We start from the raw sequence: 72089 nt of genomic DNA, 5'->3' as shown, positions 1-72089 counted from the left end.
TACGTTCCACGGACACATGAGGCGGAATGCATTTGGACACAAAATACTGGTGGTCAGATAATTTAAAAATTCAAAAAAATAATGTTATTCATAACTTATGTTTGTCTATTTGAATGGAATGTTAAAGTGCTTGATTTATTCCAGAACAATAAATAAAAACACCAAGAACATTGTTCTGTGTTTTTTTGGGTATCTCCTGGGTTTGATAAAAAAATCAGAATTACTTTACCTCCAAATAAATTAGTATCCTGCGTAATATTCAGAATATTTATGGGCCATAAGTACTTCAATATATGACCAAAGTAATATGTCAAATTAGTTATAACTTATACAATGTCACTATTTGTCTTTATTGAACAGATTAAATTCCCATAAATGTTAATTTAAATTGCAGCAATCATAGAATAATTAGCTGGTTAATGCAATCTCCCTCTATTATTATTGAACAAATTGAATTCTCATATGTGTTGTTCATCCAAGAAGAAGAAAAAATTATTATTATTGAACAGATTGAATTCTCATAAATGTTCATCTAAAAAGAAAAAAAAACTGTTCTAGGCCGCAAAAAAACGGAGGAGGAGGTATGTGGAAGCCAAGAATATCTTTTACTACAAGACATGAATGCTTTTGCATGTGTGTGATAAAAATAAAAACGACGTCCTATTCAAAGGTATTATTTCTTCCTTACATACTATCATTTTTTCGTTCATATTGTGATTGATTGTTGTGGATTATCGCCAAATGGAATTATGGATCTATTATTATCCATGTCATTTCACTGATAGATCCATAATTTGAGTGAATTGTGTCATCTCATCGTATCTGAGGGGTTTGATGATGCATTTGTCTAATAGAAATATTCATTTCTTTAAATGATGGAGGACTATGAAGTTATTGTCCTCAGAGGGATTATGAATTAAACTCTCTCGGATTCGGATGATAAGGACTCTCTTAGGACACACTGCTTCTACCTTTTTAAGTGATGGAGAGGACATGGTCTGAGTTTTTTAAGCTTAAATTAGTCTATATAGAGATTGTGGATATTGAAGGCACTATTCCCTAATTAACTTCATTGCAACTGAACCTCTCATAATCTACAAATTATAAAAATGGCACAAAATGAGAAATCTTTAAATCTTTTTTAAATTTTAACAGACGATAACTTAATAATTTTTCTTGCAAATGGGTAATTTTTGGAGTTTGGAGAATTTTTTCGTTTTTTATTAATGTTTATATTATCATTATCTTTATCATTACATTGAAGAACTTTTTAGAATTTTTTGGAAAAAAAGCAGAAAACGAATGCCCATTCTCGCAAGTAATTTCTAAATTTTTTAGTAAGAAACTAGAATCATGCTCCTCTTGAATTCATATCATGAATAGACTTGCAAAAAGTTCATTTGATTGATAAAAAGAATAAAACAGAGACTGTGTTTCTTCGTCATTCATAATTTCCATGTACATAATTTTACAAAAAATAGACAAGACAGACAAACTATGTCTGATGGTGTCACTAATCCACTTCTATTCACCATATTTATTTACTCTTCCTTTAATCATGGAGTCCTTTCATTTGGTTTTCATAAGATGAAAGGTCAAAAGCTGGAGGTATTTTGCTGACTTTGAAAAGATTAGGACAGTCCTCACATTTATTCAGCTTGATCATGAATTTTTCCACATATCCAGATATGTAATAAACAACTCCTTTAATATTATTTACTTCTGTGCTTAGCTTTAGAATGGGTAGAGCTTGATCGACTATTCGTGCTAATGTATCCAAGTCATCTGGCTTAATCGAAGAATTTATCAACTTTAATTGTTTAATAGCCACTTTTGAATGTGAGAATAGACTTAAAAGTCTAATTTTTTTCTCGGCATCCAGAAGTTGTTTAATGGAGATGTAGTAATTAGATCCTCCAAGTTGACGATATTTTGAAAAACGAGCTTTGATAGGAATTAATTTTCCCTAATAGAACATAATCCAGTCCTTTAACTTCTAATAAATAAATAGATAGTTCAATTATACTCCTAATTGAAAACCTCATTATAAGAAAATGTCTCCTTTCTCAAGCCACACTTTCCTGAGTTTTCCCCATCGTAAATCCATTTATAAAATATAAAGTAGAGTGTCACATGCTTTAGAGATTAATGCATTCCTTTGGTGATCCCCTAGGCGATCAGCTTCAAATACATTTTTATATTTATCCTACGCCATAATCCTTTCACTAGGGATAAAAAGTTAGAAGTTACCTCCCACATTGGGTTAGTCCCTGCAAATCTTCTTAGTCCGGATGTTGTTGAGTCATGGAAACAACTATCAGATGGTTTAACACAAGATCGCCCAATAGTCCTTTGATGAATGACCTTATCCGTTAATTTGTGAGCATATGTGACGGGTAGAAGTTTTTCTTTTTTATATAAATAACGGATGTGATTAAAATTCGCTGACATTGGGACTCCATTAAACATTGAACATTCAAAAAAAAAATCCGAATGAGCCAATTGCTATGAATATTCTTAAAATCGAACAAATATCGAATAAAAAGTATATTTTATTCCAATTGGAATTAAGGATTTTCAATAGGTTATACCAGAGACGACGTCAAACCCTATCGTCGATACTATCTTAAGAACTGAGTAGAAGGATTTCTGTATTAGCTTAGAGGATATCTGAGAAACAGGAATAATAGCAGGAGTATCCTTGTAATAGCCAGAAATGCTATTGATGAAGAAGCACAGTAATGTTTTTGTAGGCTTCATTTTTTCCAAACCCGTGATTCTGCCTTTGGAGTATTCAATTTGCTGCATTACATAAACTTCATTCATGAGAATGTACACCTTTTTATCGTTCCATTTGAATGATGTGAAGCTTGTTGCAGATATTTGTACGATTTCGACTCCGTTCCCATTTTCACGTTCAGATCTTTTATATAACACGTAGTTGGTAATGTGAGGAGTCCTTCTTGGGATATGTATTTGTACAATGCAGGAGAAATGTTTTCCCACACAGAAGCTACTGTCAACGTAAAAGGTGAATAGCATCGTCCTTTCATGGGAGTCAATATATTTGAAGACTGCTCCATCAAGAACTTCATTGATTTTGAAGTCTTATCTTCAATATCTGGAAGAACATTCAAAATGGCTGTATATTTTTTATTTATTCCTCCAATATATTAAAGTCGGAAGTTTTTGGAAGACTCTTGAGAGTTGATAATTTGTTCACAAACTCAGAACAGATACAAATACTATTAGAAGCTAATAAATGAATGATAATAGAGGAGGATTGAGGCTTCTCTTCTTTATAGATTTCAAAGGTTAAATCAGAGGGTATATTTAAACTAAAGTTAATCGTTGGAGCGCCTAAAGAATAGATACTTATAGGTGTTTCTATCAGATAGGACAAAAAATACTACCTCTATTCTGTTTTTCAAGAAATAAGTATGTTATTGAGGTATCTTCAGACATAATGAGCAAATCAGAAAGGATGTTGTATTCGGATATTTTTTCCTTTAATACAATTAAAAATGTAAAATTGTCTGACACCATCAATTCATGGTTCAAATTATTAATTTGAACGTTGTCTGATTCTCTTTGGGAAGATGTTGTTGATTTTTTTGTCGCCTTCCTCATTACATATTTTTTTGTCAAGTAACTTGGACCAGGAAATTGTGAAGGCACGGTCTCCCTATTCAATAGTCGACGGTCTAACGTCTGGCCACATGTTAAGCCTGTTTTACGAGCCCATTCTTAATATTTATAAATTATCCATCCAGTTTTTGATTTGCATTATAAAGTATAAATTTATTATTACTTGTTTTGAAATCAAGGATTAAAATCCCCACACTTGGTGCCTAATTTGTGGGTATTGTTCTCTTCCATTTAACAAAAAGTTAATCACCTTTTGGAATACCATGTAAAGATGGCTTCGAGGTTCTGACACTATCACTCGATGATCTGGACCCCGTTCTGCAAAGTGAAACGATGTATTATGAATTTTTCCCCATGTTACTACTCTAATAATACAAATTTGATAACTACTTATGCTCATCAATAATTCATATTACGTAGAAATAACTATTTCTTCATTTATAGCAAAAAAAAATTTAATAGGACGTCATTTTTATCGCGCACACGCAGAAGCGTTCTTGTCATGTAGAAAAAGATGTCCTAGGGGGTGCATATAGGTACGTTTCTTTTTGTATATATGGGATATGTACTAGGGCTGGGACGGTACAAAGGGCCTTCTAAAAGATTTTTTTTGACGGGAGGGGGCTAGTTTTTTTGAACTTTTTGAAAAAAATTCCAGAAATCCGCACTTGGTTACAAAAAATATATTTTTTTTTTTTAATTTCAAAAATGAAATCATAAATATTACATTTTTTGAAAAAAATATTCAAATATTAAATTTTGTGTAAAAATTTATAGCTATGTACAAAAAATAACTAAAATTATTTTGCTTCATTGTTGGAGGTATTTTGAAGCTAACTTGGAAACATCGGGAAATTTCTTTTAGTTGTCCCTCCACCATACCAATGGGTTTTGTCAACTGAGATGTTGATAAACGAGGGTTGTTTGAAAAGTCCGTGCAAAGACGTAGATATGGCACTACTGACGTATATCGAGGTTATTTTAAGTTAGTAGGATATTGCAGAAATTATTTCCAGAATAAAAGGATGCTTATAGAATAAATTCTTACTTCACAATCTAAGCCTATTTATTAAAATATGTATATATATGATAACCTATATTTTATAATATCAAAATATATCAATGTTATTATATACATATTTACGTACCGCACCGAAGGTAAAATGTACCGAACTAAAGGGTCGAACATAACAGAACTGTCGTACAACATAGACCCTACATGTCCTAACATATACATTCCAACACAAAATCATATATATGTTATATCAAAGGGTTCAATGGACTTCAAAGACAATTACTATATCAGAAGGATGTAAATATTATACTGTAATATTTACTTATACTTAATCAATGCAACTCCAAAAAGGAATTTTCTTCATTCAATGCAAAAAGTTTGCTTTATTTGATAATGAAAATCTGGTATCATTGAAACACATCCAGGAGGATATTTATATACAAAAACTATATATCTAATAAATATTCTTCCATTATAAAGTAGGAAAACTTGGATATTGTTCAATTTGCTTAATTAATTAAGGGTGACAAATGATATTAAGCCTGTAGAATAAAAATGAAGGATTTTGTTGCTATCAAAGTAATTGAAGAGCAGAGTGCTAAAAATAGATAGATACTTGAATCCCAAAATAGTCATTTAAATAGAGTGCAATTTGCAGTTTCATCTGTTATTTGAACACACCATTATTATTTGCTTATATATTTAAAGCATCCACTTAAGTATTTTCAGAATGTCAAAAGTACACTTGTATCATTTCCTATTGCCAATATTTTTAATCTAAAGTTACTTTTTACAACATAGATACTCTAATAGATGGACTTATACCATTTGTTAGACAAAATTTCATACCATCCTTAGTGTTTGATAAATAAAAATGAGCGTGAGAAGAAGGCAGAAGCAAAACAACTGGTATTAATAAATTAAGACAGTTTTTACTATCAGCTGCGTCATATATGATTTGGAGGGTGAGTGAAAAGGAATTATGGCTAAAGAGAAGAACTTTAAACATTTAAGAAAGTGCAGTGAAAAAATCATAATTATATTTTAATTCATATATATTTATTTTATTATATATTTTTAAAACAATTTGCACCAAAGATAGGCGATAATGCTTACTTAAGAGGGAGAAATAAACACCACAACTACCTATAAAATAATGAGTATAAAAGAACAAGGCAACAACGGTTCGTCCTTTTCTAATTTCTAAACTTTTATTAAGTATTTCAAAAAAATTATACCAAAAGTAGGCGGGAATCTATTACAAAATAAACAAAAGGAGCACACACAATAGTAATTATTTGTAAAGAGCGTTTTTTACTGATGTCATAAATTGCACATAATTGAAGGCATCCCCATTTTGGAGGTTCATAATTGATAACTCTACAAAACAAAAGAGACAACAATCCAATAAATCTTCATGAAACTTCATCAAATGGCTTTAAAAATAAAAAACACTTAACATCTGTATTGAATACAACTTTATATTTGTAATAAACCGTGATATTTGAACTAAATCAAAGTAATATGTACTGAAGATCCCCATAAAAGGTCTAAATTTGTACCTTTTTTTATCGATTAGGGACGAGAAAAGTAGGATAATTATAGAAAAATATCTCATTCTTTCCAATGTATGTAGGTAATAGTTAATTTTTATCTGCAATATGGAAATAAGATTCTATGATTAACAATATGATATTACATCGTTGTAATATCATATTAGGGTATCATATATTGTAGAATAAAACTATGCCATAGAAGGATAGATTTTTGATAGGAAGTGAGGCTTAAATCCTTTTATTTGTTGGTTTCATTTTGGCATTCAATAGTTGATCAAGTTTTATTGATATAAAACTAGGTTATTTAGGACCAAAAAATTTATAATTAAGATGTATATAGAAACAGAAGTTATTTATATAAATCTTGGATCTTAATTAAAGTTATGTATAAGTCATTTATATCAACTTTACATTTTATAATTTTCAAACCTTAATAACTCTCCATCTCAAAAAAAAGATACTTTGTGATTTAAAATTTTCAAGTTTGGGAGAGATAGAATTAATTCTAATTTTGCTTAACTTGATATTTATTAGTATAATTAATTAAAAAATTTAAATAATGAAGGCAATCGTTTGTTTTTCCTAAAACTATTGATATAATGGATAGTATTATGATAATTTTCATTATTTGAACTAAAATAGGATCTAAAATGAATAAAGTCCATTTAGAGTGTGCTAATTTGAACGTTGAACATATTAGATGCAGGTCAGTTTGGAGAATTCCCCCTTATGTTGTTCAAAACATGTGTAAGCACATTGAATGAGGAGATTGTAGGGAAATATTAAATGAATACAAACGTTACATGAAAACTCGAGGTATGTTTGTGATACATACTAAAATCATTCATACATAAATGACAATAACTACATGTTAAACAGAGTCCCGACCTTATCTGCTGGAGATAAATTAAAATACATTTCTTTGCAAATTTTTTTAGTAATTACAACATTACCTCACTAACAAACAAAAATATATTTTTTATTGCCAACTGTCGATTTGTCTGCTTCATTTTCCTTATCGGTGTTCTCATAGTTGATTGGTGGAATTCAAACTAGCTGTTGATAAGCAGCTCTGAAATATCCCACAAGAATTATTAAATAATAAGTCCATAGTTGAGAAGAATTAGATAACTACCAATTCATTTATGGCCATCCTTTTTATGTTTCTTACTGAAAGAAAGGTTGGGAGATACAATAAACATAATGACGAGTAGTTTTGCACTATTTTTTATGAGAAGAAAGTATTGTATGGCTTGTAAAAGGCATTACCTTCATGTATATTGAAGAATATCAAAGTATAGGAATCTTACATTTGTATATTTATGAAGCAATATACAATGTACATGCAAACAAATTCAAAATCCTAAGCATTTATAAACGTTCGAGTTTATTTGTTCTTGGCAACTCGTATAGTTTTTTTTTTCGAAAGCTGTAATCATTTTTCATTCATTCATTCATGTGAACATCTAAGTAAGTAAACTTTTAAGAACAGGTTAGAAGATATATAATTTGAAGATCTCACTCATTTTGTAATTTCTAGCTGACAAGAGTGTTCTATTTCGCAAGGCTGTCATTATTATCCTTTAATCTTGACAAGAGAACAATTATTATATAATAATCATTAGTGTGTGAAAGACAAAGATTAACTCAGAGGATGCATTGTGGAGTTATAATTGTAAGTACCTGTTGGACTTGCAGTAGAATTGAGGAACGCCATCGCCTTAAGTCCTGTCTTGATATCATTACTAGATACATTTGGGTGTTTCTGTTTATTTCATACCTCTCATAGTGGTTTAAAGGTAATTTAATGGAACGTAATAAAAGTTAAGCTGCTCTCTCGACAAATATTCTTCAAACTGTTGGGATGACCACGTTCATTTTCAGGGTTTTTTTTTTTTTTTTAAATACTATTTTATTTGGATCTCTGATTATTCATAGTGGGGTTTTTTAATCCAAACAAGTTTAGACCTCAATATCTTCAAACCCTTAAGATTTATGATAATGAAAGTATGCTCGTCAGATTCTGCGAACAAAACTGTATATAGGAATGATAAAAAATCCTTGAGATATTCTCCGAATACGAACGCTGTGCAGTCATTATTTTCTACCTTTGTGCCGAGCGCAAGCCCAAGGAGATATTAGAGCTCAGAAAGCTGTCCAAATCAACTGTTCTTGATGTTGCCAAAGTTTTCAAGGAGTCTGATAGCGTCAGAAACAGCTGCAAGGAAGACTCATGATCGTTCTGAAAGCAAAAAAAATCACACAATACTTTCTGAAACCCCTACAGAACATGATCAGCGATGATACGAGCATCTCCATGTCTAACCTGGATATGCTAACTTATGGTTTCTTTTTTTGTACAACCCAAAAAGGTTTACGATTTACAGCCCTATACACACATTAAAATATTTGCATAAAAACTAGGCTTTACAGCATTATAAAATGCACTCAAATAAATCATGACGATCAACTACTAAATCATGGACATTACTCCATAAAATTAAATCAATTTTGCTGTTACTTCTATGCCGAGTACAAATACTTGATTTTTCCTTTCAATACGAGGTTTCTCTCATGCATACTCATATATCACTACAAGTTTACGTCATAAAAATATAGATGAAGTACTATTTCATCTCTTATTTGTAGTTTGTTCATTCAGTGTAGATAGAAAGGCAATGCATTCAACGATTTCCATAGTGTATTGTATGTGTAAGAAGAATCTATCATTATGGTTATTGAAATGACAGTTTTTGAATTTGTTTTTATACGTATGACGTCTGTACAATAGTCTATACACAGTCGCAGTGTATAATTCAAGGAATGAATAGCTGAATGGAACATCAACGTAGTTATAATACAATCCTATTGTTGTTATGATTATGCTAATATATAAAAAATATCTACTAGGGATGTCTCGGTTCCAATATGTTGACGTCTTCTCCTAAATTCTTCAAGGTGTCAAGTGTGACAAGAATAGGCCTTTCCTTTTTGTTCCTGACCTAAAACGATCCATCAGGTCCTATCCATGAATCCTATCCCTATAGTTAGTGTTGTGCCGTTCTTTATTTAGGATTGAAAACTTAATCCTGTACCAGTTCCGTCCAGTTCAGTCCTGCAATCCCTATAGTTGGTATTGTGTTGGTCCAAATTTAGGACTGAACACTGACATCCCGTCCAGTTCTGTCCTGCATATCAGTTCTAAAAACTTATAAAGTTTACTCCTTGATGACGTCACTCAACTTTATTTCTTCTTATTTTAATCCGTTCTAGTACTCACAGTTCTAAAGCCCGTCCTTATACTGGACTGAACTGGACCGAATAAATAAAGACCAACGCAACACTAGTCAAGAATCACAAGAAGAGGACCTTTCTCTTTGTTGCTGACCTAAAACGATCCATCAGGTCAAATCCTGGAATCATATCCCCATAGAAGCCAAAAAACACAATTAGATCCATTCAACTGTCTACAAAATCATTCATTTGGATTGATAGATTAATTCCTGCAATTCTCTTTATAAAAATAAATATATATGTTTTCAGGCTCAAAAAAATTAAAACATTGTCTTACAAATGAAGTTCAATGGATACATAATATTTTATTTTTTTTCAGTGATGAGATGAAGTAGGTAGTAAAAACATGTCCATAATGGTTAGTGGGTAGCTAAAATGGGATCTGAGGGCTTTCACATGCTTGGAACAAAGTTTCAAGCCTTCAGCATGACTCTGGTTGTCATTGGCAGTAGTGACAATGACAAAATTGGGACAAAACGTAGAAAGGACAAAACATTAAACAGAAGCCATCGAATAAGCCACTTTTAGGAAGATATTTCGACACAAGAAAAAATGCAAAAACAAAGAAAAGACACAAAAAATTGCGACACATAATTCAAGGTCATAATTTATTTTTAAAAAAAACTTTAAAAAGTCTGATTTCATGAATAAATGCGACTCAAAAAAAAAAAAAAAGTATACAAATTAAAATTTATTGTAATCAGAAAAAACGTAAAAAGTAGTTTTACTAATTAAAATATATAAATTGCTAAATAAATATTTTTTTTTCTTTTCATAGGCCATGATTGAAAAATATTTATTTATTGTTTTGTTTTTTTAATTTGGTTTTATTTTGAAGTACTTCTGGTACACCGGAACTTTGACCGGATTGAGGGTAACGATTTTTGATGGCACAGAAAAAATACTTTTGGAAATCATTACCAATGACCTCCTAACATGTAACATGGATCCCACATCTCGTGATCCATGATAATTTCTTATCATTTAAACGAAGAATTTGTTGAAATAAAGTTGTAAAAATATGACTTCTCGCTAATTAATGTGGTCGCCATTACAATTGGAAGAATATTTGAAAGGAGAACAGCTTAGCTATAATGACGTTTCATTATATTGGAACAAATGTGGATCCTCAATTCTACTACTCTGAGTCCAACAAGGACTTACAATTATAACTCCGCAACAAATCCTCAGGGTTACGCTCCGTCTTTTATGAGCACACACGAACGTTCAAAACAGGTTTTGAACCTAATTGAATCTATTTAGGAAAGGATCTTCACTACTCAGGGATTAAATAATAATCACAACTGCTAGGGAAAATGAACGGGTCAGCTAAAAAGCACAGCGGATTTACATCATTAGTTATTAGAAAATGAATAAGAATATTTCTTTGTGGGGGATGGAAAATATGTAAAGAAAGAAGAACATCAAATAAAAAGTTTTCAAGCCTTTTTTTTTTTTTTTTTTTTTTGAAGAAGGGAACGAATAAATATTATTTATTCATATGGACTATGATTTGGTTGCATTTTTACTTTTTTGTCCCTTATAATTATTCAGTCTATTATTAATCGGTTAAACACAAACTTGATTTATTTCACAGCGTTACTTTGCTGTCAGCTGTCGTTTCTTCCTTCTCCCTTCATATGTCATGGATATTTCATGATTTATTATTTTTGATAATTAAACTATTCTTATGCTCCGTTTCGAAAAGAAGGAAAATACTGTTTCTTGTTGATCTCCCGTCGTTTATATACTATTTTATATATATATATTGGCATTTTATTATTTCCATGAAGTAATTTTGTCTACTTCTTCATAGAAATAATAGAATAACTACTCCTTACAACTCTTTTAATAAAAGATTATAAAAGAGTATTGAATAAAATACTATGTAGATTTTAATAATATGTAATTTACAGGGAGCGGGGATCAAATTGTCGCCAAAATATTTTTCTACAAAAAACAACACAAAATATACATTTTTTAACTTTTCTATTGAAAATCAAAACTATAACGAGCATATAGGTATCGAGTAGCCATTCATTCGATATAATCACCGTTGGCATAAATAACGGCCTCAATACGGCCTTTGAACCGGCCCCAGGCTCTTCTGACCATCTCAGTGTCCATGTTGCCGAATACCTCCTTGATGGAGTCCATCAGGCTGGCCTTGGTGCTATGGGGATGTCTGTTGGTATGTCTCTCGACATAGCCCCAGACAAAATACTCCTAAGGTTGAAGCAATCGTTGAATTGGAGATTTCCCCTCCATTATTAACCAATGCCATGACTACGGCGGACCTCAAAAACTCCTCGTTCCACTTATAGCTCTTTATCTCCTCATATGATGACGGCATGATGCTAACTGAACTACGTATCGTCAGCTGATAAGAGTAGCTTTCCTATTTGGTAACCGGTTTTTTATTTGATAATGTCGTCTTCAAGTTATCAAGGTTTAAAGTAGGCGACAATCTGATCCCCGCTCTCTGTATTTTTAAAATGGTGAAGAAATAATATGGCAGCTATAGAGAGATAAATGGCAGTATAATAGACTTATTTGGTTAACTACCAGATGATTTCGGGCTTTTTTTTTTACTGTTAATTTTTTGGAAGAAAGGTTGCGTGATATAATAAAGGTCACGACGTGCTTTGAAAGAAAGTTTGCGAGATGCAATGAAGATAGCTATGCTTTCGAGTAAGTATGTATTCAAATGAAGAAGAATATATTAAAAAGAGAATAATATATGCTCATAATTAATTAGCCAAGAATCTAGCTTACAGTCCACATCCGGAATGCATCAAATATGATTGTACATAATGAAAGGAACTTAATAGGTACATATACTTATCCATGTAGTAGGCTTACTTTTATTATTCAGTATTATATAAATAGTTGTAATCACAATTCAAATCATTCACTGCTTGTGATAAATCGTTCTCATGTAAGGTTATAATATAATCATTTATGTACGTCCATTTTATAAGGGATAAAAAAGTTAAATATTTTCAATAACGGATTAGTCACGAATCATAGGATTTGATATATGGATATTTGGGATGATTGCTAATTTTATATTTTTGCCACTATGTATTAATATTACTAGTACATTTATCAACGAATTGATCAAATTGACCAATTATGCAGAGTTAAAAAGTAACTGTTCAAAGTTTGTCGAGTATATAAATGATTATTAAAGTATCTATGTATATTGAAAGTAAGTCATTATTTAATGTGGATAATTGATCTAAGAAATAATACTACAAATGAGGGTGCACGTCATATTAAAAAAGGAGTATTTTTATAGAATTGGATAAAAACTGTATGTCAAAAGGAATGAAACCTTACAGCCGCATTGATTAACTCATACTACATAAGATAAGAAATATCACTTAAGGGTACACTCTAATAACTTATACCCGCTAACAAACTAGTTCATGAAATTCCTCAAGAACTCAACCTTATTTCTAGGGGATAAAGATTTCAAATTATTATAGCCACTCTTAGTCTAATTACCAGGGAAATTCAATAAACAACATAGTTCACAAATTTAAACCTCCCCACTTCTTTTATAAAGAGTTTAATCACTTCTGAAAAAGGCTGTAACACCCCTAGTTTATCCTGGAATCTTTTTTCTATTTTAGGTGGAGCTTTTTGATCAAACTAATGGATTTTGTCTGGTAGTGTTCTATAGGCATTTTGGGAAGTAAAAATCCTTATTTTTAGCCTAATCATACTACCTCTAATAGTTATTAGAATTATTACGTTAAAAAGCAAATTTTTCACTCAGCTGGGTTACTTAGTAAAAATTAGCGGAGTTGTTCCCAATTTTCTGAGAAAGCAAGCTGTGGGAAGAGGGGTAAAGCCTGATAATTCTTTCTTAAACTTATACTACAGTAAGTATTTTAGATTAGGGGTGAGGAAGTATTTATTAAACAAGGGGAATGTCAGTACTGGTACGTTTAAGGTGAATTAGTTATTCATAGTTTATTTTATTCTTACGCTCTAGTGGCTGTTCCTGTTGTATGTAGTTCTGTATCGGTCCTTATTTATTTGGTACAGTCCAGTCTTAGAACCAGTCTTTAGGACTGTCGATCATTGGGACTTGTCCTTAAGACCGTCAGTCCAAGGAACCGACCTTAACTATCGGTCCTTCACTTTAATTTTCTATAAAAATATTGATGGTTTATTAAGACAAATAAGATAAATGAAATATCTATTAAATAAAAATGTTACTTAGTGATATAATTAAATATATAACGGAATAATTAAAAAAAAGTACTTTAGCTTCTTTAAGTACCAACTAGAGGTACCGAAGTATACTGGATGGGACCGGAATGGAATGGACTGCGGTCCTCAGTGCTAAATAAGTCCCGACAAAACACTATTGTATGTCTTTTTCGAATTCTGTATATTGACGGATTTTATTTAGTTATTTTTACTTTGTGATACAGGGGCGTTCGTAGGGTTATACGTATATATTTATTTTATTGTGGGACCTAATAATCTATTGAAGAAAAAAATCCAAAAATTTCAAAAACTAAACTTTAAATATTTAATTTTTTCAAAAATTCAAATATATTCACAAAAAATTAAATTTTTTGGGGAAAAATTTGGAAAATCCATAGCTATTTACAGAAAATTAAATTTTTTGGAAAAAAAATTTGTAATATTGAATAAATAAAAAAATTGGATTATTAAATTTTTTGGAAAAAAAATTTGTAATATTGAATAAATAAAAAAATTGGATTATTAAATTTTTTTTTTTAAACTTTAAATATTAAATTTTGTAGTAAATAGCAAGAATTTCTTAATTGGGGGCTATAGGCCCTCCAGCACACCTCTTGTGGACACTTTTATGATATATGGCAAATGATTAGGCAGGTTTTTATTTTTTATGTCATTTGAAGATATAAAATGATAATTTCAGTATTTTAAAAAAACCAAAAACATACTAATTAAAATTTTTATAAATTCTTCAAATTTTTTTTGCAAAAAATTTAATTTGCTGTGAATAGCTATGGATTTTTGTTTTCATTTCCCAAATAATTTAATTTTTTAAATTTTGTCATCAGCTATAGTTTTTCAAATAATTTAATACTCGAAATTTTCTTCCAACAATTTAACTGTTTGTGAATAGCTATGGATTTTTGTAATTTATCTTGAAAAAGTTTCACATTTGAAATTTAATTTTTGAATTTTTTCCCAAAAAATTTAACTTTTGAATTTTTTTTTTTTTTTTTTAATATTCCAAAGACCAAGACCTTTTTTAAATAATTTTTTTTTATATTATATATATAATAATCCTATCATAACAAACGCAGAGCCTTTATTTGGGAGTTATCATTTAAAAATTAAAGCAAAGTATGTCTGTTCTTCGACACCTAAATACTTCAAGCAATGCCAGGTACTACCACTAGAGATAACTTATATGTATTTATCATATTATTAAAAAGGGCAGTATTATGATATATATTGTATTGAGGAAGGACGAGTTTGAAGACTTAAAGCTCTAGTTTTACGATTAAGAAGCCGACCCTAGAATTAAAAAAAGAATCATCTTATTCTTCGTTCTCTTCTCTTATGAGAACGAAGTTATTCAGACTAAATGTTATATCAAAACTAATTATTTCATATGATTCCTATTTTATTTATTAAATCATTCTTTATTATATTTTATCGTTTTAAAATTGATTTCAATTAGTAAGAATTTAATTATGAAGAAAGTACATGTATATATTGCCATATTTTAAAAGGGAATAAAAAAAGATATATATAATAGAATCATACATAAAAAATGAATAAAATATCAACTTATAGAAAAATATACAAGTTGATTTGTGTATAAACTACGAGAATATAATGTGAGAGTGATATGACAATTTGCAACAATTATTCCATTAAATCGTTGTTCTTTGCTGTTGATAATAGATTTGTGTGTTTAAATTGCCCTTAACATTATAGAGAACGTTATTCAAGATCCAATCAATGGTCATTTCGCTAAGATATATATATGTGTGTGTTTGTAAACAAGGCCATGTTTGTTAGTAAATACATATAGTGGGTAAGCAAATAATAATAATAAGATATTTATGTATTCAAGGCAGATGGAAAATAGAAATAAGGCATGAATAGAACAAGAGGCATTGCTTTATTTAGGAGGAGTGAGTAGTATAACAATCGCTTCTAATCAATGAAGGCTTTTAGAAACAGGGGATGATGTAACTAGAATGCCTTAATGAAATGTGTACTGGAAACAAATTGTGACTTTTTGGTAAGAGCATTTCCCCCGTATTTTTTCTATGTGCAGAAGTGTAAAGTGGAATTTAAATATACACTTAGTGTGTACACAGTACGATGAGTATATTTTTTGGAATTTGATCTTAAAAATCATTAACCCTCAGGAAAAAATTCTCCTTTTCAAATTGAAGATGTTATATGATTTTTTTTTTTTTTAAATTGCCTTATATTAAAATTATCCATATAATAGATCAAACAAAATAAGGATTAAAATAATAATAAAATACATCAAGAGGGATTGCGATAAAATTAATATTTAAAAAAAAATTAAATTAAACCAACTCTTTCAATATTAAACGTCTATGTTTTTTATAGATTATTTCAAGTCTATCACTACAAAATATGGATACAATACATATGAAAATGATAAAATTTTAAAGAGACAAATCAACAACAAATATATTTTCGATGTTCTTTTTATCAGGTATCCACTTACTAGCCGTTTAAGGGTTGTGTAGAACTTTCATTGTGGGAAAAACTTGAGAATGTATGAAGCGTAGTTTCATTCTCTATCCTTCTAACGGGGAATCCTTAAGGGAAAGGTTGTTTATCTTGCGGCGGAAGCAATTAAAATTTTCTTGAGAGAGTGAAAGCTTATTGGACACATAGAAGTTAGGCAGCTAGCTATGTTTTGGCGCTAACTAAAGCAAGAAACCATATGTAGTTTCTAGGGTAGACTTTTCACCGAAACCAGAGATGTCTACTTAAGCAAACAAGTACTGGGGAACGTAGTAATTAAAATTAGAAAGATCAATATTCAACTCAAAAAAGTATTTAGGAGCAAATGATGCTAGACATCTTGCAAATACGTGGAGGATTGAGTTAAAAATCTTTCCACATAACTTGAAGAGCAAGTTGAAGTAAATAAAGCCCGTTAAAATTTGGAACTCATCTGTAAATTTCCTATTCCTGATTACAAAAGTGAGAGACTCCTTTTTTACCTTTTACCATGTTTGCGACACGTCTAGAAGATATGTTTGACAATTTTTTTTCACATTATGTTCCAAGGAAGTCTGAAGGCCCAGGTATAGGGGATTTATGAAACTTAGCTGCCCTTAGCAGAGGCAAATAAAATTTTCCAGACTTAACCCTTGACTATTCATATCATTTTGTTGGAAAGAGCCTCAACCTTGAGACTAATTAGGCTATCAAAAAGTCCAAATAACCCCTTAAAACAACTGATGAACAATGTTCACAATAGAAGCCAAGTGATACGTCGTACAAGATTTCCACAAGATTCTTTGAGAGACAAACCAGAAAGGAGAAATGTCAAACAGAAGCTAATTTGATAAATCTGTTGCCATAATAATATATTGATAGATTTTATAAATTAGAAATGTGAGAAAGCAATTCTTTTTCTGGATTACATGGTAAATCAATTATAATTTTTCTGCATTTTTTAGGCAGAACATGATCTAACTGAAGTAGTTCTCCTTCAAATTATTTCCTTGACCTTTTTAGAGCATCAATATAACTTTTGTGAAATAACTTCTCTAACCAACCTGCGTCAGCTTCGATCGCCCAATTGGCCAATCTTGGCAACGCAGTTGTTAATACACCACTGAAGGAATCAACTTTACGCTTATACATGTTGGCACGCGTCTGCAACTTCAATTTCCTCCATTCAGCTATTCATAAGGCTTATAAACCTTTCTAAATAGTGTTTATTTGAAATAGACTCTCTTAACCGAACATATCTGAATTTCAGAATAGACCTCAAGAGTCAACTTCCCCAATGGGAGGATTGCTGCTTTCTTTTTATTTAATTATAAACCTGAGAGTTTCTTGTACAACAGCAATCCCGAATTCCCTTCCACATGAATAGTTATATAATAGGCATATATTTTTAAAAGATGTTTTTTCTTTCCAAAATGAACTTCAAATTCAGAGTACTTGTGCCGCCTAATATTCTGAGCAAATTCGTCGATAAAATAAGGGAGCTACAGGCATTTCTGTGTGGAGCTCCTTTTAAGAAGAATTAGAGCACTTTCGAAACTATACAAAATGATTGTAGAAGTCCCATTTCAAAACAGTGCCCTTACTAGGTAAAAAAACGAGTGAGTTGTAATTTTTGGACAGAATAAAGGATTTGTCGATGATGAATAGAATCAAACGCTTTACTGAAAGCAATTGCAATAACATCATCGAACACATTATTCGAACCCAATGATTCTATAGAACATTGTTTGCGTGATATATCTGAAATACGTCCGTTTTTCAAGAAGTCTTTCTGATGGGCTCCAATCCTTTCGTTTAGAATCGGCTCTATTTGTCGAGCAATAACACTCAAAAGGACCCTATACGATTCATTTAACACTTTAACGGGTCTCCAATCATTGATATCCAAAACCATGCCCTTTCTTCGGTATTTATACAACTGGACCTTTAGAGGCCGAATTTGGCAATTTCCCAAATTTTTCAATACATTTCCCCACTTTTAATACGAAGGAAGTAATTTCTCCTCCAAAAGATTTAAAAAATAAATGACAATAATGAAGGGGAGATGAGACCCTCATGATCCATTCTTTGAAAATATAGCCCAATCATCCAGAAAACTTTTTCTTCTAAAATGTGACCTTCATATCATCTACTAAGTTAAGTAACCGGATAAGTTTATATAGAATGGGCATATTTTTGGGCAGTATCCATCCTCTTTGTCCAGATTCACATTCAAGTCCTCAACAAGTAGTAGAGAGATGGCAAAATTTATTTGATTATTAAATATTAACAGAAATAGAGTTATCGATTTTTGTTAGGGACATAGGCGTTTATTGCTGAGAAACAGTAATCACCATTACATACCTAAATTTTGTTCCAATTGCTAAACTGAGAACTTCCTTTTGCAAGAAAAGACTCATTCAATCCTTTTGATGCTAATTTTAAAACACCCCTTTTCTTATCTGAGCCGTAAAAATAACTTCTAAAAATCCTAAGGAGACACATAGGGTAGGAAAAGTTACACCTTATTGCAAAAGTGTTTTTTACATCCTGTAGACATACTATATTGATATTAAAAGATTCATGAGAGCGTGACAAAATTTATGGTCCTTGCCACTTCGAACATTAAATGAAATCAACTTAGTAATTTGCCCATATTTTTCTTAATATAATTCGTTATAGTGTTGGTAAAAGAGTGATTGGTTTTCAAATGAACAGCATTACTATTATTTATTTTTTGTAAAACCTCATTTTGGTCCTTTAATTCAATTTTATCGTCCTTTTATACATATTTTCTCTCTCAGAGATAAAAATATTCAGTTTTATTTCGTAATCAAGGATTCGTGTACCCTATTTAGACTTAAATAATATTTTATCTGGCCAAAATTAAATTAAAACGATTATAGCACTGCATTTTACCTCCCTCAAACTTTAATCTGACAATAGTTCTTAGAAAGGTTATAATTTGGGGGAGTGAAGAGGAGTCAGCATCCATTTCCACTATATAATCACTATTCCTCCAAATACTCTTGTGCTGAGGAAATAATTACTCAGCTCTCTTACCCTCAAGATTATTCATCGATTAGCGGTTATTTATTTCTCCGAATTGTTTTAACCAATCCACAATTTTAAGTTATGCAACTCGCTTAGGCGTATTAACTTACTTTATATAAGTTATTTTCCTATTAACGGATAATTTATAAATACCTCTCTATTTAAAAGACACCTATTCCTTTGACTACATCAACATTTTCCCATATTTTACTCACTTCAAATCTTCTATTCTGTCTCTCACATCAATTTGGAAAATTGAATATAAACAAGACTGTTCTACAAGAAAGCTCGGGTAAGTGTCTGCAAGTTCGTGTTCTTTAAACCCAAAGAATAAAACTAAATTATATACATCAATATGTTTTAATCTATCTTGACGAAAAACCTTTCCATCTTTGTTCTCAATAAGAACTGCAAAAGTTTTCCATTTAAGTTAACCATTCATTTTTATACTCTCATTAAGTTTAAGATTATAGTTATCACTTCTAGCAGTGACATGACATAAGAATACGATTCCTTAGCAAGATCATCTGGGATACAATCATTAGCAGGAGGAGTCAGGAGCGTAGCCCTGATAGTTTTTTCAGTATTAATATTTATCGTCTCTATTAATGGTGAATAATCCATAGTACCCTCAAATCAAGTGCTTTTTTGGAAGAAGATTTACATGGTTACTTATTATTTTTCGCCTTCAAGGATCTGAATTAAATACAAAACCGTTAATAAATATTCATTTTTAGGTACATGTATCCAAATTCAGAAAAATATTTTAATTTTTTCAGTACCTCTTTTTAAATTGGAGAAACTGCCATTATAAATACTCGTACAAAAAAGTAAAGAAAAATTAATCTTCTTTTTGAATTTATGATTTTAGATCAAAAATTATACAAATCATAGTTTGTTGTAAAGTGAACACAAGCAACTTCATTTGCTGAAAGAGCACATTAAAAAAATTAATGAATTAAAGGTTACCTAGGATTTATTGTTTGAGGATTATTTAGTCTACGTAATTTCGAGTTATAATTAGTTTTAATCTTTTACAATACACACATATATTATTAACTATTCCTCAATAATGTACATATGTTGTAATGAATACATTTTTTTGAAATAAAATTTCATTTAGTGTTAATAAATCATTGAATATACATAATATATTAGATTTATTTATTGTTATTTCATATTTGTTGTAATGTGGGAGCATAATAAATCAAGTTTGACTTTTAATTACATTGTAAACAGTTGTGTTGGGTCTGGTCAAGGGTTGTATTTGTCCTTAGTGTGGGACTTACAATCAGTACCATCTCTCATAGCGTTCTCCTTCCCATGCGTGTTATTGGTCCTAGAAGAACAACACAAATTTTAATCCTATTAACACCCTGTGCAAGGCATCCTTTCCATTAATATTATTATAAAGACTATCTCGAAATTGGAGACAGCGACAGCAGAAAGTTGAAATTCAATTATCACAACCTTTTAATAATAAAAATAACTAAACTCAGTTGAGAGAAGCGAAGTGACGAGTTGCGAAGCACAGAATATAATCGATTGAGGAAAAAGTAATTTCGTATTTCTTGCTTTATTCCACTGCTTTATAAGAAGTGTCACAATCATCCGATTTAAGCTAAGTATGTCCTGTTCTATTTGATAACTTATTGTTAACGAGAATCTATGGAGGACCAATTTTTATCCCCAAGGGCGCTGGCCATAGACAGGAACAGGTTGGAGTCAATTGGTGGCAGTTCTGGATTGTAGGGTGGATGCATAAGAATTTATCATCCAAAGTTTCTGCCACATCATCAAAGATCTGTGCGGTCTGGCATTGTCTCAATGATGTTTTTTGTCTTCAATTCACCAATCCTGGCCAATTTTGTTGGATCACCAGTTTTAAGCTGTCAAATTCTTCACATTAGAGGGTAAAATTGAGTGTTTGGCCATGGAGGAGCAGCTCAAAGTAGACCTCCTCTTCACAGGCCTCTATTGAGGCCAAATTTGTACCCCCAAGGGTATTGGCCATAGACAGGAACAGGCTGAAGTTAGTTGGTGGCTGGTCCAGATTGTAGGATAGATGCATAAGAACTTATCATCCAAGCTCTCAGAGTTTCTGGCACGTCATCAAAGATCTGTGCGACCTGGGATTGTCTCGATGATGTATTTTTGTCTCCAATTGACCAATGTAGTCACTTTTGTTGGATCACCAGTTTCAAGCCGTCGAATTGTTTACATTAGACGATAAAGTTGAGAGTTTGGCCCTAGGGGAGCAGCACTTAGTAGATGTTTCTCTGCCAATCCTACCATCACCTTCCTGGGAGTCAATTCTGACTTGGCCATGATGTGTCCACTTCGTTGGCTTTCGACCACAATTTCTATCGGTTGACATAGATTTAAGTGGTTCATTTTTAATTTCAAAATACAATCAGCTTCAGAAATGACATGTTTTTTTCTTTCAGGTAGTAAAAATGTACAATATGGCTAATTTCTTCCTTCTTTTTTTTTCCTCCATATTGGACGCACAATAATTCATGACTTAACTGCCCCAGTGCAATACTTTCCAAAAAGCTTATATATTATATACTTACATCTTTACAACACATGATACAATGTGACCAATAACGAAAAGATACTTATTTACAAAAAATGTCGTTAAAAAAGAAATACGAAATTAGTTTTTCCAGGACCAATTATTATTCCAGTAGTAGGAGAGGGCTCTCGACTCATTCTCGATATTCGTACAATTAGCACTTTTGAGGATCATGAAAGTAGATGGAAAGTATCATTATGTGAAGAAAGTTGTAAATTGGTCTCTTATAGAGTATTCGGGGAGGGGTGGGAGAGGGACACGGTTTGGATCCGTGGATTTAAATTCGGTTCACTGAGGGGCGTAGACCTATAAAAATATATACCATATAACCGTTTCAAAAGGTTGGTACTAGTATTCCCTATTGAGCAAAATCTCCCAAGGATATTGACCTATGCAAGTAACATATCCAGGACTAAGCTAATGAGGAATCCTTTATATATATACGAAACCCAATGAATAATTCAATCTTTTATCTAGCCTCCGAATAATTCGACAGGGAATTACTATTTTTTTAAAGTGCACATTGATTTGTATATGTTTTGAGGAAAACTAAAAACAAATACAAATTTCTTAGTTATGACCTTCAAGTATTACAAACGGATTGCCCTATTAAAAAATATTTAATTTTAGCGGTGTTTATGGAGAAAATCATTAATTTTTCTAATCAACATTTGCCAAAACAATAACTATATTACTCTTAATTTTAAAAAAATATCAATTTCAAAACAAAAAATCAGGACCCTTCGATATTAACTGATTTAAAAAACAATTTGTTGATAAATATATACAAGGCAGGGGTTTCCGGAGGGGATGGACTGGAAGAAATGTTAAAATATGAGAAAAAATTATTGTAAATACAGTTTTAGATTTTATTTAAAGGCATTTTCTTAAAATGCATTTGATTATGTATTTTAGTCCAATTTACCACGCCTCACTTATGAAGAAGTACTTGAATTTTAGCAGTATTTGAAGCAGCTTTTGGTGTATGTCTTCCCCTGAACTCAACTGAATGTATTGTTGTATCCATTCTTATGTATTCGGTTCAGTTCATTTCAGTCTTATGACTGGTGCTATCAGTTCTTGAGAGAGACGGGTCTTTCGAACTGTCAGTACTAGAACTGATTTTAAAAAAATAATTAAGTTGAGTGACGTCATCAAGGACGGAACTTTATAAGTTTTAGGTCTGATATTCATGACTGAACTGGACCGGACCGAGACTGAACTGGACTGCAGACCAAATCAGAAACCAATGCAACACTAACTTTATATATGTACTTGTATGATTAGTTAAATATTTTATAGTACAGATGTTGTGATCGATAAGAGTGAACATAATAGGCCAATATCTGTTGGAGTAAAGGGTAAAGTATAACTATACCTCATTGCCCTATGGACCCTTCCCAACTCCTCGTATTGTTTATCTTTGAGTCTTTAAGTCAATTTTCTATGCGAATGTCAGTGCAGATCTAACCCTTGTTTGCAATTGGTTTTTTACAAGTAATATGTGTTATAAAATATATATTAACGTTTTAAGGAAATATTTCTGAATAAGTAGGTATAAAAGTGGGTCACGAATAGTGATTCAAATCATGTGATTTTGTTAGCTGTTCTGTTTTTTTGGAATAGGTTCATCTGAAGAATGAATTTTCTTTTCCTAAGCGGATGTATTTATTATTTAATTCCGGAGTAGTAAAATTACTTTTCTCAATCGATTCAATTATATTGTAGATTGGACATTCACGCGTGCTCATAAAAGACGGACAGTAACCTTAAGTATTTTTTGCAGAGTTATAATTGTAAGTCCTTGTTGGACTCTGAGCAGAATTAGGGATCAAAATCTGAGTTATTCGTGACAATGTTTGTTTATTTCATTCTCTCCTCCTCCCATGGGACGTCTGATTGTAGCTGATCTCCAACAAAACATTCTTCAAGTTGTCAGGATTACCATGTTGATTTGCAGTTTCTTTGTTGTTGTTGTTGTTGTTTTTGACATGTCATTATACACACAATTTTCATCACAATTCATGGATCTCTAATAAGCAAAATTGAATAATTTGTAAGGAAGAAACTACCCTTAAAAATTAGAAAAGGAACACAGGTTGTTGTATGTACTTTTTCTTATTTTGTTCATTCTTTAATAGATTGTCGTGGTGTTAAATATCTCGTTCTGAAGTAAGCAATATTGCCTATCTTTGCTGTAAATTGTTTTAACAAACGAATAATAAAATAGATATACCCGTAGATGGATACATACATAACTTTAATCCTTTCCCTTGACTAATGCTATTTTAAATGTGGAAGATTCTTCTTTTTGTAGCAATCGTATGAAAGGCAGCTGATATTAACAAGGGTCTTAATTCAGGAGTGCCTTGTGTCTCGCTCCTGCCTTATACTCCTGTTTTTTTCCTTACAAAGATTCCAACTCTACTATTTATAAGTTGTTAAGAATTAATCAAAATGATAAAATCCTTTTTTAAACAATTCAAGGTGTTAAATTTATACAAATCCTGTCATAAAAAATAGCTCAAAATTAATCTATCTGATGACTGTAATACAATGAATTTCGATTATGGAAGAGTCTAAGGATTGGGATTATATTTTGTATTTTTATGATGTTTAAGTTTGTATTAAAATAATCCAAAACTATACAAATATATAAGCTTATAACATCAATTTAAAATCAATTTATATGAGATGTTGTTTGCTCAAATCACTTTAAAGTCCATTTTTTTTTCAAATTTGACAAGAAAACTTATTCAAAAAAACTTTGTGATCATATTTTTTTTTATGGTAATGTACATAATATACATATGTTGTATATATCTAGCAGTTATATATGTATTTGTATATGCTCAATTGAATGTATTTGTATGTAAATAAAAGTAGCTTAAGGCTTATGTCTTCTTCAATGCGGTTCGATGAAAGCCATTTTTTCTTAAAGTAATCGATTTATTCCAAACTATGAAAGTCATTCATAAAATATGTTCTTTATTCAAATAATATGTACAATGTGGTATGACCCACTTTTTTAAACAAAGAATGATGTTTCTCTGATGCAATTGCAAGGTTGTGTTACGTCAGCAATATGTAATTTTTGCCCCACTCCCATTACTTGCAAATACGTTCTGCCGCCGCTGATTGTACCTACACGTATCGATTACCAAAGAAGGCATTTCTGTAAAGAAAAAAACTGAGTCTAGCAATTAATTATCACCCTTAGCAATTATAAAAGGAAAAACGATTTATGTGTCTGCTCTTTCTTTTTTTTCTCTTCTTCATTTTTTAATAGGTCGTCGTGATGCTAACTTCTCCCTCTGAAGGAAGAATTCTCGCGTATTAAAAATGTATAATAAAATACATATATTTGAATTTAAATGTAATAACAGTATTTTCTCTTCTCTAAAGCTATTTTAAATGTCGGGTGTCCACTTCTTTATAGTAGAAATTCATTTTCTTCCCCCAAAATCATATAACGGGCAGCTGATATTAACAAGAATATTAATTCAGTAGTACCTTATGTCTCGCTATCGCCTTCTCCTCACGCTCTAACAAAAAAAAATCAAATTTCTACCTTCAGCTAAGGATATCATTTTTATAATGAAAAAACGACCGCGAGGAGAAGGCGGGAGCGATACATATGGTGTTACAGTCGGAAATAATGAAATATCATGTCATATATATTCAACCCCTCCACCCCAATCTCCAAGAAACAATTTACCATTGCCTCTGGTAACATTATATTTGATAATAAAAATTTGATTGACTTTATGTTTTGACATATGAATCGATTATGGATCTGAAATAAAAATTTAAATCACAAAAAGACTCCCTCTTAAATATAATATATATTGGTCCTAAAAACTCAAGAAGTCTTTTGGCGTTAAATAAATAGGTTTATTTTTATACTAAGATCAAAATAGTGCTTCATAACTTTCGGTCTATTTTATAAAAGAAAGCTCAAAACGAGTTTGAAAGTAATGCTATGTTTGATTTGAATGCAAAAAAAAAAAATCACTAATTTGGATGAAGTTTTCAAATGTTTCACGTTTCCTTGTAAGCATAATTTGGTTTAACCATCAATTCCACCTAAGCATAATTCATGTGGAAATAAATTAAATGCTGAAAACTTTAATCAAAGAAAAAAGTCAAATACACCAGCTAAATGTACCTCACTTTATCGTGAACCCCTCAAAATATTTAAAAAATGTGTTAATTTTCCAGTAAAATAATAAATACATTTAAAAAAAGGCAAATAATGCTTCAAAGTATGGTTGTGAAAAATATGACCTATCGGTAAGTCAAAAACATAAAACTGAAAATTAACTTAGTTTTCATGGTGTTTCTTTAGATTAGCTATAAACAGCTATAAGAGGAAATAAATAAACACAAATCCCATTCCGTGTTTACCAAGGATATTGGGAGGAACTACTACGATGTGGATCCTCAATTCTACTCCGAGTTCCACAAATTAAAAACAATTAAAACTCCCCAACAATTTATACATGTAACTCTCCGTCATTCATGAACACACACACACACTTTCTTTATACGTTAATGTTCTCTCCTCAAAAACTAAAGAATAATTATTACAGCTTTGGAAAATCGATTAGCTCTCAGATTTTTTTATTGTGAGCAACCTGAAGAGTTAACTTCTTTCTCCTACGCTCCTATCATTATTATTTAATTCATATATACGAAACCAGATGGAATATTTGTATGAGCTCACAACAGACAGTGAGTAACTCTGAGGATTTGTAGTAGAGTTATAATTGCAAGTCCTTGTTGGACTCAGAGTAGAATTAAGGATTGACATCAAAGTTATTTCCTTCTCACCCCCCTCCTTAGTCACAGCTAATTATGGCAGATGTAATCAAACGACATGACAGCTAAGCTCAAAATAGTTTTTTGTAATGTACTTGTATTATTTATATTACGCCAAGCTGCGGATTGAGTGTTCCTGAATGGAACTTAGGGAATCTACTGCAAATCTTCAACGGCTACGTAAACCTGGGCTCTTGTCTCTTATCCACTCCTACATACAGTCCTGTGGGTGTGATCCCAACACCTACGACTCCGCTGCGGAATCCTCTGCACCCCTTCTCCCCACCACGGATTCTCAGACAGGAACAAATTTCTTATGTGTCTCTCAACCTCCATCTTTCTACATGACTGGCCCTCATAAAGGCCATCGCTGGTCTTCCTGGAGTGAGGAGTTCCAAATCTATGTATCTCTTTGCGGCGAACTTCTCCCGTGCTAATTGTAATGTATTCGTGCTTCCTTCCCCTTGTTCTCTTCTCTTATTTTCTTGTATTTATATATGTGTGTAAAGTACAGTCTTGGAAACACGAATACATTACACTAATAAATATGATAACGACAATCATTGTCAATCTCTCGTAATCCCTCCAATCCTTTTTTCCTCTATGCCTTGAGCAGGTGGCGACAACTCTGCATATAAAATACTAATTACCTCTTCTTACCCAGGTGCGTGCAATAGTTGTAATCCACAACATTCTTCAAATTGTCAAATGTTGATTTTTGGTTTCCTTTTTTTTAACATGCCCAAAATGCTACCAATTAGAATCATTGAATATATTATATGAATGTACATTATATTATCATTATTCTTTTTTTTAAGTAATCAATTTAAAATAATTGATTCAAAAGCGACAGTCCATTAAAAGACAGGCAATAAATCAATTTGATCAATACTGCACATAAAAACAGCTTTGAAGAATAATGTAATTTTATGTTCACTTATTGGATACATATTAAACATATATATGAGACCTACACTGACTATATAAGTACATGGCCTCAACCAATAATATTATGATCATTAGTCCTAGTCACTTTTTATAACAACAATAAGATTAATTGAATTCGTAAGAATTGAAAAAATATTTAAATAAGATGGAATTTCACATAATCTACTCTGGTGAATGAGTTATTTATTAATTTAAACATTATTTTGTGGTAATATAATTTATTTTGTCAAAGATCACCACAACCTATCCTCCATAAAGAGAAAGCCAAATGACCTAAAATTAACGCGTCTTTACCTTTATTTTGTCTCGCAACCTTTCCGACGAAAAAGATAATAGAAAAAAACCCAAAATGTGTTGTTAGTTAACCAATTATTCTCAACTATGGAATTATTAATTACTAGCGGATATACACGGCATTGCCGGCAGTAGTTAGGCGTCGGCTAAAAGACAAACTTTGCTTTAATAATGTAAAAGCTAACTCCCCTGGAAAACCTCAGTGTTATTCTCTGTTTTTCATGAACATACTCACGTGTAACTACTCAATACTTAGATCAATTCCTTGTGTCCTATTCTCAAGAATAAAAGAATAGTAATAAGAGGTTGAGGAAAAAAAAATAATATGATGGGATGACTGATGACTTCTTTAGTCTCTATAGCGCTCACTAACAAAAACAAACGAAGCAAAAATGCCCGTATGCTACATACAAAATGCCTGCAAGAGTTGCACCTTCTTGGAAATGTATTCCGGGGTACCGTCTTGGCTAAACACATAGTTGTCACGGGAGAACGTGCTCTACAACCATGGCAAGACATGGGGCCTGAGGACCTTGTAGAAGACATCCGTATTGACTTTCTCGTTGGCCTTGAAGAATTAGGGAGGTACCTTGATGCCGTCGGGCGCCACGACGCCGAGGACCATGACCTGAGCTGGATGTTTGGCCTGAAGGTGCTCTCCACCTGAGCTCTTGATTCAGCCAAGAAGCGATCATTTCTCCTTTTCAGAACAGTCTCCACTATGAAGATCTTCCTGTCGGAGTCAATCTGAGTGCTCGGAGGAGATCGCACACCATCTGCCATTTTGCTTGTTTCTCGACTATTTTTGATCGCACAAAAACAAAACAAAGATCAAAATGTAGCTTTTTGAAGGGTGTCATGTACAAAATTGCCAGACTTTTACAACTGCGGCTAGACGGCCTCGAAGAGGGTTCAAATTTTTGAGTCCTCATCATGTATTTTATTCAAATATTAACATATACTATAAATGCATATTATAATATACATAAGAGAGCAATAACAAAAAAAAATCCAAACAGATCTCTTTGAACACACATGCACACGCCTGGAATATTTAACTAACATTGTTATGTTTTAGATAAAAAATATGTATCTGATGCACAACATGGATCACTGTATACAGTGCACCCTCAATATACGTTCGATGCTATTTGTACACGCCTCTAATATACCAGTAATATAACTAAAAAGTTATTTCATAGTTACAAAATATGTATACTATATACATCAGGGAGCACTATAAAGTACGCCCTGTGACTGTTTTTCATACATTCATACAGACAAACTTTGTTTCATAAATAAGATATAATGATTGTATGGAACTGTTCACTGATCCACAAAAACTAATTCATAATAAACGTTCAGAATATTAATCAGGGAGAAAAAGAGGTAAAAAATTGAGAGCTGATAACAAAACACAATGCAAATTTTATTAGTTTATTCGATTGGAGAGAAATAGGGACAATGTATATCAAGAACATCAATTATAAGCTCATCATCATCGGATGAATTTGGCTTATATACAAAAATGATAAAGCCTGTTTCATTTATTGGCAATGCCGTTTGCATAAAATTAATAGAATGTGTCAAAAGAGATCGATCAACATCTTCATACTTTCACGAAAATGTTATATTTGCGTATCTTGTATTTTATCCTTTGTCCTCGTGCAGAGGATCAATCCTCATATTTGTTAGGTTGTGATTTCCTTGAAAAAAATCAATCATATTCCGTAATGTGAAATACAAAACCTTCGCTCAGGTTGTAAATCCTGAGCGTTTTTTAGCGTGCAGGATTTTTGAAATTGTCAACCCAAACAGTGTGTTTTTATTTTCCAAATCTGTTATCATTATTCATTAATTCATGAGAAGAGAACATTCCAGTATAAAGAGTGCAATCTCAAGTGTGGTGTTAATGAATGACGGTGATTATCAATGAGGATTTATTGGGGAGTTAGTTATATGTATAAGTCCCTGATTAACTCGGAGTGGAATTGAGGATCGACATTTGAGTAATTCGTACCCATATTATTCCTGGATACCAAATGCTCCTTGTGTTTAATTTATTCTATCATAGCTGGTTGAAAATAATCTTATGAAACGTCATGACAACTAAGCTATCTCTCGATTCTTCAAATTATCAGGGTTACCATGTTAATTTTCAGGGGAAGGGGGTTACATACCGAAAATGCTTAGGATTTACAACCCTAAACAAAAAACTTTTACATAGACTAGTGTTTTGTGGACTTGAGTCGATAGAGTCAAGTCCATAAATGAAAAGAGGAAAATTAAGTAGCACTTCTCATTTATTAAAAAAAAATAATGAGAACCAATAATGAGAGTTCGCGTGTTATAGCAAAGATATTTTAGCAAGGCTCGATATAGCGTAGTTGTTTTTTAGTTAACTTCTAGGAGCAACCTAGTAAGAACCTCAAAAGAAATTGCGATGGATTAGAAAATCACCAGCAGTAAAAAACTTTAAATATTTGATGAGGTTTAATGATAGAAATCAGCCTACTCAATAAAATATGAAGTCGAATCGGGTTTCATAAACGATTTTTCTTTTTTTTGGATGGATAAAGTCTTCATTGTTGCTGATGGATTAGTCTTTTTTCTGTTATTTGATGAAAACTGAGTCCCAATACCCCAAACGATCACCTCCAAATATCATAGAAGAAAATGCATTACTCTTTCAGGAATCAAAATATTTTTTTCATTGATAGTTTGGGACTGCAAGACTCACGGTACAATGAATTTCGAACCAATAATGGGATTCCGCTTTTTATAACAAAGATTTTTTTAGCGAGGCTCGAATGCCTTGCATATAGCGAAGTTTTTTTATCAATAATTATTTGGGCAATCTTTTTTCCAGCTAAGATCGTTTTAGCGAAGTTTTAATCATTTATATAACAATACCGAGGGAACTATTGGTAATGTGGTACACAATATTCCCAGCCTCTCTAAAATTTTCAGTACAGCTGATGAAATATGCAAACTCTAATAAAAAACACAAGCGGAAACTAAGTTAGACAGTATCATGAACTCTACAGCAAATAATTCAAAGAGCGTTCATCAATTTTATTCTACCGGTTAGATCGTCAGAGGTGAAAATTTATAATCATTTTTAGAAAATTATAATGAATTGATGGAGCTTTGGAAATGGTCTATATAATATAATGGTTATAATGTAAAAGATACTAAAATTAAAGGTAGAATTAGCTCAATGTATAGTTTCTAGGTATTGATCAGAAGTGTTAAGGGAATATAAATTTAGGGAATTTGTTAATTCATCTTCAAATAATTTGTTAGTTGTAATCATATAAAGTATTTGTTTAATTGTGATACCATATAAATATTTATTTATAATTAAGTGTTTATTAGCTTATGAAACCCTTATCTAACAAAAAGGCTAGATTTATTCGTTATAACGACTCGATTACGAGTCTTCATCTCTGGATATGACGGTGAGATTATAGAAATTACAAGAGTAATCACTAATGATGTCAACAGTTAAATGGCTCCAATATTTTGCCAATCATTTTTTAGAAGTAGGGGGGCAATAACAATTATGAAAAGAAAAAACATTTTTTGGCTGCTATATGATAATTGTAAATTCTCAAAAAGTGGGGAGGTCATTGCCCCCTGTTGCACGGCCCCTGAGCCCCCTAATTAAGACGGAACCTGCTCCTTTTTTACCCCTATAATAAATAAATAAAAATGAAATGAACCAGTTTTCAACTTTGACCATTCACCCTTCCGAAGATCCCTGCATGGCCATTGGTCCTGTCTATTATGTGAAGCAATTCAGTGTAACTTTGAAAATATATGATCAAAAATAGAAATTATGTTGCATTTTATCATCAGAAATCAAGATAAATCAGAATTAAAAAAGAATTTTATAAAGTTGTTCTCCTTTAGAAATTACTCGAATTCCGCTTCCCATTTGAAACATGGGTATAATGTATATTTATAAAAAAACAACAAATTAATGACTATACTCAATAAGTATATATACTTATATGTAAGTGCATCTCCTAGTAACAACTTAAGGAGTCGAGAAATGTGACATGTAAATACAGGGATCCAGATAATGAAAAGATATTGCAAATCAACAAAACTATTTCACATATCTTCTTGACTCCATTTCAGAGCATCTTCAGACCTTGCTTTCTTGCTATTTGCAGCCTCAACTAATTTCTTTTCAAATCCGTTTGAACGGTCAACACCATCCCATCGATATCCAGGAAGTATTTGAAAACGATTAGGAAATGGTGTAGGTCCTTTATATTTAGGATACTCTGAAAAAAGAAATGAGCAGTTGTTTTTTTTGTGGGTTTTTTTTAAAGAAAATCAATGCATATTTACGTGGTCCTCCGTTTTTCTCAACAATTTTCACTTTCTTTTTACGAATATATTTTAACATGGGATCTTCATCTCGTTCTATATTCCTAAGATACTCATCTAGATCCTTATCGTCCTTTGAGCGAGCAAGAGGTTTGTCCATTTCATGAAGATCCTCCTTTATACGAGCCTGAGTTATTTCTAGTTGTTTTATACTTTAAATAAGAAAGTTATTGAAAACCATTAGTATTAATCAACAAATTTAATTCATTTTCAAAATCTATGATTTTCCGTTAATGAATAAAAAACAAATTGATTTAACATATAAGTAACAATCTCTCGACATACCCTTTGCTCCATCGCGTATACTTTTCTTTGACTTCATCAGGAATCTCGTTTTCCTTTTTCTTTTTCCGTTTGAGCTCTTCTTTCTCCTTGAGTCTTCCTCGAACTTTAGTTTCAGCTCCTCGACCAGAAACATCATTACTTAGCTGAGAACAAAGTAATATACATAACATTTGTATAAAAGAACATTGTTAATAATTACGATTAAATCCACTTACTTTAGAAAATGTAGTTCTTTCCTTGTTTCGAATCTCATCCATTTCTCGTTTCAAGGTTTTACCGTCTTGAAGTCCAGCTTTTTTACCATCCAGAGTTTTACTTACTAAATTAGATTTATTTCTCGGAGGAGATTCATCGGAATCGTACGTGCGTTTTTCTTGCTTCATAGATCGTCTAGGAGGTGAAGCATCAGAAGAAAGTTCCTCTTTGATGGGACAGCGTCTTGGAGGAGAGGCGTCAGAGTCTGGCTCTTGTTTGATTTTACGCGGTGGGCTCAAATCATCATGATCAGTGGGTTCTTTTTTGATGCGTGGTCTTTGTTTTCTGGGAGGACTCTCATCACTGGAGTCATGTCTTTTTCTTTGTAGTTGATCTTGGTTGATCAGGTGACTTGGAGGACTGTCATCACTAGAGTCATGCCTTTTTCTTCTACGTGGCATAGAGTCTCCTCTATATGAGGACCTTTCCCGAGAATCTGAATGCTCAGAGCCGTCCCTTTTTTTTGATGGAGCTCTTTTTACTGCGTCTGCTGAATGTACACTCTTTTGCGAGGAATTTCTTCTTGATTCTGATGTGGAGTCTTCATCGCTAGAATCATGTCTTCTGCGGGGATGAAAGGAGCTCTGGCCTCTTTTGTCATCTTCATCACTCGAGTCATGCCGCTGCTTCCTTCTGTCCTCACGTATGTGCTCTGGTGAACCTTGACTCCTGGGACTAAGAGGTTCTTCTTTAATGTCTTGAGGAACTTTTAGCATGCCCGAAGGTGCATTATCTTTATTCCAACCTTCAAGCGGCTTCCACTCTCCCGTGGATAACTTTTCCTTGATGATAACATCCATTGGGCGGGAATCAATTATCCCAGCTACAGACGGAAGCTCTTCCCCTCTACCCAGACGTATTGCCGTCTCTTCATCACAATCCTCTTCATCAAGATTGTCCTTCTGCTCGGAGCCTCCAAAGAAGACATCATTATCAATGATCTTCATACTTGGAGTCTTCAATGGCAATTTTTTGTCCTTCTTCTTTTTCTTCTTCTTCTTCTTTTCGGGAAGATCCGTGCAAGAGTCAGGGGCATCCTCTGCCGTCTTTGACAAATATTTCTTCAAATAATCCACTTTCGAGATTTGTCCACTCATTATGATTTTATTCAATGCAATTTCATTGATTTAATTAATAATGTCTATTAAATAATAAATGCACAAGACTAAAGACGGCGCTCGGATTGTTTATTTACATTTGAATGACGTCATAGAACAATCATTCACAATGTTTTATATTGAATATTATTATGGTAGTAGGGAAGACAAATGCGGGTTGTTGTAACATAATATATATTAATATTAGAAATAACATCCATGATGACTTATGTACCATCTCATTGAATAAATTATATACTTCCAATCTCAATACATACAACTGATTTTGAGAAAATTTTTGTTACACCGTTTCCGACCCATTTTCACGTTTAATTTTTTTAAGGTAGACAATTAACGATTAAAGGAAATAATTATGGCTACATAATAAATCCACTCACTTATGAAAAAATCTGGGAACAAAAGGTCTGAAGTCTTAACAAAATTCAGGATCGAAACGTAAGGTGATTTAGATATTATTATGAATGAAACGACTAAAGTCTTCCCTATGCATATTTTCCCCCTCAACTACCTGTTTTGCCTGTAGTGACGACATTCAATATTAAATACGGTCTCCTCATAACAATTGTCAACAAATAACAAAAATAATTAAATGAAGTCTCAAGGATCCAACAAAGAGGCATATCGAAGCTTAAAGCGAAAGTTCCGAGAGCTCATCACGGCCAACGAAATCCTTCAAGAAGAGCTAAAGCGACGACAAAAAAAACTTCTCCGTGTCAATCAAGACAAATACTTCCTTATGGAACGGCTCCTTCATCACGAAAAGCCCCTTCAGTATAAACCCGACAGCAACGAGGAGAAACGAGTGAAAAAATCTAAAAAATCTCTTTTATTATCTCCTCCGCTTCTGCCACCACCATTGCCACCACAGCCCGAGTCTGTTCCAGTTTCTCTACCAGCTCCTGCTCCACCCCCACCTACGATGAGTTCCTTCGAGGACAGCGCCTCATCTACCTTTGATTTTGACTCCTTTCCCACAGCTATGCCCAATGAACTCTTTGACTCGGATATCAAAATTGAGGAAGAGGTCGTTTTTTCGTAGTCAGTCGTGTAGTTTTGTTTTGTTTTGTATGTATTATCCATTTGAAAAGTTATTTGCGAGTTAGTAAAGTGATGGATCGCAAATCGAAGAATAAATTAATGATATATCAAGTATGTTGTGTGTAATGAATGTTTCTTAGGTTTTGAAAGGTAGAAGTTATGACAACATGTTTGGAAGTGAAATATATAATAATCGTTACGTGTATATATAGAACACAAAAAAAATGGATGGGATAATTAATTTAATAAAACAATGGCAGTACACATAGTTAAAAAAAAATATTCTAAGACGATTTAAGAATGTCAAAGAAACAAAATAATTATGCTATGAATCCATAAAGCACGATTCTGCATTGTATTTATAATATCCAAAAAGGGGGATAAAAGAAATAAATAAACGTATATTTAAAGGAACACATCCTCAGTATTAGATAACCTATAATTAATTATAACGGAGTCAATCGGGGGAGTACAAAAGAAGTAGATAATCATCAAAAATGTCTTATTTTATTTGGCAATCGTAAAAAGATCTCCAGCTGAGGGAAGAGGAGCAAGACCGCCTGTCACATCAGGCAGTTTTGTAAGATCCGGTAACGATGATATATGTGATTTGAGGTCATTTTTTACGGCATTCACTTTTTCCAATTTATCCCGATACTGCTCAAGCCTCTCTTCAGCCTGTGCTTCCAAATCTCTTTGAGCAGAAAGGAAATCTGTAATCATTTTCCCTACGCGTTTCCGATCTTTTAACTCTTGCTGTAGCCTTTCGTTATAGGCACTCAGGAGCTCAGTCGCCTGACTAACCTAAAAAAAACACAATAAAAACAATTAGTATTGAGTAGTACCCTTCATCAAATGAACAGCTTCTAAAAAGACACATACCTTATGCATGAGTTTATAGCCTTCTTCGGCAGATTGCAAATTTGAAAGTTGTGAGACTTCACTGACTTCTGGAGGGAGTCTTGCAATTTTTTCACGGATAACTGCATCCGATGAAGCTGAGTTTTCTAGATCTTGAAGGGCTTTAATGAGCTCTTCAGGCTCTGGAGGATCTGCTACAGAGGCTGGAGGACTATCTAATACGTTGGAGTCTCTTTCTTCTTCTTCCTCCTCTTCCTCTTCTTGTTGTTCATCCTCCACTGACTTTTTACGCCATGTTTTGGACTTTTTCTGAGGTGGAGGAGTAGAATCCGCCTCGACTCGGGATTCAAGAGTCTTTCCTGTCCAAATACGAGTAATGTCGGTTTGAATGCTTTGTTCAAAGATGCTTCGCTCTCGCCAAATGTTGATGAGGCGTCCAATGCTTTTGATGGTTTTTTGATCCAAATGAGTATTTGCCAAATGTTCGACAACTCCTTTCATGATACTCCCAAATTCCTTAGCATACTCGGGATGCTTCTTTTTCGAGTTTTGAACAACATCATTTGCCAGGTAGAGAAATGTGAGCTTTCGGCCATGATTCGTCTTCCCCATTTCCTTGAGCCATGTCTTGACAATGTTCTGCAAAATAAATTAAATGAACCAGGTTAGTTCGTTCCGAATGAGGAGAGAAATCCTTCCATGCCTGGTAATGCTTGCGGTGATGAATCAACCAGAGGGAGAGCTGTTGAATGCTTTGCTGGGAATTATTCAGATCCGCCAGCTTTTTTTCTAAAGCGGCCTCCGAGAAACCCGACATTTTTATAGTTGCTTCAACAAACAAATACAAACCTCTCCCGTTGATCTGAGTCCTTGGAGAATAAAGTGTCATTTGATTCAATGAAAAAAAAAATTGCAGCTAAGTTAGGGGAGACGGGTTAACATTCTAAATAACCCTCTATAAATATGTAATATTATATTGAAGGAATGTGCCCGTTTATAACGGTGTTTATGCTAAAACTAATTAATTCCTTGCTGGATATGTTCATTTCATTTGGTATCTAAATGTAAAATTCACGCTACTGAAAGAGTAATACAGATATATATATATATATAAATTATAATTTGGTATTAACCAAATTATAATTTATACTCCCATTATCATGTGATATGCTGTTATACACAGATCCTTTTTATAATAATACAAATTGAAATTTCAAATTCGTAGGGCATCTTTGAATCTAAATACGAGTTTAAATTATATCATAAGAAATATTAAATAAGAGATTTAAAAGGGGGATAATGTACTGCAGTCTTCCCTAATATATATTTATTTGTCTTTTCATTCTTCGTTTTCTTTTTTTGCTTGCTCCGCCCATAACTTCATTACAATACTCACTAAGCCAATAGAATGATGTATTTCTAAAACATACCTCAGTTTGGACAGAATAAACCGAGTAATACTCTATATTCTAGTAATATTGGTAACATTGTACTAATTAGAGTGAGACAGCTATATAATTTTAATGGGAAGATCCATTCTTGAATGACTGATCCAGAATTAAACGCCATTTTATAATAATAAATAAGAGATTTCGCCTCTTCGTACGGTTTTTGATTTTCTGTTGTTATGATCTATCTTGTTCGGAATGCGACTCGATCCATTCAACTTCATTTGCGTGGAATGAGCACGGGCGTAAGTCTTAACTACACAAAATATCAGGGAAATGATGAATTAAGCCCACTTCTGATAACACATGGACTCCTTGGCACGAGTAAAAATTGGAGTGCAATTGCTAAAGTATATTGTTTAAATTATAGAATATGTTGGAATACATAATTATCCAAGTTGATAATAATTTAGAAAATACGGAAAAGGACGGACAGAACAGTCGTTATATTTGACGCTCGAAATCATGGTAAAAGTCCTTGGACATTAAGTTTGAGCTACGAGGGAATGGTAGCAGATCTTAGAAAGTTATATGATAGCTTGAACTTAAGAAAAGCTATTCTTATGGGTGTGTTTTTGTGTTGTTTAAAAATTAATTATAATTAACTCCTTGTTAGTTATTGTACATAATGAGTTTTCAATAACAAATTTCTTAGAAATTACTAACTATGGTTATAAAACACTTATATAAATAATTATATCCATCTATATTTTTATCATATGAGCGCAAAAGAGTGATATTAATATTCCGTCTCTAACTGCAGGTCATTCCATGGGGGGTCGAACACTTTTGGGGTTTGCACTAGTATATCCTGAACTAGTAGATAAATTAATAAGCGTGGATATATCTCAAATTCCATTGGAAAGAACGAAAAATATAATTCTCGATAAATACATTTACGTAGAAGGTTTACGGAATGTTAAAATACCTCAAAATCTCTCCCTCTTTGACACTCGATCCGATATTAAGAAGCAATTATATCCATATGTTTCCGAAATAGGAATAAGGGAATGGTTATCATTAAACTTATATAAAGACTCTCAAGGTGTTTCCCGTTGGAATGTAAATATTGAGGCCCTTGGGAAGGACGAACTGAGAAATATTGCAGAGTTTCCAAAGCAATGGATTGATTTGAAGTCCAATGTTCCAGTTTTATTCATTTGTGGGGAAAAGTCGGGTTTCATTCAAAAAGAAGATCATGAAGCTATTCAAACTCAATTCTTTGAGTCAACTATTACCTATCTTCCTGGAACTAGTCATTGGTTACATGCAGAAAAACCAAATGAGTTCACAGAGACTGTTTTAAAATTTATTTCTTAAAGAAATTATCCAAGTTGTGACATTTCTTTTGGTCATTCTTCTATTAGATTTCCATGGTCATTAAAAAAAACGTGACGTGTATTGAGTATTAAATGGACTGATTACATTCATCATGTATTTAGATTTTGCTTCACGTAAACAAAGACTGTGCAATATGAAAGTTAAGTTTGTATTTATTTTTGTTTCATTCTATAGCTTTTTCAAAATTAATAAATGAAATATGGACACAATTTATTAAAAAAGTTTTCACCACTAGGTAGTTCTACAAATAAAGTAAAGCATTTTTTTCTTTAATCTTATAAAAAAAGGTCCTTGGAAAATAAATTTATTTCTTAAAATATTTTATATAAAAAAGACAAGGGCCTGAATAATTATTTTTTCACAAGTTCCGCTCACAGTAAAATGGGCGCTAGGAGATAACTATCTATGAATTAAAAGTGATATTTACGGATGGATTATGTTTCTCCAGATTACATCGTATAACAGATGCCACTTCTAATGAGTTCTACTAAAGGACTCAATGGAAAGAGCGGATAGACAAAAAATGTACAACATCAACAAAAATATAAGGTAAAGAAATAAGGTCTAAATCTACAGCTATTGCACCGAATGATGTAGAGTTGTAATTCTTTCAGGATTAATGATTGAAAATGGTTTTTTTTATTTTATAAAATAGGTGTTTATACTTTGTTCCATTATCTTTATTAAAAAATTCAATTTAAAAAAAAATTAAATAAATATGAAGTTAAAAAAGAACCGATTTTACTTTTTAAATATGAAATACTTAAATAATATTTTTAGGAAATAATAGATTTAAACAATTCATTATAATTAAATGTCGCCAACAATCAAGACATGTGTTGCACAATTTCATGCATACTTCCACTTTTTTTTCTGTTAAATGAGAGCTTTAGTTGTTGTTTTTAAGTAGACATTCCATGATGTACTAAACGCCACCGTCCTTCTGGAGGCTTCTGCAGAAACATTTATTCTTCAAAGTGAGTCTAAAGCAAATAATTAGAATATGGAGCCCAGTGACATCCTTATAAAACAACCCATTAATTTTATTTTCACATACCTCACATAGTCAAAAAATAGTGGATTATATTACTTGGTACAATTTGAGTCTTTCGTGGAAGTCCAATTCGTACGTTTGATGGAATTGATCCATAACTTCTTGCGATTTATGTCTTTTGGTAAATTAAACATTGGGTGATTAGCCAGTCGAAGTTGATCTATAATTACAATACTCTGCACTACACGTTAACATTAATATGTATATACATATACTAAAATATACTGCAACTAATAATTATTGCCTAATTATCATAAATAATTAAATTAAGCTCACAAGGTAGTTCATAAATTGCCTTCAAGATCTTTAAAATATACCTTATGGCAGCTGACAATTTTGTGTCAATCAGTAACGAAAAGGAAAAAATATGTTCTTCGACTAATTGTCCACTCTTTCCATTCAGTCCTTTAAGTTCTAGAAATATCGGGAGTGGTCCCTTGCTCTACTCCAAATATTAGTAGAACTTAAAGGAATCTAGGCAAAGAGTGGACACTTAAGGCAAGGAAGGTAAGATATAGTAATTCTCAATTCTGATTAGCTTAAAATTTGAAGCTGCTACATGTTCCTCAAGACACGCCGCCAGTTTGAACAGACCGTCTCCCCTCCTAGTAAAAAGAGAAGAATAAGGTTGTACGTCACAACAATAACACGATATTATTATATCGGTGTTAGGAACATAGTCTTCCTTGTCTTTTGATTGAATTGTTTATTTGCCCCTTACCCGCACTTTTCCTAGAGTCCTTTAGTAGAACTCATTGTCACTTCATTACAAGTGTTCTCGGAAGTATTTACCTTTATTATAACACGCCAACTTTCCTCCAAAAGAAAAATACTTGAGAAATCAGTCGGAAGTTACCCAGTTTTTCCCAACTATGGAATTATTATTCAATAATTGTTTGGAATTGTTCATTACCTAATAATAGTTCATTGAAAATGAACCAATCAACTTTAAAAATAATGATGAGAGGAAAAATTGCAGAAACATCTACAGTTGACAACAAAATTCATATTTATTTTTTGTCAGCGATTGATCATTCTACATTTTAATGTTTTGAACTTTGATTTTTCTTCTCGAATTACATCTTGTTGATTTCCCTACTATTTAAGAAAATATACACGATTTTTTTGTATTTTGCAACCTTATCTACAAAAAGGAGAGAAAAAGGTCATAAATAAATCAGTTGATAACCCATTATTCGTTCTGAATACTAATTAAGGGAAGAGTATATGAAAAATGGACAGCTGAAAAAAATTAGTGTAAATGTTTGCTAGTTGATAATGCCATGTAGTCATACTATGGGTAGAGATGGGATTTTTGTAAGAGCGCAACGAGAAGGCGGGAGTGAGACTTATGGTATTAGTGAAATAAGACTCTTTTTATTATAAATTGCCTGTTATATGATTGGGGGAGAAAAATAATGAAGTCAATTACATAATAAGAGTGAGTCGTGCTATTAAAAAGTTTATTTTGATAAATAAACAAAAACCAACCAATGACTTTCCCATTACTTTCAAATGTGAAGGTCATTAGTGTATGTATGTATATTAGTATATATTCTAATAAGATAGTAACATTTATATAATGGACATACATATACATTGTTTTAAATGGATTTACTGCAAATGATCATTATTTGGGCTGGGACTTTGGTTGAGGTGTGTGAACAGGCTCGCAAATGATATCTGGTTCTTTTGTTTTCTTCTATTAGTTACTTGTTATCGACAATAAATAATAAATACTACTAATGGAACGGATATGTAAGGATGTTCTTTATGTGAAGAAAAAAGAGCACGAGGAGAATGCGGAGCTAGACTTATTGAATGCATGAATTAAGAGCCTTGTTAATATCAGTTGCCTGTTATATGATTTTGGGCGGAGATAAATGGATTACTCCTCTAAAAAGGAGAACCTTATACATTTAAAATAAGATTAGTGCAGGGAAATATTATAATTATATTTAATTTTATATTTATTTTATTATACATTTTTAAACAATTTAGAACTAAAACAGGCAAGAATGCTTACATCAGAGGGAGAAGTTAACACCGTAACGACCTATTAAATAATGATCAATAAAGAAGAAATAGCAGACGCTTGCACTCTTCCGGTGTTATTCGTAGTTATAACTAAGGTTGATAATTTTGGCAAGAATACAAAAGCGTGCGAGGAGAAGGGAAGAAATACTTATGGTATCATTGATTAAATAATATACATCTTCTTCTATCAAGAACGTTATCATTCCCGCCTTTATTATTCAATATTAATATAATATTAGATGCTGATAGTCGATAGAGAACTGAATAAAATGTCTAAAATAACGTCACCTTCTGTCTGGATTTCTGAAAATGGAGGCCCAGGAATTTGGAAAATACTTACGGGATGAGAAACAGATGGCTTGTCGGATTTGTCGATATAAATGTGCCTTTAGTCTCCTGTCTAGAATTACACGCCACTCATTATCCTCATCTCATATCAAGAGTATGGATATTAATCTATAAAATCAAGTTAACGATGAATACATCAAGTCAGACTTTAACTTTCATCTCACGAAGATGATTATTGCATGTAATATAACCTTATCAATTGCTAATCATCCTAAAAAATACACGGGTAAATTCTTCCCTTCCCGAGGAACCATCATTAATTAATGGAGGATGTCGGTAATGATGTCATTTATAGAAATACCTCCATTGTAAATTGTGAAGTTAAGATAATTTTCAGCCTGTTTAGAGTCATCCACACCAAATTACGAAATGGAACTCTGAATTTTGTACCATCTAAGAGTAAGTATTCATTTTTTTTTTAAATCTAATCATAAAATATGATTCTATTTTGGCTAAAATTATCAAGAATTATGATACACAACTCATTAAATGGCAAAAGCAAGTCCTTAAATGGTCACAACAACGGGAGTAGTAGCTTTGGAGGGCTCGAAACTAGTTTGTCTGACATTAGTTTAATCACTTAAAGACCTGATCATTAGGTTTTCCAATATTACATAGTCAATTAATATTACTTTTTTATCTCTTAAGGATTAACTATGGTTCATAAGCTCCAAGAAATGGTGTTCAGAAAACTCATTAAAGGCAAAAAAACTGCTTAAATGGTCACACCAACGGGGGTAGTTACATTGGGTGTAGCATTATAATTAGCAATTGTGTGTATCCTTCATAATAATAGTATACTGTTATACAAGCAAATAATAAGAGGGGGGGGGCTACTATAACGGATAAAAAACGTCTAAGTCAATTATACGTAGTATATCTTCATTAAACATTTTGTTAATAAATACTTTCGCTATACACTCAAAAATCATAATAAAGCAGGAAGCTAATAATCACATCAGTGTTTTAAACAATTATACCATAAGTCTTTCTCCCCCCTCCCTTCTCCTTGCAAGCGTTTTTCTCTACAGAATTATCAACTTTAGTTACAACTAGCCTTGAAATGTTTATTATGAAAAAACTACATTTAAAAATTAGAAAAGGAAAAACGGTTGTTGCGTGTGCTCTTTCTTCTTTTTTGTTTATTATTTAATAGGTCTTCGTTGTGTTTGCGTTTTCCTCTGAAAGAAGAAATATCCTCTATCTTAGGTCTAAATTGTTTTAAAAATCCATATTGAAATAAATAAATATTAATTGAAATACAATTAAAATATTTATCTTGCAGTACTGCTATTTTAACTGTTGAAGGTTCTCCTCTTTAGTCGCTGGTTTTGTTTTTGTTTTGTTTTTTTTTCTACCTGACTAAAAGTAACTCATCATGCCTTCTGAGATAATTATATGTTCCCCTTGATGTTGATTTTTTGTTCCTTTAATTGGAAAAATGGAGTTGTACTGATTAAGTATGTAGAAACGAACATTATAATATTAAAATAACTCCATCGGACCTAGGATTTGTCTTTGAAGTCTATAGCTATATGACCCTGAAGTAAATTTCCTTCTGTAAGAACAACTGAGAAGTAAACCTTTGGACATTGAGTTCAAGAGAATAATTTCTCCCCCCACGTTGTCCATTGAGCAACGTCGTCCATTTCTGTTTTCTTTGGCTGCTCCTATGTACCTGCAGTTTTGTGTTTTGAGGTATCGAACTCAGTCCAGGGTTTGAAAAAGTTACTTACAAACATAGCCTTGGTATTCCAGGATGTACTGACTAGAGCTACAATAATCTTGCTGGTTGTATCCAAGTCTTTTTTAAATCTGTTTCTTGTAAATCATGGGCCTTTAAGGTTTTGTTCCTCTGATACAGTATAATATCGTGTACAAAACCATCCTCAGAGGCCCTAGCAAATCATTTATAACCCCACTTGTTTGGCTTGCTTTGAATATATTGCCTCAAAGTATCTACTGTCTTCCCTTTATAAGCAACCATCACTTCATCTATTGACTGTTTAGGAGTTTGAGGTTCATCCCTGAAACCGGAATTGAGGAAACAGAAGAGCAGCCGTATTTTGAGAAACGAACAAATTTTGTGTGCTTGATTGTTGTCATTGAAGTCTTTATAAATCATAAATTATTAAAGGAAATTTTGTCTGTTTGTCAAAGCTAATAATTCTTGTAATCCCAGGTACTAAAACTAATATTTAATTTAAGGGCAATGTAAGGTAGTGTTCTAAAATTTTTCGAAATAAAGTATGATTAAGTCGATTATTTTACTAATTGTAATAAGAAATTGATATTTTAGAGGCAAGGGGATTAACACTAGTTTAAATGTCCTGAATATCCAATCTAATTGATTATTTTTAATTACTGTCGTTAAAAGGCTAAAGTATCAAGGTGTTCCTTCTTTAAAACAAAAAATACCCTATGTATTTTATTGTCAGCTGTCGATGACATCGTCTCACTTGATACATCATGACTATTTCATAGTTTATTCTTTATAATAGATAAACGAATTAATAAGTTATGTATATTATAATTATGTTCCGTTTCTAGAAGGACGAGAAAACAATTTCTTGTTGATCCTTCGCAGGCGTTGCATATTTATATATAAGTAGTATCTCCAGAATCATACACGCTTTATAAAATTACTAAAGCAAAAGTTGTATTCTCAATTAAACATAAACGACTGAGGAGGTTTATACTAAATAATAGATTAAGAAATCCTATCGGAAAGAACGTGGAATCAACTTGTAAAGCTGAACGCTAAACTATTCCCCTCCCGGGTTGAAATTACGACACACGGGTAAAATAATGATTCAAAAAAAAATTAAATTAAATAAAGCACGTCAAAATACTAAACTAAATGGAAACATAAGCTGTTTTTAAACGACCAATGGACTGTTTCGAAGGGGTTCCTCTTCTGTTTAAAATAAAATAGTCATCATGTTTCTCCAATATTTCGAAAGGACCCTCATATGGAGCGTCAAGAGGTCCTCTGATTGGGGCACTCTGGAACTTTCTTGGCTGCCTGCAACTTTCCTTCTTCAAAGTCTGTTGGCTAACTGAAGAGTGATGATTTGTCCTAAAATTATTATTCGTTGTTTTCACCCTTTCGAACACATCAGGAGAGTGAGAACGAATTTCTTCGCCATAAACTTCTTGAGAAGGATAAATGCTGAAGAGTAGTTCTCAGATCCAAAAGATCCTGTTCAGTGCCTTTATCCAATTTTTTTCAAAACATGGAAATGAGTTATTCGTTGAAAGCTAATTCAAACAAGAAAAAACACAAACTGTTGATCGAAAAGTGGATCAATTTCCTCACATCAAAGAAAAAGAAGAACTCTGTCCTCACAAAGCAAAAATCGGCTTTTTGGGGCGATTCAGAATAGAGAGAAACGTCGAAGGAATCTAATGAAAACTTCTTGGAGCTTTGTTTCCTGCGTTCACACGGCAATCAGATTCTCAAAATAAAGTGCATGCCAAAGTCAAAAATTCGGTTCAGCTTGAGCAGGTTTTCCCAAGTGGACTTGAGCTGATATCTAAAATGAGCTCTAGAGATTATAGCATCCAAAAAAACAAAGAATATAATTGAAGATGTCATTAATAATTCTAGTGATGATGACTACTGGTTCTCGGTAATTGTTGATGAGACTTCAGATATGTCAAACACAGAGCAGTTCAGTCTGTCACTGGGATATCTGTGAGTGAAGGCATCAAGAAAGAGAGCATGTAAAAGTGACGTAGACTGACGGCAAATATTTTTTTGAGAAGCTTCACGAAGTTGTCAAGGATCTTGGCCTTAACCCCGCCCAGACTGTCTCTCCAGCTGCAGACGGTTCCTCCAACATATCCAGCATCAAGCACGTCTCACCACCAGGTGGAAGGAAATACCCCCTCAACCTTGTAGTCAAGGATTTTCTCTCATATATAACACTGTTGAGAAATACAATGGGGACACTGCAAATTTTATACAACTTCATTAAAGGGTCACCAAAGAGGTCAGTAATCTATAATATAAGTCGGTGAAGAAAACTAGTTAAGATGATGAGCTTGCCAAAATGATGACCTTGAAGAACCAGTCTGCCACCCACTGGAGTGTCGGCTACTATGCTGTACACGATGTATATCTAGAAATGGTTACAATCATGACACCTTTCATAATTGTGAGAAAAGTTAAAATATGTTGTCGAGTTCAACAGCCATTCATCTGCTCAACAGCATCTTTTTTTACGATTTTTTTTTTTTTTTGGCATTGAACTGTTGAAGACACTCCTCAGGCACACATCTAGGTTGTAGCTGAACTGGAAGGTAAAAAAAGTTGACCTAAGAAAGCACCGAAAAACTGCAAACCTAGTGATCAGGACTCTTGAAGATCTTAAGAATGAGAAAAGCTTTGAATAAATCTGGAAAGTTGGTGAGTTGAAGTTGTCTGAGCTGAAATCAGTAGCTGAGGAGGAAGACTAAATTGATTTGGACTTCAAGGAGGCGAAGATTCCAGGGATAGTAAAGTGAAAAGGAACAACTGAATCCGACTTCCGTAAAACACATTTCGATGTTGCAATCAATAAGATTGGATCGAGGCTTGAGAGCATATTTGCCACAAACTTTACATACATCACAATTTATCTCATAGCAATCGTCAATAACAGTGATGTAGAGACTTGTGTGATGGCGCATTTCGCCAAGCACTACAGGTTTGATCCTGAGCAGCTCCAGTAAGACCATGCAATCGTCCTGCAATTCAAGGTTAAATCTATAGTGGTTCATTTTGGATCATATATTTAAAATTTATATTTCTGTTGGCAGATACTGACACAGAGGACATGTTTCCTTCATAAATTGCTACAGAGTTAATAAGCTCGGAAGTGTTTCGCCTGATGCCAGAGCTATACATAGTGATCTTGATCGTGGCCTCAATGACCATTAGCAGCTGTGAAGCGGAACTTTTCAATCCTGTCTCAGAAAACTCAAGAACTACATGTGCCAAGAGAGGCTCTCCTCCCTCATCCTCTTGTGAATGGACAGGGTAATGGTGGGCAACGTGCTCCACGAAGACACGGACAGTTAGATTGCCACCCTTACACCAACGAAAGAGAAGAGTAACTTTTTCTAAGTCATGATAAAGAACATATGTATTTTTTCTTTATCAATTTCATGCATATCACCACGTATACAAGCAAGGTAAGAAAGTCAAGACTTGAGATCATAATTTGCTATCTTTTTTGTCGACGTAACCATTTCATGGTCTACTATAATCTCGTTCATTAACTTCATCTGTTATTACTTTCTGAATATTTAAGGAGGTTTAAATTGTACAAAATTGTTTATTGAACAAAACTTTGGCTCTCATTTTCGCCCCATGCATAGAATACTTCGTTATGTTCCTTCCATACTGAATAAGTCGGTATTTACTTTCCATCTTGTCATTATGGACGGGACACCAAATCAGGACACCCACGCTACTTGAAATGCATCTGCAATCACTGGAGCTGTAGTATTTGAAAGAGACACTGCTTCTAGCCATCTAGTCCTTATGTCAATTATAGTAAGCAGATATCTCATTCTATTTACTTGAGTGAAGGGACCAACTAAATGGACTTGGATATGGTAGAATTTCTAGTTAAACGCATCAATTACTGACGTCTTTTTGTTTACGTGTGTCGTGATTTTCGTCTTGGCACAAGTGTTACAATCATAGATGCACTTTCTTACATCTTCTTTTTAATTCTCCAAAAATAGCAAGAAGCAATTTTCCTTGTTGGGGCTTGTGCCCCTCTGTGACTTTCACAGTGAACTCTCCCAATAATTTTAATAACCAACGACGGTGGTACAATTGGACGAGGGACGGGATTACGGATGTCACAAATTAAATTGAAGCATTAGGTTCATGGAGGGTCCTTACGTTTGCAAATAAATGTATTTGTAAATATCTCTACTAGTTTAAGAAATAAAAAGGTTTTTGTCCTGCTATCGAAAATTCTAAAATTGTAAAACTGTACCCTCTACATATAAGAGACGGTGGTATCAAAATTAATCGGAACTATCTCTGTTTAAACTTTGTATAACGTCACTGTACTTGAAAAAACACATGATGTCATGCTGTCAGCAAATTATCTGTAAAATCGGTCTAGACCGATTTTTTTTGCCCGAACCTGACCGAATTTTTCATTTGGACCGATTTAGACTGAATTTTCATATGATACCAGTACAGAATGAGCTTATTTGTTATACCAAACTAATTCGATCCAACAAAAATATAACGGTGTCAGACCGATCTAGGATTCCCAGACCTAAATCTTACACTAAAACTGATATAAGTAAACAGCGCTCATTAGATTGCTATGTGAATTCTATTATAAGTTATAAGGATGAAAAGGAAGCTTAATTTGATATCTCTCAGCAAGTTTCTTCCTTCATCGCTTAATTCTTATTGTCATAGTCCCTAAAGTCATGGATCCCTTCAATTTAAGGGAAAATTAACAATAAAAAAGGCTAATATGAGGGTCGTTTGAAATGTCCGTGCAAATTACGAGAGATGGCACTAATGGTGCATGTTGAGGTTATATTTAGTTAAGAGCATATCCTGGAAGAACGCATGCCAATTTTGAGCCAGATCTGTATATTTACTTCTGTTTGGTATTTGTTTGAATCGAGGAAGTGGAGCAATTTCAAAAAAATGGACAAAAAAGAATTTTGTGAGTTGATAAAACATTAGTTTATGAAAAGCAAAACGGCTCAGGAGACTAAAAAATAAGCTTGATAAACATTGTGGGGTCTCTCTACCTTCGGTTAGATCAGTTTATAAGTGGTGTCAAAAAATTTTGGAGTGAAAAAATGGGCAGAAGTAATGTTTTGGACACCCTGTTGAGGTCACTACTCCAGAAATCATTGATAAATCCCTGATATGGTATTGAATGACAGAATAGTGAAGGTGCGTGAGATTGCTAGTGCTGTAGGCATCTTAACCATATTTCCCTAAATTTTGCGACCACAACTGATGAGGTGTGAGCTGGTGCATTGTCGTCATGGAAAATGACTTTTTTGTGGTACAATCGTGGGCGTTTTTCTTTTATCTCAGTTTTCTAACGGTCACATAACGATGCATCGTTTATTATTTTACCATTTTCCAGATAGTCGATGAATATATTATTCCTTGTGAATTCAAAAGACAGTTGCCATAATCTTTCAGCCGATTTCTCCCTTCAAACGAATCCCACACAGAAAAAAGTAAACCAATAGGGCTTAAAGTTGGTGTGTATTCTTCCAAGAGATGCTACTAACTAAACATAACATCGATATGCGTCAGTAGTGCCATCTCTTAGACTTTGCACGGACTTTTCAAATGACTCACGCATATCAAATAAAAATTATTATAAAATTTGAAATATATATTTTAAACAAAGGTTTTTTCTCCGTAGCTATTCCAACTGCTTTCTAAATTTTAACTTCATGGTACATATGGACATACACACATACATTCTACCATAAAAGTACCAGGAACTTTTATAAATATAACACACAAATTTCACATTTTTTCAATAAAATTTATTTTTTCTTCAAAGTAATCTCTTTTGGATCCATTGTACGAAGTGACTTGCTCACTGACCTTTTTTTTTTGTAGAAAATTCAGCTCTTTTGGAACAAAACCGTGCCGCAATCTGTCTCATGCCAAAGTTTTCAATCATAATGGTACGAACTGACTTGTGAGATACGTTAAGCCCCTTAAGCTAATTTGACGACTTATCTAAACCATCTCCTTCACTGTGTACAGAAAGTACACAGTCTTCGACGATCTCACAGGATTATATATATATATATATCTTTTTGGGGGAGGGGGGTCCTTATTTATAGAATTATTTAGAAAAAAAATCCCAAAATTAATTATTTTTAACAAAATTTGAAAAATTAAATTTTTGGAAAAAAATTTCAAAAATCTACAGCTATTCACAGAACAATAATTTTTTTGCAAAAGAAAAATTCAAAATTGAAATTGTAAATCAACATTTTCGCACAAAAATTCAAATATTAAATTTTTTGGAAAAAAAAATTCAAAAATTAACAGCTATTCACAAAAAATCATTTTTTTAAATTTAAATTATAAATAAAAAAATTTCAAAAATCCACAACAAGTGAGAGAAAATTAAATTTTTAGTAAAAAGCATAAATTCCTTAATTTGAGGGGAGGGGTACAGCCCCTTCAGCCCACCCCTGGGGATACCCCTGTTATTGTACAAGGTATTGCACAACAATTGGAACAAAACTTTACCCTCATCTTAATCCTGTATGGATCAGTGATAATAAAAGAGGTTAGGTTATTAATAAAATAAATTTCCATTTGTTTTTACTTTTAGTCAGTTGTTGAGATGGAGAAACATGATCATTCATCAAGTTGTGTTTTGTTAATTTTAAATTTAAAAAATTCTTTGAATGTGAATAACTCCATAATTAATTTTGTTTGAGCCCCATTATTCAAGAATTTCAAATGACTACAGTGGGTCCAGTTCGGGATTAACCGATCTGCACCAACTTTAGAAAGGGTAAAATTTTTCTTTATGAAGCAAAATTGTTACGATCGTTTTTACTTCATAAATTCATATAAATGCAAATATTAACATTTAATAGTTCCAATAGGACAAAATGTTAGTAATACCAACGGTTTCAAATGGTACTCTGCGCCCCAAAAAATTTGGCATTCTGAAATTGTTTTATTAAACGTTTATTGGTTGAAAAATTGGAACTCTTAGAAAATGGCAATAATAATGCAAACCTTTATTAATTATATTCCAAAAGATCTACTATTGCGAAAACCATAATTTAGCTGTAAAACCAATAAAAGATAAATATTTTCTTTATAAAATGGTAAAATGGTTACTCTGTGGGAGAATTGAGGTAGCGATTGAGGTCCATGGAGGTCCTATTTAAAATTAATATGCTATTAAATAAAACCCAAAAAATTGTCAAAATACATTTGTTCAAGATCTGGATGAGGTAAACGGTTGTTTAAAATTGTGCTGCAAGGATCTGGAGAGTCAAGAAGTAAGTGAAAGAGCCTGGAGGTGATTATGAATCAACAAAATAGCGTGTTGATGACAAAATGAGGTGATACTGCCGGAGGGATCAAGATTTAATTGCAAATTTGAAAAAAAAATCATTGATGAGGGCCATTGCCAGATATCTCATCTCTTCTGAAAAGTCGATCAGGTATTGTGTGGCAGATGATTTGCAATATTAATCATACAATATGTGATATTTGAGATGGTTGTCGTTTCTTTTTTGTTTGTTTTTTTGACTTTGTTGTAGACCCCTAAGGACTTTTTTGTTTGGGATGCATTTGAGGGACACACCAAGACATTTTTCTGCAACAGAAAATCTTATCTGATATCCACGATCCGGGAGGATTTCCGTAATCAGCCAAATGAGACTGTCATCCAGACTTTCTCCCATTTCCAAAGTCGATTTGAGACTGTTATTGCCGCCAAAGGTAATTAATTATATTGAATAATAATATTATTTTTTATTCATCTGTTATTTTGCAAAAATTTTAGTAAAATCGGATGCTTAGTGTAGGAGAAAATCTATTAAAAAATAATCAAGTTTGTTTTTAAACAGAGGACGCACTCTGTATAATAAAGAATATTTGACAGACGTCAACAAAAAAAATATAGACCCCAAGCTTTTTTCTAGTATTTAATTTACCTTGTAACAATCCAGGTTACGAGTGGATCATTGTGACCTATCTATCAATAAAAAGTATAACAATAACATCCTCCAACGCATCCTAATGAGAATTTTGTATAAATAAGTATGTACAAAAACGGATCTTGTCATATTTAAATTTTTATTATTTGAGCACCAAACGTAGAAATATTATTTACGATTATAATTTAAATCTATTTTATATATATATATATATATTATAGTCACAACACGGTGTGTATTTTTTTTTTTTTTTTTTTTTTTTTAAAGAATATTAAAATTATAAGGAGCAAGAGTTGTTCTGAAATAAAATATATAGTTCATGCTTCGAAAACATAATTATTGTTTTGTCTCATTAAGTAGCTACTTGGTTTTTTGAAATTTTCGAATAAAAATTAATTTAAAGATAATTGTTTGTCTTGTTTTTGATTATAAAAATATAGGTAGACATAAATATTGTTAAAATGAGTTGGAAGAGATAAAAATAATATTTTGAAATGGGGAACAATAAACAATATTATATGGTATAAAAAATAAAATTTTGTTTGCTTATTTTATTTTGTAGTTATCCAAAAAAAAAAAAAAAATGCCAAAAACGTCATAATACGTAAGTATGTAACTCAGGGAAAAAATAAATTTATGAAAAGCAATCAAATTGGAATGTTATAAGATTGAATTAAACAAAAAAACTTTTAATTGCAAAGGGTGTAAGAAATTCAAAAATCATTTTTTATTAAATGCACATTATTATTTTTTTAGTTGTTATTTCTCAGGATTGTAGTATCGGCCTTACAGAGTATGGAACACTTAAAATCCGTCCCGTCCATAAAAAATTATTTCATTTTATAACACTGTCTAAAAGGGATCATATTCATTAATATTATAAATAGAGAAGTTAAAATGAGCGCATCCGGCGTGTCCAAATTAAGTCCTCCTCTTATACGAATAGTAACTTTTATAAGCAAATAGTAGAGTATAAGAAGATTTATCATTACACGGCGGAGGCGCACATATTCCCTTCTCTGTATCATAATAGGAAAGTGTATCAGTTTACCAATTAGTAAAACACCAAAACTTTTCAATCCTCAACATTAGCGTTCAGCTAGCTAATGTATATGGAGCTTTTGAAAGATAGTTTAACCATATCACTTGCAAGATTTTAAATGCAATCCAAAAAAAAAAAAAATACTGCCTATAAACTAGGGTACAAATGCTGAGCAAAAAACTAATAGCTAAATACTAGCGTTTACATGCTGAGCAAAAGGCTACTAAGTAATTGCTAGCGTTCTAAAGCTGCGACAAAAAATACTGGCTATATGCTTGCGTTCAAATGCTGTGCCCAGAACTTATAGCTCATGGTAGCTCATGGTCAACATTGCGTTGTTTTCTACATTAATCTTGACTGGGATCTTTAATGTGCAAATATAGTTTGTCATTATTTTTAACTCAGGCTTAGTTAAAGTACTTATGTTTCTTTGAAAAATGGGTGAAAATTGATTGATGAATAATGATGAATCCGTCATATAGAAAATATTGTATAATGGGACGGTTAAGGAGTCCGATTTGGACGCATCCTTATGATTAAATGACGGGACCAGAAGGGAACTTTTCGGACCGCTACATCCTCCCCTACTATTTTTAATGTATGCATGACAGGATATTATAAAATGGCCGTAGCTTGGAATTAATGTTACAAAATTATGAAGTAATAATTATCTTTTAATGTATATGAAAATTCGTCTTTTTATGATCATCTTCGTCTTTTTGAAAAAATACGGATTTTCCTTGATTTTTTTGCACTATAAAGATGATGAGAGTCCTTGGGATACTTTTACAATAAATACTGAGATTTCCTTGACTTGAGTTAGAGATGAATGGATATTATAATAGGAAGATAACGAATGTAGTATGTGTGTGTTGTTCTTTCGTTTAAGGAACCTCAGGAAATTTTAGTCTTCCAGAAGGAAGACTGTAAGAGTGTGTACACCGTATCCATGAGTCGAAGGCAAAATAAAAAGACGTTGAAATTCAAAAGCATTAAATATATTCGAAGCAGGAGATTGAATGCCTCATTTCCGTTAGTGAATGAAGAAGATGATGTATTATTACTAAAATTATAAAGAGAAGTTAATGGAAGTATTGAAGTAGAAGAAGGGACTCTTTTTGTTATTATAGAAAGTGGAGAGGAAGGAAGAAGAGAAGAAGAAGAAGAAGGCTTGGGCTCGTTCCCAGGGCTTGACCCGGGTAGCAAAATTTCTCAGCTAGGGAATCGAACAAAGTGGCTGTAGGTCAAATCGTAGTTTTGAAAATTGCTGTATTGAAAACCATTGCGAACCCACTCTCCCATATTTGTGGCTTTAAAGAGTTCCTTGTGCGAATCAACGGATTTGGATTTCTAAAGGATACAAAAGTGATTGTTAAATTTATAATAGATAGAGGCGCGTGAACTACAGGGCAATGGTCATTGGACCTCAACTTTTGTGGATTTTTTATTGTTATCCTAGTAAAAATGTCAAAATTTTATCGACAAAATTAGTCTCTTTCAAAATAATTTCAATATAAAGTTTTACAAAAAAGTTTCTTAAATTTTTATAAATATATTATTTGTCAAATTCGTGCATATATCAAAAAAATCCACTTTTTTTATGTTGATTTTATTGGTCAGATGGAGGTGCACGGATTAAGTATAATTAAACATTATAGTATCAGATTAATTCCATCTGACCTAGTAATTGTGAATGAAGTCCATTACTCTAAGTATATTTCCTTCTCTAAGAATAACCGAGACACGAAACTACACACATATTGAGTTCAAGAAAATAATTTCTTCATTAAGCTTCGCCATAAACATTATACATTATATCGAAAAAGCCCCATAAAAGAAAAATCCGAGTCACAGCCATGCTCTGCTCCTAAAAAAGTTCTACGGGCGCCCATGATGATGTGACCTAGGGGCCTAGTTTTTTTTTAAAATAAAATTAATAATCCAATTTCACAACTAAATTTTAACAAAATTTGAAAAATTTATATCCATTCACAAATAATTAAACTTTTTTGGAGAAAGATTTCAAAATTTGATAGAGTTTTTAATAGAAAATTTAATGTAAAAAAAAAAATTCAAAAATTAAATTTGAAATATTAAAATTTTTCAAAAAAAAGTTATAAAAATTACACCTATATACAAAAAATTCAATTTAAAATATTAAAATTTTCCAAAAACAAATCTAAAAAGCACAGCTATTTATAAAAAATTAAATTCTATAAAAAAAAATTTAAAAGTATGCTTCAAATATGATTTAAAACTTTAATATGAAATTTTTACCGGAAAATTTGGAAAATTATATTAAATTTCAAATATTTAATTTTCTTGTAAAAAGCAAGAACTATTAAGAACTAACCAGCCCACCCCTTATGGACGCCTCTATATAATTTGTAAATATATTTTCGTATTAGATAATACAAGGATTACTCTATAAATGGTGAAAAAAATATTTTTGATTAACTTAATACTGTTTTTTCTATTTTTCTAAATGAAGCAAAGATTAATAGAAATCAGAACTGCGGAGACGATGCCTTTTTTGTTGGATTCGGAGTCAGGAGTCGACAAATTTGTACCGAATCTGGCTCCAAAAATTATTATCATTTATGTAAATTAAACTGAGTCTATATTAGTACAATTTACTTAGAGCATAGCGAGTATCCGTGCTAGTTCATTAATTAGACATGTGAATAGTCAATTTCATCAGAAAATGTAACATTGTAATGAGAGGTTGGTGGTATTGTCGTTTCTCGGGTACGAGTAAATAAATTATTATCCAAAACTTATGAATATATTAGCAATAGATAAATTTTGATCCATTTCATTCCTTGTTATTCTAGTTAAATATCTTATATTCCAAAAAAAATTCTTTTTATATATCACAATTATTTACTATATATAACTAATAACTACGTATGGGTAGAAATTAAATCTATATTTATATATGTACAAGGTTAGACCATAATGTAATAGGGCTTGCTTGAATTTTCAATTTGATTTATCGTACGAACTGCTGGGCAAGATTTTGATAAAACACGCAACACATCATATTCTATGACGCCACTATTAAAAAGCGTGGTGGAAGTCAAAAACCAGTCGTACATGGGTTATGGTATAACCTTCTATTTCTATTAACCTTGATTTATACTTATGAATAAAAGTTTGTCTATCTTTATGTGTTTTTGTATCTATGTATATTTGAATGTATGCTATCAATAAGTCATTTTTGAGTGTAGATACTTGATCTAAAAAATAACGATACAATTGAATGTGCACGCTATATTAAAAAAGAAGAAAGAACGTTTAGGTCAACTCATACATCCAACTCTATACTCTAAAGTATGAGATGAGGACTCATTTTTAAAAACAACGTCTGTAGCTAAAGCTGAAGTCTAAAGTACTCTCTTGCTCCTCACGTCATATTTTAAATTAATTTACGAGCTGTTGTTATGATTCTTTCCTTCTTGAAAAGAGAACATCCAAGTATTGTGTAACTGCTTGTGAGTGTGCAGATGAAAAACAAAGGATTTCTTGGTGAATTATTTTCTATATAGTTAAAGCAAAGCTTATCTGTTCGTCGGTGCAAAACAATTATGGGCCATGCCGTGTACTACCGCTACTTTTAAAAAAGAAACGTCAGAAGCGTCCATAGGGGGTGGGCGTAAGTGGCAAACGCTACCCCAAAAAAATTAAGGAATTCTTGCTCTTTACTTGGATTATTCTAAATTTAATATAATTTTTCAATTTTTTTTTCAAAAAATTTAACTCTTTCTGAACAGCTATTGTTTTTTGATTTGTTTTTCGAAATCAAAAATATAATTCCTTGAAAAAAGCTATGAATTTTTGAATTTTTTTTCCAAAAAATGTAATATCTAAATTTTTTTTTCCAAAAAAAAATACTTTTTGAGAACATCTTTGGTTTTTTGAAAAAAAATTCGAAACAATTTAATTTTTTGTGAACAGTTGTGGTTTTTTCATTTATTTTTTTTTCAAAAAAATATTATTTTTGAGAAGAACTATGGATTTTTGAAATTTTTTTCCAAAAAATTTAATATTTTAAATATAATTTTTGAAATTAAAAAAAATAATAATTTTTCAAATTTTGTCCCAAAAAATTGATTTTTTGGATTTTTTTTAAATTTAGGCCCCTCTCCCCCTCAAAAAAAAAAATATATATACAATTCTGTGGATCCCCTTGCAAATCACAGAAAAAAATGAAGTAATTTACTTCTTAATCTGTCTCATATATACATAGTTTTAGCTTAATAACTCTGGGAAATGCTTCATACTACCACTAATTACAAATAATTATGAAAGAGGAGAGATAATTTAATCAAAAGAGGCCTGTAATGAATGTTTTAAGGGGATCTTAGATTTTTATTTATTAGCTATTATTCTGATAACAGAAAATAAATCAACCTACAAAAATATTTCAAGTCTTAAGACATTCATTACACAATTATTCAATTCTCCATTTCATTTCATAACTTTGCTACTCTAAAAAATGGTGTATATAGTATTCCAGTTGGATAATATTATAAACATTTAAAATCTTACTCGATTAGAAAAAACAGTGACCAAAAATTTCCCTGGACGAAAAGTGCTTAAAACACGCTGTAATATATCCAAATAGGAGGAAGACGGAATATTACTCTCGAAGCTCACATATGAAAACTCCGGTTCTGGAGTAATATGAATTGTACAATATTCACCCTAATGGATGAAAAAATAAGGTAAATACACATGTTCTTATCTATTCCCTTCTTAAGACATTTATTACCAATCCAAAGTCATTTGAATCCTACAAAAAAAGGTAAATGTATTATGTAAATACCAACTTAAGAATCAAATTTTAATAGAGCCTTACATTTCGAAGAATACCATTCATTGAGTATCCACAAGGTTTAAAAAGAAAGTCATCAATTTCCATATTGGGAAGAATCTTATCGATCCCGGATTTCTATAATGTGACAAAAGGAAATATGTTAATTATCAATAGAGTACTTTCAGGTGACGTTAGCATTGTTGATGTTGGCCTTTTTGAGGGCCTAAACCACCAAGTCTTACTACAATGAAAATCCTTATTTTTTATTAATATGAAGGAGAATAGTGAATTTCCGAGGGGTCCATTGAAATCTGAGCATTTATTAATTCAATAATTAATGAAGGTTGATTCATGTTTCGATATATTAAAGCATAAACAATTAGTCACAAAACAAAACAAATTTGAGCTCTTTAGCTAACGTACAAGTCGAGAAAAGGACACTTGAAAGTGATCCACGAATTTTCATTCGTGTACTCCAAGTAGTTGGGAAAAATTTAATTTTTTGTGAATAGCTGTGTATTTTTTAAATTTTTTTCCCAAAAATTTTCTTATATGCTGCGGACGCCCCTGAAGTAGATATTAATGTTGACACTCAGTCCAACACCAAAATTTTCTGTCGTTTCGGTCTTTGGATCAATATTTCAGACTGTAGACCGACCATTAATCGTTTTCTAATCGTGAAACGATTGCTTTGATCCCAATCTATGTACAAATTTTCTACCTATGCTGATTGGGCACACTATATAAGTTGACCCACACGTCATACTTTCTCTTTCTATCTCGAAATCGGAGACAGGGTCAGCGGAAAGTTGAAATTAAATTATTGCAACCTTTAAATACTTTGGAAATAACATTGCGAAGCTAAGAACATATTATTCTCATTGGAGTAGGAGAAAAAGGACTTTGACTTTTTCGAGATATTCCGACAATTAGCACTTTGGAGGATCGTGAAAGTAGATGGAAGGTCTCATTATGTGGAGAAAGTTATGAGTTTCTCTTTTATGGAGTTTACAGAGGAAGGGGAAGAGAAGAGAAAAGAGGGACTTAAAGTCGATCCATAGACTGAGAAAAAAGGCATGAGGAGCCAAACAGATCAACCCCTAGTCCAGCAAAGTTATTTCAATTTTATAATTGAATTTCAACTTTTAATTTTCACTCTCTCCAAATTTGAGATAGAAAGAAAAAGTGCGGGAAAACTTATACAGTGTACCCTACTGATGTATGAGTTGTACATATATGATTTATGCAACACATTTAACTCAACATTGGGCCGATGTTTCCATTTTTGAAACACAACTGACGTCATCCACAATTAATGTATATAATCAGACTTGACCGAATTTTGAATGAGACTCATCTGGACCGTACTTTATTTAAGGAATGGATTACTTTGGTTCACTAAAAATCATGACGATCGTCGACCCTCATGATTTTTAGACCGAAACCCAACAATAATAGAAATGGACTTGTATTAGGCTAAAGGCAACTTACAATGGTAGCGTCACGACCATCCTTTGAATTACTTTCATAGAAAATATCCATAACTTCAGGATCCAATTCTGTCATGATGATTTCAATGGTTTGATCCGGCTCTTCGTCCAATCTCCCAGACACATAGCGATCTAATGGATTAAGAGCATATAGATACCAACAATCTCTGCAAACCAAGAAAAGTAAGGGATTTTGAATTCCATGTCTTGACAATCAAGTCTCTTAAGATTTTTTTTTCCACATAGTTCTTTGATTGTTTGTTTGTATGTTTAAACAAATAGGCACGTGTAATGCCTATGTTTGTTCTAACTTTTGTTTTGTAAGAAAAAGCAAATGGAATTCAAGTGGTTGGTGCTTGTAAAGAAAGTTATAAAAAAGATAAATTGTCATTGCATGAAACTGACAATTTATATCTACGTGTGTGTGTGTGCGTGTGCGAGTACTACCCAAGGGATTCTGAGAGGGAGGGAGGGGGAAAGTGAGTAGTTGTACGAGACATTGGAAAAAATTTCATTTACTTGTTCATAGATCCCATACAGTAAGCGGATCCATCCGGAAAGATCTTATCCAAGAGTGCGGCCTCCTGATCAAAACTCTTATGGGGTTTGTATTGAAGCTCGGGTTTCTTAAAATTCTTTCTCGAGTAGAAAATTTCCTCAAATTCATCGAAACCCGTGTACTTCTTTACAAGACGATACAATTCATCAAGACACTGGAGTGGCGTGGTGGTTCCACAGGTCTTGAGAATGAAGCGTCGTTGAGAAACAAACAAGGAGCTCTCACTCAGAACATAGGCGTCCAATATAGCATTGGAAGACGAACTCACGATGCTGCATTGAACGTTCTCCAATAAAAGCTCCAAACACTCTCTGAAAAATAAAAAATAAACATCATCTATCATGTAAACACACGTGCAAAATTATATGTACGAATAGCATGAGGCCACTGAACTTGGAAATGAACACACACATGGCACCAATAATTTAAAAATAAATATATCATTAATTATTTCTACGAAAAATTAATCAATTATTTACAATTTTACAAAAAAAAAAAAAAAAAATCATCTCATTTGATTGACAATACATTGAGTAATGTTTTGTATGCATATATGTATGTCCCCAGTCTTTGAAAACATACACATTCCGCTATGATTTTAGTACTCATCCCTGTACAATGAGATATTTTTTTAATGTCTACTACTTTTGACAAATCATTTCCTGTATTTTTTTTCAGAAAAGTTAAATCAACAATATAATGTTTAGACAAAATATGAACGTAGTATCCATAAATAAAGTCATGATTTAAATTGATAGAAGTAAACACTATTTATGGTACAACCTTTGTAATTGTAGGTTCATTCTGATAGTGAACATTCCACATTGGCTGAAAAGTCCTGGACTTAATAAAGACAAAGTTTTTGGGTTTTTTTCGATCAAAATATGCTTTTTTTAATAAATATTATTATTTATTCACTTTTTGAAGCGTAACCCCCCCCCCCCGCTAACATTTTTCAAGTCATTCCTTAGCTTGAACAGAATTTTTTCCCCCATCAAGAAACAGTGCCAAATTAAAACGGGAAATTGTTTTTGATCCATTGTTTTAGAAATGACAAAAATAGCGTATCACTTAGGACAATAACTCACAAACTAAAGAACAAATTGTCATGAAAGTTTGACAGCTGTCTTTTGAAGGTTGGCACTAAATGAAAATGAGGTGAATTTAAAAAAAAATAGCGTAATCTATGTGTGAAGCCTTGGACTTTTTAGTCCAACTTGTAAAGAAATGATCATTTACAGTTTTATATCGAAGGATCAAGTCAGATACGTATAAAATAGAGAGTGGAGCAACTCTCTCCAAGAAAAGGTTTTACTCTCCTACATCATAATATCGAAAATCAAGAAGAACCTAATCAGAAACCCTATTGTCCCTACATATTTGCAAATAAAGTTTTTATATCTTCGAATACTTTCATAGTCGAAAAAAAACATTGTGATGAGAGGGATACTCCACACTATGGGGAGAATTGTGAATCCTGATTAACCTCTAATTCATTAGTCAACACGTTCTAAAAATGCATTTTGTTATATAATCCAGGACTTTGAGATCATTATGTAGCGATCAAAATTGATGTCTGTATAATTAGGAGCAAATTCCAAAATTTGTGATTTTTCAAATTATATACATTATTTTTATAAATTTATTATAAATATGTATTTTGATATATATGAATTTAAATGCTTATATATATAGGCGTAGGAGATTTGGGGCAGGAGGGAGGTGAGGTCAATTGCCACCCCATTTTAAACAAAGCAAGCGATATTCGAGCATATAATTGTTGAAAAAGCCTAAAACGAAGTTACTACAGTCAAATAATTATTTTTTTTTTTAAATACGACCAAAGTTATGTCTTTATTTTAACAAAAAAATCTATAAAAAAGAAAGGTCAATAAATAATTGGGTTCTATTCAGGGTCATTAGAAATTGTTTTTATTCAAAAAAAGTTGTCACAAAAAACAACAACATTGAATTAATCAGCTTAGTCCCAAATATATGTATACTGATTTATGTATTAATATTTTGAAAAATTGAAGTTGTACCCTTAAAAAATTATCATCTTCTATATATGTGTCTTTATCAACAAGTTTAATAAATATATCACAAGTAGCCGCAATGAATTCAATTATTACACGCAATAACCCCAAAGTTTTAAGAAAGAGTTCAAATGATTTTCCACGTATTATGGTTGCTCTTTTAGGATAAAATTGCCATATCTGCTCAAATTTGGAAAATTGAATTATCAGGGCTACCTTTATGCTCAACTTATCCTAAGTAGTGATGGAAATCGTGTGTTTTTGGGCATGTTAAAAAAAACCCAAATCAAATTGGTAAGCTTGATCATTTGAATAAAGTTTTGGAGTAGATCAGCTACAATCAGCTGTGACAAAGGAGGAAGGGGGAAACGGAAATAAACAAAGTCATTGTCAAAAATTACTTCTATGTCGATCTCCCATTCTACTCTAAGTCCAACACAGACTACACATTATTACTCCACAACAAATCTTCAAGGTGACTCTTCCGTCTTTAATGATCACAAACGAATGCTTGTTTTATCAGTTTTTGAATATAATTGAATCTATTTAGAAAAGGGAGTTCACTACTCAGGAATTAAATAAGTATCACAAATGCTAAGGAAATGAAAATTCATTCTTCAGACTACCAATTCAAAAAAACATAGGGCAGTTAAAAAATTCACAGGACTGACATCCCTTCCTATTGTTGTGTCCTTTATCAATGTAATAATGTTCCTATAGTGTGAATCTTATATTTACTGGTTATAACATAAATTTTGCCTCTCTTGAAGAATTTTGAGATGTCTGAATAGGGCATTTTTACACTAAAGCAGCGAATTGTAAATAAATATTTTCCTTAAATGACAATAAAAAAACGACAATTTTTAATTTACAAATAATAAAAAAATAAATTAAATAATATTATCATTCGAGGGGGTGTATTATTTTTCTACAAGATGGCGCCACCCTTAATCATTTAGTAAACAAACTCCTATAAAATGGAAGTTACCATATAGACTTCTTAATTTGTAACTTTTTAAATTGTTCATCATGAGCTTATAGCAACACGGGCATAGAAACTTATAAATAAATCAAACCGTACAAGGTCTAGCTTTTTTTTGTGTCATCAAAAAAGCAAATTAAATATAGTTTGTCTTATTTTATCAACAAAAAAGAGGATCAAGATTTTACATTTTTGAACACGTGTACGCGACATTACAGACTGAAGAGAGTGACTAAATATTTTCATTCATCAAAAAAAAATTATTTTGTCAAATACATGATTATTTTAGAGAACATGACTTAAATAATAATTAGTAAATAATCTCATTAATTCAAAAAATGGCCACCTTTTCCACTCAGTTATATTTATTTTAAATCTTATATGAGGATATGTAAATTGCATGAACCATGCATTCCTTCTCTGCTTTATTTTTTTTTGGGGGGTGGCCTTGTTGGCCATTTTTTGGAGGGAAAAAGAGTGTAGAAAATATGGACATGTTTGTAAAAATTACTATATATTTTTTACAATATACACTATGTATATTGTAAAAAGTTTATATTGCGAGAAAATAATAGAAAAGGCCCAGCTAGATATACATATTTGTGGACGAGGAGGAAGGTGAAAGTAACTTTCCTCTAATAATAGTCACTGCATGGAAAGAGTAGGGGATTTCTTTCAATGTACTTGATACAAGGTTTATGATCATATTTGGACTTTTAGTAGTTTGTAAAAAACCACACATAAACAAGACAGAAATCCAGAGTGCATCTTGATTAAGTTTTATGCATTACCAGGGGTATGTTTAAGGAATAGTATCCTCCTGGTAAAAGTGCATATTCAGCATGAACAGGCCTACTATCTACATGCATATAGGAAAAGAAAATCACTCTCATATTTTTATTATTTTTGTTGTGAAAGGGCATGACGCAATATTGTATAGAGTAATGTTTTTGATTATTTTTTAATCATTCATATCTATTCTCTGTATATATAATACAAACAAAGGTATTATTCATAATTAATCCTTCTTTTAAGAGGTAGAGATGGGACTATTGATCTATCTATTTATACCTTGGGATTTTCCTCAAATCACACTCATTGACGTTTGTTTTCGAAGTTGTGAACCAAACCTCGAGTAATTTTTCCACTCCTTCAAAGAAATTCTCGTCACTTGACACTTGATTATATTCCGTAGCCAATGATGATTTCGATATATTATTTTCCTCAAATTTTGTAGGACACATTTTGATGATGTTTATATATATTTTTATTTATTTTTTTCAAAAATAAAGGGATTGATGCGTCCGAAGAATGACGGTGATTGAAGAAAAACACCCAAATAAGTGAAGGGAGAAGTTCACAGAGATGGGAAGGAGAGATTGCTTGCTTTGTCACTAAACTTTAATAATCATTTTTCTTGCTTTTTTATTTGGAAAATAATAAAAACAGGCAGGTCTTTCTAGGCCTGCAAGTTAGAGATATGCACGGAAAAAAGGAAGGGGGGAAAAAATCATAGAAAACATTTTCTTCTCCTCTTCTTTTCAAGCGTTGTTACACTTTTTTCTTCTCTCTAGCTCTCAAGTCATAACCAAAAAATAAATAGCGAAATACAAGTTATGTTTGGAGAGAGAAGAAAAAGAGAAAAAGACGAGAGGCACAAATTGATGATAGCAAATAAGATTTGAAGTTACTTAAGTTCATGCAATATCATCCCAGGAGCGAACGCAGGGATATATATATAAATTTTTTTTTTTTTGAGGGGGTTGGCTTGGTTTTTTGGGATTTTTTTTTAATGCAAAAATTAAAACTACTCTCAAAAAAAAAAAAAAATGGCTACAGCCCGCCAGCGCACCTCCTGAGGACACCACTGCATCTCACTACAATGTTGTATTCGTTTCGAATTCCTTGTTAAGACTTATTGTACAATGTATACCTGTTGATAGTTGGAAAGTCTGTATAGATGAAAGGGAAAGTGTATATTTTGAAGTAAAATGCCAATTTATTACATTTTTGAAGGATATGCACATCGTAGCCCCCGTATAAGATATACCGGGTCGTGCAATTTTTTAATACTAAAATGATTGAATTAAGCAATGATGTATAATTTTGTATACAACTTGGAATATCTAAAAGAGTTGTATTAATATTATTTATAATAAGGATCATTAACATTGAATATGACCATCATAGACAGTAATAGCGGCTTCCAGGCTGTCGCAGAGTTTGCTACAGATGCTTTTAATGTAGACTCATTGATGGAGTCCTTTAAAACATCATTATTTTGGTGAACGATTCGGCAGGCCTGGGACTCTAATTATTTATGCCCTACCTATGGCCTGCTGGCCGTATTACAGCCTACTTAATGTTTAATTGCGGCCCACCACTCATTCTCATATCAAGTGTTTTTGTTTTTTTTTAATTATCGCTCTGGGAATTTTTTTATTCTTTTTTTTTTTTAGCAGAGCAAAAATAAAAAAAAAACCCCCCTCTCCCAATATAATCCTGGGGACGCTGTTGAACAGGGTTTCTAGATGGACCTTTTTGAAACAGTTTGGTCTAGAAAAATTAGATAAGGTTTAATTTATATATTTGGCTTGAATTGGAAATAAATATGTATTTAATAGTTTTGTTTTATGAGGATATTTTTCATGTGACACATATTTCAAGGGGCAGTGCAGCCCATTATATTAAAGGTTGAACATCTCTGATCTCGAGGTTTCCAATCTAAATATTAGGGAGACCAAGAGTTCACCAAAAAACTAGAACTGAACTAATGGTACACTTTTTAACCGTCTCTACTATCATGAGTTGTATTATTTGTTTTTTTTTGCTCGTAGAGACACAATCAGCCTCTTTAATCGATATATGGCCATTATTTATGTCAATGGTCCTATCCGTCATGAAGAAATCCGGCTGCTCTTTAAAGGATTTGACTACAGCTTCAGTTGTCAATTTTATAAGAAAGAGTATTTCTGGCGGCATCTCCAAGATTATCACCTTTATCTAGATGATATTTGGCATGATAAACAGCTGCCTTTGATCCATTCTTGAAGTAACAACTGATTTTGAAGATATTCCGATTACAAGGAGGAACGTAATCTTTTGCCTTTACTGTTCTTGTGACATGATAATCAACTTTAATGTTTTGAATTAAAGCTAAACAAAAAGAAAATACTACGAGCTCTTTGGTGAATGGAAAAAGAATCACATTGTTGGATTATACGCCGAGTTTTTAAGTTTTAAAAAATGCCAAAAAACTTTGAAACGACCCGGTATCTACCTAGGTATATAGTTACTCTTAATACATCATCTTTGGGATGTATTTTTATAAGTTCAATAAATATCCAGTTTTTAATAGGAAATTTCTTTCGCCAGGATGAAAAAATTTTACTCAAAAATAAATTAAAAATTTTTCTTCCAAAATATACAATATTTTACATTTTTGTGAATAGCTATGGATTTTTGTATTTAAAAAAAAAAAAATCCAAAACCCAGCCTCTTCCATCCCAAATTAATATAGAATCCTGCAGAACCCCCTAAATATCCACATATATTGGGACTATTTTGGTTTAAAAAATAAGATTGGCCATATACTTACTTTTTCAGCACTGAAAGTGGGTTTTTAAAGAAATTATTTGGAAGAAATTAACTGTAGCCCAACAAACTACTTTGGATGCTCAAACGATCAGAAACGGACCTCTAAATCGAATAAAATAAATATCAAAGGACAGCCCAAAATTTTATTGTAAGTGCTGATTAAATATAAATTCCTCAATCTGGAGTGTCATAATCAAACGTAGACAAAGAAGGACAACCGATCATAACATAAAATTTGTATGAAATAAGAGAAGAAGTCAAAAAATAATTATTGTGAACAAAATATTCAACATCGCTGAGGATATCAAACTTCAATGGAAGTACTCTAACGAGTACTTTTAATATTCCTTATGTATGTTTTGGATATTGTTGACTTGATAGCTATGTATTAATTAATTTTCCAGATGGCATCAAGATTAATTATGTGTGATGATGTGCATTACACATGAATAGGCTGTCGGAAACAGCTTACATACAGGGTGATGACTCAAAAATTAGAAAATTTTAAAAGCCGTTTTCATTTATACATATTTTTATTTTGTGCCTATTTTATGACAAATTTTTGAAGCAAAAGTTGGTAATTTAACAACTTTCTACAATTTTTATTAAATATGTCCCCCTCCATTCTGAATGATGGCTTAAATACAGGGACAAACAGAAGCACAGCTGGCCTTTATGAAGTCCGAGGACAAGTTGTTCCACTCATCCGTGATCAAAGCCTACAGAGCATTGACATTCGGGTGAGAAGTCTTGTTCGTTTTGCCTCCGAGACGCTCCAAACACTGAAGTACAGAAGGGTTTACCTTGGGTGAGGACGAAAGCCTGAAGTCTGCCAACCACAAGACAGCCGAATTCTCCCTGCAGAAAGGCTGCACCTTCTTGGACGTATGTGCCGGGACGCCGTCTTGGGTAAACACATAGTTGTCCCTGGGTAATTACTCTTCATCTATGGTAAGACATGGTATCTGAGAGCCTTGTAGTAGTCGTCCGTGTTGACTTTCTCGTTGACCTTGACAAAGTAGGAAGGGGTCTTGCTGCCGTCGGACGCCACAGCACCGAGGACCATGACCTGAGCTGCATATTTTCCCCTGAAGGTTCCCTCAACTTTAGCTCTTGATTCTGCCCAGAAGGGATCATCTTTTCTGTTCAAAACAGCGTCCACTCTTCTTGTCGGAGATCGACTTGTGCGTGGTGGAGATCGCGTACCTTCTGTCGTTTTCCTTGTTGCTCGGTCATTTTTGATCGCACAGTAACAAAACAAACAACAAATTTTAGCTTTTTGTCAGTTCTTTCAAATGGTCCTAAGTACAAAATTGTTAGAGTATTAGAATTGAGGCTAGACGGGCTCGAAGTGGATTCTCACTTTTGAGTACTCATCCTGTAGTATAATAGAATGAATTCTGGTACATTTAGCCTATAATTATCTTTTAAAAGAAGCCGTAATTATCATTTGAAGTAACTCACGACCTAAAGAACGTATTCCAATCCCTTATATACATGGAATACTTGAATTGTTACAAAAATACGATAGTGAAGTAATTTGTCCAAAGAAACGCATTATTTGCACACTCTGATCAGCTACTTTTTGATATATTAAGAAGGAGAATCGGACAACAGAAAGATGTATCGAAGGGACTGATGATAGCTAAGTATGTTCTGTTCTTGCTTTCATAAGGATGTACCTTCTTTAAAGGACCTAAAAAAGTGATGATTCCATAATTAAAATGAGAGGCACTAAATCATGATTCCATGATGTACTGGTCAAATGTACTTAAGATTAAGCCTCTTTATTTTGCATCTCTATCTGACCAAAACATATTACTAACATAATAAAGAACCAATTTGTGGTACCTAAGCGGACGAATCACACTTAAGCCATCGAAAGGGCAATCAAAGTAATGGTTGAAGCATGCACTGAAAAATGATGCCACACTTTCGCACAATGCGGGATTTCAATATCATTATAGATTAAAGTACACATGGAATACAAATATATTTTGAAATATAGTTTTTCAATGATGGGTTTGGAGTTTGGCTGGACTATTATCAAGAAAATATTTATCGTCACTAATTTATGTATAATTTGATTCATAAGCATTATTTATATTTTATGAAGCAATTTTGTCTAAAATTAATATTCGAAAAAATACCACTTGTCATTCTACTTACTAGGCGTGTATAAAAGGGAAAGTCTTTCTAGAAAAAAAATTGTATTAACAAAATAGACATTGAACAAGGTACATATATGATGAACAAAAATTATTGTTATGACATAAGTATACGTAAAAAAGTATTCACTTTGTTGTAGGGAAGATGAATCTCGAATTGCCTGAAATTCAATTGACATTTATTTTATAGTAATAAAACAAAACCTGGAGAGTGCATCTTGTAAATAAAAAAGATTAAACTTCTTCACTACTTCCTAACGGGCTATGTGGCATCATAACCCATGGGCTACAGTGTATGATTATTCTCCCTCTATAATTATAGAACAGACAGTCTAGCTTCAGGCTCACTACACCAAATGCCAATTTCAACCGTCGGCCTTTACTACCGATGGTTAGATACATGATTTAGGAGGTTTGAAGTAATTTTATGCTCAAGTTGTAGCCTAGAGTTTTATTAGCTAGTACAAATTAGAAAAATACATTATTTTTGAACGTTAATTTCACTGATTGTATATAACTGCATATGAGACATTAATGAATTGTGAAATATTTTATGTGTTCAAAGATGACAGAATAGTTGTGTATATTTTACTTGCTCAGCTTTACAACACTCAGTTAAAAATATTGCATGTGTGGCACTTAACTATAGCCGCCTAGACGATTAATTTTTTCCATGCGGATTTTCAGCACTGGGAGATACCAATATGCCTTATAAAAGAATTTTAATAATCTGTTTAATTATTTTTGTCATCGTTTAAACATAGATATTTATACACACAAACATGATTGAGGATAAACTCAAATTGTTATAGTGTTTTATATATTTTCCCTAGAAACAGAGATTCACATAAATCACAATCCTCAAACTTGTTGACATTTTCAGTGTTATTTTTTTATTCGTGTATGTGCTGGGTGTTCAAAGAGTCTTGGAATGTTAATAAAATAAAAATATAAGATATTTTGTAAGAACTTTTTGAAAACATCCAGTTCGAACTTTTTGGCACGATAGTTTTAGAAGTGAGGTCAGCTGCTAAGGTATAATACTCTTAAGTGGGAAATTGAAGCCAAAAGAAAGGAGGTTGATGACCTTTAAAGCAAATCCAAGATTTAAAATGACTGAGCTGTCCAAGAAAAAAGTCATTTGTTAAGTCCACAGTGTCAAGGGTCGTAGAAATTGCTAGTGGTAAGTCCCGAAGGGTTCAAAAACAAAATATAACATAGTCACTTAAAAAAAAAACCCCGATCCTTGCCAGCCTGAGTCATCCTGAATTATCTGAAACATAAGTGAAAGAGTGTCATGTTCTTTGGTTATAAAAACCTTCACTCTTGATCCTGTTGTTAAAAGGCAAAATAATAGGTCTAAAACCCTAGATTTTATCCCTGAAAAACGGGATCCCGAAAGATAAGCCCGAGATTTTAGTTTCTAATGAGTTACTTCATAGTATGCCTATATTTACCTATACGGGGGGGGATGTCGCATAAGTATTTAATTTGATACTTAGACTTAAAAACTTTAGGCTAACTTATGAAACAAACATGCGATTAAAAAGGATACTAAATGAATATGCTTATGTTCCAATTATTTAAATTTTACAGCTTTAAAATGACTGGATTATTAATCAAGTAAATCCCGATCAATATATAATTTTAAAGTTATTTTACAGGTAGTAAAAAAATTTTCCGTGCAAAGTTGATTTTTCTTATTCTAAAAACTGCGATTCGTGGGAACACTTGTATTTGAAAATGGCCAATTTTGATTCAAAAAGCCATTATTTTTTTCAAATTAGAATGACGTGTACCATGCTAAATATGGCTTATGAGGTCTTAAACTTTGCAAAAGCCCGTTTTTTATTGTTTTCAGCAGAAAATTTCTGAAGGCAGAGCGGGGACATGCAGGATTAACTTGTAAACAAGACAGTTTAATACACACATGAAATTATTCTTGTGTTTTAAACAGTATTTCGAATATATCATTTATGCAAAAAAGATCATTATATTTACATACATATGTATATAATTTTATTTTGTGTGATCATATTTTTGATAAACTTGTTTTGCCTACTACTAATAAGGCAGAAGTCAATGGCGTTGTTTGTTTTGCTATTTAATTAACATAAGATATATTCTGACTTTAATCAATATTTGAGTGATATTAAATATTTACAAATATTAAGTTGAATAACCGAATCGAATAGAAAGATATATTTAGAGTCATACATGTTATTACTCGACGATTAAAACGTCTCAGTATAGCTGTGCTGAAATCATTGGGTTGTTAAGGACACCTTAGCCTCGCTGGTTACACCCAGGTGCAGACAGTTAGAGAATAATCTTCAATGGATCAAAGTTGCCGATTATATTATTGATATTTTCCCCCAAAAATCCAGAACATTTTTTATTTATACAGGGTGGTCAAACCATTCAAATCTAATTCCTACAAATCCAATAACTAATTAAGGTTGAGTGATTAAAATTAATTCATATTTTTATATATTAAAGCGTAAACAATTAGTCAAAAAAACTTGAGCTCTCTAGTTTACGTACAAGTTTAAAAATGACATTTGAACGTGATCAACGAATTTACATTCTCACACTCCACGCAGTAGGGCGTCTCCAAGACCACCGTCTAACCTGTCAGCAAGTCCAAAAATGCGTTTATTTATGATATGCAATATGTCACTCATGGGTAGAGATTGATATTTCGTAGAGCACGAGGAGAAGGCGGGAGCGAGTCATATTACTACTAATTATGATGCTTCATAATATCAACTGCATTTTATATTACCTTTTTTAAGAGAAAATGTATAACAACAATCGAAATGAGAACCTTCAATATTGAAAACAGCATTAGTGTTGTTGGAAAATTTAAAAAAATTATATATTTAAATATGCATTTCAAAAAAATTACCCCAAATTATCTCATTTCCTATACAACCGGCACTTTTTACTAATAAGTAGGTAAGTATTTTTGTAGAACGCGAAGAGAAGGCATGAGCGAGAATTATGGTACTACTGAATTCAGACCCTTGTTAACATAAGCTGTCTGTTATATAATTCGGGGGGTTGAATTATTTTTATGAATTCTTCTTTCTGATTTATATTTTAACACCACGACGGTCCAATGAAGAAGGAAAGAAAAAGAAAAAAGAGACAACCTTTTTTTCTTTTCTAATCTATAAACTGTGTTTTTTTCTTGGCAAAAAAATCCCATCCCTGATTGTAAAAAGCTCAAAATTGAATTACTGTGAACTGGTCCCAGACTGCCTAATAATGATGGACTTCAAACTACTAAGTCCATCTACTTTGATACTACTTTTTTTCTAAGGTAAGAAGTTCTCGGCTTGTCACAGAGATGGTATTGCAATCGGGAAACATAATGTTTCCTCCTGTGTACAAGGATCATACCCTTTTATGACTAGTTTCAACTGGTTTGCTTGTGTATTTTGTTTACACGAACTGTTTCAGTAAGCATCAAATGTTTTAGAAGGGCTCTGCTCCTTCCATGTCAACTGTTGAATAGTGGGCAGTTGAATTTAAACGTGGTCATTATCTGCCAGAAAAGTCATGGGGAGCG

The 72089-nt window shown here is 32.3% G+C and overlaps 5 protein-coding genes and 1 long non-coding RNA gene across 6 annotated transcripts; 2 read left to right on the top strand and 4 right to left on the bottom strand.

The window, feature by feature from the left end:
• Positions 1–31867: 31867 nt before the first annotated feature.
• LOC121113768 (uncharacterized) lies at positions 31868–34097 on the bottom strand. The gene is made up of 4 exons (XM_040707628.2): positions 32842–34097; positions 32627–32769; positions 32303–32493; positions 31868–32235 (listed from the first exon to the last, which is right to left on the bottom strand). Exons 1-4 carry the CDS (start codon positions 33976–33978, stop codon positions 32060–32062), a joined length of 1647 nt encoding a protein of 548 aa, XP_040563562.1. The 5' UTR covers positions 33979–34097; the 3' UTR covers positions 31868–32059.
• A 434-nt stretch (positions 34098–34531) lies between these two features.
• Positions 34532–35151, top strand: LOC121113771 (uncharacterized). The gene has a single exon (XM_040707631.2). It carries the CDS (start codon positions 34589–34591, stop codon positions 35036–35038), a length of 450 nt encoding a protein of 149 aa, XP_040563565.1. The 5' UTR covers positions 34532–34588; the 3' UTR covers positions 35039–35151.
• On the bottom strand, positions 35145–36811 carry LOC121113769 (regulation of nuclear pre-mRNA domain-containing protein 1B). The gene is made up of 3 exons (XM_040707630.2): positions 36602–36811; positions 35920–36537; positions 35145–35841 (listed from the first exon to the last, which is right to left on the bottom strand). The coding sequence occupies exons 1-3, from the start codon at positions 36785–36787 to the stop codon at positions 35545–35547; spliced, it is 1101 nt and encodes a 366-aa protein (XP_040563564.1). The 5' UTR covers positions 36788–36811; the 3' UTR covers positions 35145–35544.
• A 561-nt stretch (positions 36812–37372) lies between these two features.
• On the top strand, positions 37373–38896 carry LOC121113772 (sn-1-specific diacylglycerol lipase ABHD11). The gene is made up of 3 exons (XM_040707632.1): positions 37373–37696; positions 37760–37913; positions 38110–38896. The coding sequence occupies exons 1-3, from the start codon at positions 37526–37528 to the stop codon at positions 38664–38666; spliced, it is 882 nt and encodes a 293-aa protein (XP_040563566.1). The 5' UTR covers positions 37373–37525; the 3' UTR covers positions 38667–38896.
• Positions 38897–39345: 449 nt separating this feature from the next.
• On the bottom strand, positions 39346–39901 carry LOC139904824 (uncharacterized). Its single transcript, XR_011779064.1, has 2 exons — positions 39745–39901; positions 39346–39670 (listed from the first exon to the last, which is right to left on the bottom strand). It is a non-coding gene; the product is annotated as an uncharacterized lncRNA (long non-coding RNA).
• A 12041-nt stretch (positions 39902–51942) lies between these two features.
• Positions 51943–64262, bottom strand: SamDC (S-adenosylmethionine decarboxylase). The gene is made up of 7 exons (XM_040707633.2): positions 63822–64262; positions 59693–60043; positions 59175–59340; positions 57726–57818; positions 57639–57659; positions 57416–57571; positions 51943–54214 (listed from the first exon to the last, which is right to left on the bottom strand). The coding sequence occupies exons 1-7, from the start codon at positions 63992–63994 to the stop codon at positions 54077–54079; spliced, it is 1098 nt and encodes a 365-aa protein (XP_040563567.1). The 5' UTR covers positions 63995–64262; the 3' UTR covers positions 51943–54076.
• Between the last annotated feature and the right edge of the window lie 7827 nt (positions 64263–72089).

Source organism: Lepeophtheirus salmonis, chromosome 2 (assembly GCF_016086655.4).
Source record: "Lepeophtheirus salmonis chromosome 2, UVic_Lsal_1.4, whole genome shotgun sequence".
Lineage (NCBI taxonomy): Eukaryota > Metazoa > Arthropoda > Copepoda > Siphonostomatoida > Caligidae > Lepeophtheirus > Lepeophtheirus salmonis.
This window is presented reverse-complemented; position numbering and strand designations above follow the sequence as displayed.

Bases quoted from the DNA above. Each gene is read 5' to 3' on its own strand.
- LOC121113768 (XM_040707628.2), bottom strand. From the start codon at position 33,978: ATGAGTGGACAAATCTCGAAAGTGGATTATTTGAAGAAATATTTGTCA. The intron at 32,770-32,841 runs GTAAGTGGATTT...CTTTGTTCTCAG, and splicing joins AAAGAACTACATTTTCTAAA to CTAAGTAATGATGTTTCTGG. The intron at 32,236-32,302 runs GTAAATATGCAT...TTCTTTTTTCAG, and splicing joins TGAGAAAAACGGAGGACCAC to AGTATCCTAAATATAAAGGA.
- LOC121113771 (XM_040707631.2), top strand. From the start codon at position 34,589: ATGAAGTCTCAAGGATCCAACAAAGAGGCATATCGAAGCTTAAAGCGA.
- LOC121113769 (XM_040707630.2), bottom strand. From the start codon at position 36,787: ATGACACTTTATTCTCCAAGGACTCAGATCAACGGGAGAGGTTTGTAT. The intron at 36,538-36,601 runs GCATGGAAGGAT...TTTATTTTGCAG, and splicing joins ATCACCGCAAGCATTACCAG to AACATTGTCAAGACATGGCT. The intron at 35,842-35,919 runs GTATGTGTCTTT...TGTTTTTTTTAG, and splicing joins GCTATAAACTCATGCATAAG to GTTAGTCAGGCGACTGAGCT.
- LOC121113772 (XM_040707632.1), top strand. From the start codon at position 37,526: ATGATCTATCTTGTTCGGAATGCGACTCGATCCATTCAACTTCATTTG. The intron at 37,697-37,759 runs GTATATTGTTTA...ATAATAATTTAG, and splicing joins ATTGGAGTGCAATTGCTAAA to AAAATACGGAAAAGGACGGA. The intron at 37,914-38,109 runs GTGTGTTTTTGT...CTCTAACTGCAG, and splicing joins AAGAAAAGCTATTCTTATGG to GTCATTCCATGGGGGGTCGA.
- SamDC (XM_040707633.2), bottom strand. From the start codon at position 63,994: ATGTGTCCTACAAAATTTGAGGAAAATAATATATCGAAATCATCATTG. The intron at 57,572-57,638 runs GTAATAAATGTC...TTCATCCATTAG, and splicing joins ATTCAAATGACTTTGGATTG to GGTGAATATTGTACAATTCA. The intron at 54,215-57,415 runs GTAAGATTTTAA...TGTATCCTTTAG, and splicing joins TCACTGTTTTTTCTAATCGA to AAATCCAAATCCGTTGATTC.